General features: G+C 46.9%; 1 protein-coding gene across 1 annotated transcript; it reads right to left on the bottom strand.

Annotated features, from left to right (window-relative positions):
* Positions 1 to 25,044: 25,044 nt before the first annotated feature.
* TNFSF15 (TNF superfamily member 15) lies at positions 25,045 to 41,827 on the bottom strand. The gene is made up of 4 exons (XM_054284027.1): positions 41,639 to 41,827; positions 33,506 to 33,557; positions 31,980 to 32,027; positions 25,045 to 25,472 (listed from the first exon to the last, which is right to left on the bottom strand). Exons 1-4 carry the CDS (start codon positions 41,825 to 41,827, stop codon positions 25,045 to 25,047), a joined length of 717 nt encoding a protein of 238 aa, XP_054140002.1.
* Positions 41,828 to 71,200: the final 29,373 nt, after the last annotated feature.

The raw sequence follows: 71,200 nt of genomic DNA, 5'->3' as shown, positions 1-71,200 counted from the left end.
CAGCAGGGAGGGAACCCTCTCTTTGTTCACTCATTTGCATCACAGAGTTACAAACTCTTCTGGAAGAGTTCTGTGGGCTGCTTTGGCCTCTCCTAGCAAAGAAAACATTTGTTTGCTTCCTCCCCTGCTGAGGGAGAGCCAGGGCTTTTGTGTGTTCTCATATTTCCATGTGTGGTTTCCTTATTCCCTGATTCCATGCTCTAGGCCAAAGTTAATCACATTTTGCAACGCTCCTGAAGCTGCTCAAAACCTCAAAACTTCTCATCCTCACCGGTCTCTTTCAAGTCTTCCTGGGAGTTTTTTGCTGTTTCTTCACTGCATCAGCTTCAGGAAGTTCATCCTCACTGCTGGGAATGGGGGTTCAGGACCAGCTGCAGAAAGGCAGGAAAAAGAGATATTTTATAAAGAGATATTTTAAAAAAAGGATATTTTAAAAAGGGATATTTAAAAAGAGGTATTTTAAAAAGGGATATTTTAAAAAAAGGATATTTTAAAAAGGGATATTTAAAAAGAGGTATTTTAAAAAGGGATATTTTAAAAAGGGATGTTTTAAAAAGTGAAGAACTGGAAAGTGGCATTGGAAATTGAACCTGCAAATCACGAGATCTCACTGCTGATGGCTTGTGTAGGCTGCCCTAGAACAGAGGCTGGACAGAACTAGAGAGTAAAGCAGGGATTTATTAAAAGCCTCCATGGATCCACCTTGGGCAGCACCAGAGCCCAGCCAGGGCTGCACCCAAGATGAACCAAAATGATCCCAAAATACATTTCCAAGCTCTCCTTTGCTTCCATCTGGAGCCATCTGGGTGCTGCCAGGTTGTGGCCTTTGAAGGCTCTTCTATAAATATCATTTTTATTCCCCCTAACTCCCTCTAGCCTCTGTTCCAGCTCCTTCAGGCACCACCTGGGCTCAGCACAGGGAGATTTTCACTCTCTATTCATGAACATTTCACTCTCTATTCATGAACAGCTCATTTTCCCTGCCTCTGGTGCCACTGGGGCTCCCTGCCCCTGCCTGAAGGTGCCAAAGCCAAACTGATGGTGTGCCCAGGGTGTCTCTGTGCCAGAGCTCATCCTGCCCAGGGAGGGGACAGCAGAGCAGGGGACACTTGTCCTTGGCAGGACTCAGGTCCTGAGTGCCTCAATCTTTGATGTGATGGACAGAGGAGAAAAAGATAAATAATAGTAGTAGTAGTAGTAGTAGTAGTAGTAGTAGTAGTAGTAGTAGTAGTAATAATAATAATAATAATCCACTAATAATAAAATTTAATAAGGATAAGAATAAATATTACACAACTCATAAACATAAACATAAAAACGATGTCCCTATAATAAAAATATAATAAGAAAATAATAAAAATAAGATAATAATAATAATAATAATAATAATAATAATAATAATACACAACTCATAAACATAAACATAAAAACCATGTCCCAATGATAAAAATATAATAGGAAAATAATAAAAACATAATAAGGAATTTACAAAAAATAATAAGAAAATAAAAAAACAATAATAATAATAATGCTCCATGTCTCCCTTCTGACCCAACTTTGTAACCTCAGGGGATTTTATTCACTGAAACTCCTCTGTTCAAGCCCTGCTCTGTGGTGCCTCTGTCTCCTGGCCCTGCTGGGCTGGCACACCCCCCTTCTGCATTTCAGCACACCCCAAAATTTGGCTCCAGCTGCTGCTGCAGGACTTCCCTGGAGTGTCCTGGCAGGGTGGGACACCGAGGGCTCTGCCAGGCTCCCTGTCCCCCTGATGGAGCCATCTGAGGGATGTGCTCTTGTCTCCACTCATCAAAGCACCACAGCTGCACCTCCTGCTCCAGCTCATCGATGAGATAAGAGGAGGAGAAGAGTAAATAGCAGGAAACCCCCAAATTTCCCAGCTTTTCCCTCAGGTCCTGTCACCTCCAGCAATCTTTCCACAGAACCATCTCATTGAAGGAAAAACCCCTCAGCCAGGAGTCATGGAATGAGCATGGCGTCCTCTGTGAGCCAAAGGCAATTAGGGATGGAAAACGCAACGTGAGACAGGGAGTTATTTATGCTCCTGTCAAGGCTTCAATCCAGGCAGCAGCTCTGCCTTACAGCCTTCAAAAGAACCCCCAAAAAAGGAATAAAATAAATTTTCTGGTGGCATTGGGTGGTCCCTGCAGGTTTGGATGCTGCTGGAGATGTTTTCTGGTGAAGGTCAAAGTAAACATTAATTGTGCTGTTCAAAAAGTGGGAGGAAAATCTCCCGAATTTACAGGCAGTATCAATAATTTGCTGTGCTTAGAATCAATCCAGTTGTCACTGTTTGCAAGTCTTGGCTTGGTTTGCCTCATTTTTTTAAACCCAAATTTCACCCTGTGGAACGTTTACAGCTGTGAGTTGTGATGTTGCTTCATGCAAATCAAGCAGAAAGACAAAACAAAGAATTTTGTGGGTGACTTTCCCTTCTGCCCATTCACCTTCACAAAGCTTTTTTCTGCCTTTTTTTGGACCTTTTTGATGACTTAAAATATATTCTAGGGGAAACCACCTTGTAAAATTTGGAGGGCTTTTTTCTGAGTTTTTAATTTATTTCTTTGCTTGCTGCTACATTTCCCAATTCTCTCTCATTCTCTCATTTCATATTTCATGTGTTCAAGGCTCTCAGCTGCAAATTTTCTCCCTGACAAATTCTCTGAGTCACTTTTTTGGCTTCTTGTCTGTGGCAAAAGTATGTGCAAAGCTCACAAATATTTCCTGTACTATGCAATGCCTTTGCCTTCGAGGGTTGTAGTGCTCATTCCTTGTCCTTTCACTGTGCTACCAAAACAAAAGCACATTTTCAGGGGATCAAAATAATCCCAATTCTAAATTTTCTTCCCCTGTTGTGTGTTAGGTGCTTCTGTGCAGTGGTTTGAAAATATTTATTAAAAGAAAATCATTAATTAGGGTTCACGATCTGCTGTTGAACTGGAGGTTGGGTAAAACCTTAATTTTTACCTAATAATTCAATGAGTGATAGACTGAATTGGGCATTTTTAATGGGAATTGGGCATTTTTAATGGGAATTTGGTATTTTTAATGGGAGCTTTATGTTATAGAGGAAAACCTCATTTATATATGAGCAGAGGAGGCATTTTCAGGCATTGGAGAGGAAATACATTTCTTTAGAAATTACAAAAGTTTTTCTTTCACCTTTTTCCCCAGAAAAAAAGAATTTGGCATCTTTATGCAGCAAATTTCTGTATTTCTGGTTTTTATCTCACTTTAAAGTAAAGAAAACCCAATCAAAATGTCAGAAATTGCCCTGGGGTGCAAGTTCTGTTTTTTGGCTGTGATAGATCAGGACTTTAAAGCCACAAATCTCTCCATGTTCCCATCATCAAACTTGCTTAGGGAAAATCCTTAAACTTTGTGAGAAATCAACATTTCATTCCCTGCCTGCTTGAAGAGCTTTGTGTGTTCTGAGGTTAAAGGTTCCAAAGATTTTTACCTGAGGAGTAAATACAGAAAAAATTGGGTTAATTTTGGTTTTTTGTTTTGGGGATTTTGTTTGTTTGTTGTTCTTTTGGTTTTGGGGTTTGTTTTGGGTTTTTTTTTTTGGGGGGGGGGATTGTTTTTTTTTGTTTCTTTTTGTTTCTTTTTTTGGGGTTTTTATTGTACTTTTTGTATTTCTCAGAGTTGAGTTTGGAAGAGGAGCAGCAAACTCTGGGAGCTCCAGGTGGAGATTGCACAGAACTTTTAGAGGTGAGAAAGGATGTGGAATTCCTGATCTCAGCATGGTCAGATTCTCACTCTATTCATGAAAAGCACATTTTCCTAACCTCAACATCTGAGATGTCAGGTTTGGATTAAAACCACCCCAGAAGCAGCTCTGAGCACGACAGGGATATTCAGAGGTGACTTACTAAGAGAAAAAGCTGTTCTGGAGCTCTGGCTACAGAACTGACCAGGTCCAGCTGTTTGTGCCTCCAAGGATGGAAATTCAGGTTCCAGCCACACCTGCCTTGCTCAGGTGGGGATTCAGCCACCAAAGGATCCCAAAATCTGCTTCTCCACAGGTTTCCAGAGGCTTTAGCTGATAAGAAACCTCAGGATTTGGGCTTTGCAGCAGCTCAGGGACCTGAGGAGTGTCACAGGTGGCTGCTGCCTTTGGGGGTGTAATTGCTCTGATGTAATTCTCACCATGTGTCTGGAGCTGGGTGAGGTTGCTCATCTCGAAGAACCAACAGAAAATCCCCAACAAACCCCAAAATAATCACAGCTTGCTCAGGGACACTGGTCTGGAAGGAGAAGCCTGAACTCAGATTCAACTTTTGGTTTTGCTTTGTGTTTGTTTAGTGGAGCAGAAGCAGTTTCAGTCTCCAACTCCCAGGTCCTGCCCCAGTTCTGCTTTTCCTCCCATTTCCACGTTTCTGTGCTGGGCTCATCCTGTCTCTCCTTCTCCTCCTTTGCTTGTTTTGACCTCAAATTTCACCAACAACTCCTTAATTTTGCTCTAGGGAATGAGCAGTGTTCAAAAGGACACATTGGGGTCCTGGGGGAGAGGTTTTGGAGTGTTCAATCCTTGGAATAACTGCAGGGAATCTTTCTGTCTGTCTGTCAGAGTTTTCATGTCCTTGGCTATTTGGAGCATCCTCAACACAATTTGTTTATTTAGTGGCTGAGTTAAAAGTCAAACATCTTAGGAATGAATGCCTGGGGATGTTTTATCCCTTAAAAAAACCACACTTGTTTTATCACATAAAAATAACTGAGAGGAAGGAGCTGCTCAAGAAGGGATCTTATATAACAGGAGGAGGCTTCAAGGAGATATTTTTGTGGCTTTAAAGGAGATTTGTAAGAAAGAGGGGGACAGACTTTAGAGAGGAAAAGCTTCAGCTACAGCTTCTCCCTGTTCTGCTGCTTTGGAATGTGATTTGGAGAACTGATTACCCAGCATGTGAATTGTTTTAATTTAATGACCAATCCCAGTCCAGCTGTGTCAGGACTCTGGTCAGTCACAGGTTTTTATTATTCATTCTTTTCTAAACTTCTGATATATTCTTTCTCTTTCTTTAGTATAGTTTTAGTATAGCATTAATATAATATAATATAATATAATATAATATAATATAATATAATATATCATAAAATAATAAATCAGCCTTCTGAGAACATGGAGTCAAATTCTCATCTCTCACCTCGTCCTGGGGACCTTACAAACCCCACAGAGTGTGTTGCTTTGTATTGTGATTGTCTGAACTCTGACACAAATCTTGGCCAATATAGAGCTTCAGCCCAACATCCCAAACTCACAAAAAGCCTTAACACCATGCTGAATACCTGGAGGATTTATGGATTTTCCAGGTCATGTTTAGGTAGTTTCTGTTTTAAGGGAGGTTGGCTAAATAAAGGAAAATCAACAACAAAAAAAATCTTTCGGACACTTAATCCTGGAACTTCCTATGAAAAAATAAATCACTTGGAAATTCAGAGCACAGTGTGTATAAAACTTCCAGGAGACAGGAGATGAGTCTGTCCTGCATAAGCCCAGCCCTGAAGTCAGGCTCTCTGCAGTGATTTTCCCTCTCCAGCTCCTGATGGTGCTTGGAGAAGGCAAATTCTCCTCCTGGCCCTGGTGAATCAGCAGCAGAGCGGCTGCAGGGGTTGCTCTCCTGGGAAGGTTTATTACAGAATCATGGAATGGTTTGTCTTCAAAGGGACCTTCAAATGACCTCATTCCAAGCCCTCTCTGTGAGCAGAACCAGCCAAACATGGATTTTCCTGCCTGGTTTGGCAAGCTGCAGGAGCTGGGGTGCTCAGTCAGCTCCTCTCCTTGCGGGCAGAGATTGCCAAACCTGCCCTTGCCTCCAGAGCCTCACGGCAGCTGACCTTTTGCCACATGACAGCATTTCCTGTCCCATCAGCTTTGTCTAATTAATGGGTCCAGGGGTGTAACAGAGTCACTCCTCGAGATCATCCCCAGCTGAGTCCAGCCAGGAATAAACACTCCTTGGTCTGATCAAAAGCTTCCCTCCATGGGTTTTGTAGTGTGTTTTTATGTTTTATAATGGTTTTGTCTTTGTATCCACTTATTTTCCCCAAATGGTTTACCCCAGATTGTGTCCCTTCCCTCTATGTTGGGGTCTCTAGCTGGTCAGAGTGACCCCGAGAATTTTAAAAGTCTCTTTTCTCAGCCCGGTGCTTGAAGAAGGAGTCAGGGCTCTTCATTTCTTGGTCTCAAGGTTGTTTATTGTTCCTTATCTATAAAATTCTTTCTCCTGCCCTGCCCAGGTCCATCCAGCAGGACAGTTCCAGGCACTCTGCCTGCCCCCAGGGTGGTGTTATGTCTTTATACTAAAAACTACGTGTACAATGTTTACAATTACTTCCCAATACCTATCACCTATGTTAGACAGTGAGCTTCTACTCTAAACCAATCCAAAAGTGCCACCATCACAGCAGGAGATGGAGGCCAAGAAGAAGAAGGAGAAAGCCTGGACACACCCAGATCCCTCCATCTTGCCTCCTGAACCTCCATACCAAAAACACCAAAATCTACTTTTCCACCCTGTGATAACTTCATTATTATTCTGCCTAAACTGTTGTGGCTTGCTGATCTTCCTATAAGGTTGGTAATTTGCTCAGGGGTCATAATCAAACCCACAGGTGTTTTGGGCTCTGTGCCAGGGTCTCTGAGCCCGCTGGCAGGGGTCCTGGCCATCCTGGACAGCCAGAGGGATGTCCTGGGTTCCCACATCTCTACCTGCGTAATCCCTTTCCTTTGCTGAGATCATCCCCAAATCTCCACCCTGGCTCTCTGTCAGCCACTCAGCATCCCATCCCCTCCATCTAGAACTTTCTGTCCAGGATGTTGAGTGATTAGCCAGAGGCCAGGAGTCTGCCCCCCAGGTGTTGCCCCATACTCTGTCCTAAATGTCCATTCCCAGTATCCATACCTTAATTTTTCTTATTGGTTAGTAAATGTTATCTACTTTTCATTTCTACCTCCCTTTAACTGTAACCTTGGCACATCTCTGTCACAGACACGTTTTATGAAAAATCCTTTCCTTAGCATTTTTCCTCCTGAGAAGCTGAGAGGCTTCAGGAACAAAATGTAAAGAATGATTATTTGCTGCTGTGGAATGCAACAGGTGCATCTGTGATTGGTCTCATGTGGTTGTTTGTAATTAATGGCCAATCACAGTCAGCTGGCTCAGACTGTCTTAGTCAGTCACAGGATTTTGTTATCATTCCATTCTTTTTCCTTTGCTTGCAAGCCTTCTGATGAAATCCTTTCTTCTATTATTTTAGTATAGTTTTAATATAATATATATATCATAAAATAATAAATCAAACTTTCTGAAACATGGAGTCAACATAATCATCTCTTCCCTGGTCCTGGGACCCCTGCAAACACCACCTCACATCTCCTGGGGCTCTCAGCAGGAGCCCCCTGAGGTTGTAGGGTCTCCCCAGAGCTCCTGAAATAAACCTTGGATTAACCCCTGCGAAGAGTCGACCCCTTTCCTTGTGGACATGGACAAACAGCAGCACCACTGGGGCTTGTGTCTGCCAGGGGAGGGGAAAAGTTGGATGTCACCAGGTGTGGGGGACACCAGTGGATCTTGTGAGGTCTGGGAGGGGATTTGTGTTTCTCTGGCAGCTCCTTGGGTGAGAGTGGAACTCAGAATTCTCATGGGAATGTCACTTAGGGGACTTCATTTGGTTTTCTTGAACAGCCCCTGCTGTTCATGCACTGGCACCCATCTCTCCTACTTGTTACAAGGGGTTGGAGGTGGTTCCCACCAGGGATTTTCTCCTTGGAGGCCCTGCCATGGCACACCAACCTGGCCTGGTGTCTCCTGCTGAGGGAAATACAGGTTGGATATCAGGAAGAAGTTTTTCACAGAAAGAGTGATAAAGTTCTGGAATGGCTGCCCAGGGAGGTGGTGGAGTCCCCATACCTGGGTGTGTTTAACAAAGCCTGGATGTGGCACTGAGTGCCAGGGTTGAGTTGAGGGGTTGGGGTTGGGTTGGACTCAATGATCTTGAAGGTCTCTTCCAACCCAGTGATTCTGTGAATTTTGTGATTTCTGTGAATTCCTGGCTCTGTGCTGCTCCCAGGTCACCCCCATGGCCAACCCTGGATAACCAGGAGAGGATGTAGATTCCCAAAAGCAAATCCAAGCCACTTTGCTAGACAATAAACACTTCCTACAACTCCCTCCCATCACAAGCAGAGTCACTCCTGGGACAGATATTAATTACTAAGAAACTCTCAGTGGGATTTATTGGCTGAGTAACCACTAACCACCAACTCCATGGGTTTGCAGGAGCCTCTGGGGAAATGCTGGGGAAGCCCTCACCCAGGGAAGGCTCTGGGCTCCACAGGTCCCTCCACCTGCAGCCTCCCAAGTGCTGCTGCTCCCTGGCACTGCCAGCTGGCATCTGATGGGTCTCTGGAGTTGAGAGCATAAATTAGAGACTTTCACCCTGTGTGGATGATAACAAGCCCAAGAACAAAGACAGATAACAGTAATCAAGGGCTGGATCAATAACTTTAATCCTAGCACACAGACAGCCCCTATTAATTCAAAGTAAAACCCTCCAGACTGAGAATTTAGTGGTTAGAAACAACATGGTTTTGAAAACTCATTTGTTTTCTTTTTCCCCCATCCCTTCTCTAATGCTGGAGATGCAGCAGGGGGTGGATTTCTTCCTCCAAGAGGAACATTGGCAACCTTGGCTGTCTCAGACAGGAGAGTGGGGAGAGTAAGTCCAGCTTTCCTGAGCACAGAGCATTCTCCCAGCAGAGCCTTTTCCATGGACACCAGACAATTCCAGGATTTTTGGCCTAGGGGCTGTGCATGCTGCAGAGCCAGCTGGTCCCAGCCCCATCCTGCTGCCTGGGAGCTGGGCTGGAGATTTCCCTGTCCCAGGGAAATGTTCCATATCCTGCTGGCTGGGAGAGACCCCAAGGGACAGCCCAGGCTCTATGGTGACCCCATAAGAGACTGGGGTTGCCTTTCCTGGGCTCCATCCCCCCCTGCCCTGTGTGCTGCTCTGTGGATGCTGTTGGTGGCCAGAGGAGGTGGATGGGCAGCAGGGGCAGGGTGACAGCAGTGACAGCAGTGTCCTGACCCTCTGGAGGAGGGGGAGTTCCACAGAGGAATTCCACAGAGGGGGCTCTCACTATGCCCTGACCAACAACCCACAGCAGGGGACGGGAGACAGCTCAGGGGACGAGGGGGGACCTTGGAGGACATCTCTGGTTCCCTTTTCTTTGGCCACCACAAGTTTCCTGTGTGACTCCAGCCAGTCATTTAATGTCTCCAAGGTTCCCCATTTGCAGAAGTGGACTTTCCCACTCTCCCAGGAATGTTACAGGGATAAATACACCAGGGAGCCCTGAGCACTCTTTTGATGTAGCCTGCCTGACGCTGGTTCAATCAGGACCTCCCCAAAGCAAACAGACAGGAAAGCTCCTGATTTTCTGGGAACACATCCTGGTTTTCTATGAAAACCAGGAACACATCTGTTATTTCTAGGAAAACCTGGAACAAATCTGTTATTTCTATGAAAACAAGATACAGGAGTATCTTGTGTGGCTGCATCAAAGCACACAAGGATGTTCGGAAGTTGTTCTTGATAAATAATTCCATTTGTCATGGACGAGACCTCGGAGTAAAGGCTGCTGCTCTAGGTCCTTGAATAGCTAAAGGGAAGGCTGGAAAGGCAGAGATGATGAGGAGTAAAGTCCAAAATGTTCTCAGTGTAAGCAGGAAATATTCCTGGTGAGGTCACTTGAGCAGGGAGAGCCTTTTGCCATCTGTGGATGGGATCAGGGCGTCACTCCCAAGGAGGTGCAGAGGTCTCCTGGCAATAGCAGAGGTCTCTCTCTCTTCTTCACCTCACCCAAAACAGAGCCAGCATGGGGGCAGAAAAGCAGTGAAGGTGATGCCTCAGGTTTCAGCTTTTCTATTTTTCACATTCTGTGCTGCTTTAGTGTGTGGGTCTGAGCTTCACATCAGGGGATGTGAGCTCTGTGCACAGAGCAGGGAGACAAAACAATTCCTGCTCCAGCTGGGCACCAAGGACAAATGATCCAAATCTCAGCCCAAGAGCACAAACACCGAGGGCTGGAGAGAGAAAAACAAGCAGGGAGGGACTGCATGGGCTAAAGCTGGAATGGGACAATGAACTGCAAGGTGCAAATGGAGCAGAACTGATCACAGTGACAGACCCCGTGCCCGGTCGTGCATTTTGGGGCCATTTTGGTTCATCTTGGGTGCAGCCCTGGCTGGGCTCTGGTGCTGCCCAAGGTGCATCCATGGAGGCCTTTGAATAAATCCCTGCTTTATTCTTTAGCTCTGTCCAGCCTCTGTTCTAGGGCAGGCTCTCAAGCATAAAGGGAGCAGGAGCTGCCTGATGTGGGCTGGAAGGAGCCCCTGGTGAGGGAGAGTGACCCTGGGTGCTCAGCAGGACACAGAAAGGCCAAGGCTGTGTCTGAGCCTTTCCCTGGGGGTTTGCCATTGCTGGATTTTCCCAAAGAACAGCGTACAGGGCAGAGATATGGGGAAATCCCATCAGGGCAGGGACACACCCCGGGAGGCTGATAGGGGGTGAGAGCTGCTCTGGTCAGGAAGTTGTTAATGAAAGCTAATTGAGCCCATTAATGAGAGCTAATTGAGCCCATTGGCCTTGCCCTGCTCCTGCAGGTGCAATGGAGAGGAATGAGAAGGGGTAGAGGGTGGGGTGGGGTGTTTCAGCCCAGGAGGTGTTTTGGGGTGGCTCTGGGTGTGCTGATCCCTGAAGATACAGAGGGAAACTGAGGCAGAACATCTTAGGCTGGGAGAATTGGGAGTGCTCACCTGGAGAGGAGAAGGCTCCACTCAGAGCCCCTGCCAGGGCCTAAAGGGGCTCCAGGAGAGCTGCAGAGGGACTGGGGACAAGGGATGGAGGGAGAGGACACAGGGAATGGCTCCCACTGCCACAGGGCAGGGATGGATGGGATATTGGGAATATCCCATAGGGCAGGGGTGGGATGGGATGGGATTTAAGATCCCATCCAATCCAAACCAATGTGTGTTAATGTCCTATTTGGGGTGGTTGTGAGGGAAGCTGAGGCACTCTGACTCCTTATGTTAATCTATTTTTAATTTTTTTAACAGCTCAGACAATTCTGGCTCCTTCAAATACTCAGACAAAACTCATTCAGCCACGCAACAGTTCAGGCTCATGACTAGGATATTTCCTGTCTCATGTGCTTCTGAATGGACTGAGGGCTTCACTGCTGCAGCCAAAGACATTCCCTGGTCCTTTTCCAGTTAAATATCCCTGGGTAAGGATTTGTGGCTCTGTTCTTTGAGCCAGCTGCTGGCACTGCCGGAGTTCCTTGTAAATCCCTGCTGTGGGGTGCTGGGCTGGGAGCAGCTCCTGCCATGCTCCTCCCTAATCCTTGAAGATGGCTCCCCAAGAATTGGGTGGGCTCCTGGCTCTGCGAATGGGAAAAAGGGAAATTGAGTAAGGAACATTGATTTCTGCTGCAGACACAGCTGGGGAAGCCACCAAAGGGGAAAAGAGTGACGGGGCAGCAATGTCCTGGCTGCTCTCTCTTTTCTCACAGAGCACAGATCAATGATATCACAATGGGGGGATGGTGGGGTGAGAGGAAATATCTCAGCCAGTGTCGTTCCTATGAGTCTGGAACTGACTGAGTGCTGTCCCTTACTCATCCCCAAGTCCAAGGGTGTTCCTTTGTCCCAGGGGTGCTCAGGCAGTGCAGGGAGCCAGCTCTGAGGGTCACTGCCTGATTCCCATGGCCCCAGGATGGCTCTGGTGGCCAAAAAGACAAACAGGGTGGGTGACGGTGTTCACAGGGGTCTCAGGTTGAGGGAAGACATGAGGATCTCACTCCATGTTTCAGAAGGCTGATTTATTATTTTATGATATATATTATATTAAAACTACACTAAAAGAATAGAAGAAAGGATTTCTTCTATTATGATGGTTGCTGCTGTGATTATGTATTATTAATGATTATCTGCTGCTGTGGAATGCAACAGGTGCATCTGTGATTGGTCTCATGTGGTTGTTTCTAGTTAATGGCCAATCACAGTCAGCTGGCTTGGACAGAGAGTCCAAGCCACAAACCTTTGTTATCATTCTTTGCTGTTCTATTCTTAGCTAGCCTTCTGATGAAATCCTTTCCTCTATTCTTTTAGTATAGTTTTAGTGTAATATATATCACAAAATAATAAATCAGCCTTCTGAAACATGGAGTCAGATCCTCATCTCTTCCCTCATCCAAGAACTCCTGTGAACACAGTCACAGGCTAGCTGAGAATAGAGAAAGAAAGAATGATAACAAAGGTTTTTGTCTTGGACTCTCTGTCCAACCCAGCTGACTGTGATTGGCCATTAATTAGAAACAACCACATGAGACCAATCACAGATGCACCTGTTGCATTCCACAGCAGCAGATAATCATCGTTTGCATTTTGTTCCTGAGGCCTTTCAGCTTCTCAGAAGGAAAAATCTCAAGGAAAGGATTTTTCATAAAAGATGTCTGTGACATAGGGTGGCCCCTGTGTGTGCATGGGAGGCAGCGAAGATTCCCTGTGGCTCTGCTGAGGTTTCTTTCATGTGGCCCAGGCTGCTGAGTGATGAGCAGCTGGAACACGAGTCCTGGCACTCATCTTGGTGTTCCAGAGCTCCAGCCAAGAGGGAGAACCTGTCCCAGACTGATCCCAAGAGCTCCAGGTGAGGCTGCAGCTGCAGGGCTCTTCCCATCTTCAGGCTGGAACAGGTGAGAGCCTTCTGATGCAGTGGGCAAAGAATTTAAGGAATCTGTTACAGGAAGCTGGGGGAACAAATAATGCCAGCTTGGTTAGAAAGTGCTGAGGTTAACTGTGAGTTTAATACTGAGGGAGGGGTGTGGATGCACCACTGGAATCAGTGCTGGGGCAGCAGGACAGGAGAGAAAGGAGGCAAGCAGCCCTCAGCTCCTCCTGTGCTCCTCAAACAGCATCTGCCACCTCTGCTGTTCAAGTCCTGCCTCCATGCTCCCCTGGCCTGGTATTTTAGGATGTTCCCCATGTCTGTAAGGGTCTCCAGGCCCTTGATTCCCTGGGGGAATGCTCAGCTGGCAGCATGGCTTTTGTCAGTCCCAGCAGGGACTAAGGAGCAGGGATACATCAGGGCTGCCTTGCTAAGGGCATCCAGGGAGCCTCATGCCACAGCAACCAGCTCTGTGGGATCCTTCTCTCAGGGGTGGTGAAAACAAACCTTGGTTTGGGGCCTCTTCTGCCAAGCTGTAGGGTCTGCTCTGACCCTTGGGCCTGTCTGCAAGCAGAGGGTGTTGTTCCATCAAAAGGGGATCACCTTCAGCTGGCCACACCATTGTTTTCCAGCTGTTCAGTAACTGAGGGATCTCAAAGCTCGCTTTCATTTCAATCTCACTTATAGTTTCCATATTCTCAAAATCTTTTGCCAGACAATCATATTTATAAGGCTTTCCTGTTTCATCTTCCCCAACACTTCCCTTGTCTGTGGGTGAGCAGAGGAGCGCCCTGGGCTATGGGAAGGGAGGAAGGGGAGCAGTAGGAACAGTCTCTGCTGCCATGGCCGGGCTCAGCCCAGAGTCTTCCTCCGGGATTTTCCAGGATGAGCAGGGCAGGAGCTGGTGTGGCAGGACAGTCTGCCTCATGCCTCAGGAGATCCACCCAGTGATGCTGTCAGACCTCTCTGGGAAGGAAGCATGTGGAAATTCCCTGTTGCAAGGGTGAGAGCAGCTCTTCTTTACCCAACAGTTTTCCTCAAAATAGCAAGGCTTTGTTCAGCTACACCTTGGGGACCTGCCAGAGGCACAAATAAAGTCCAGACCTCTTTGAAAAACTGTGGCGTCAATTGCTACAGTTCCAGCCCAAAAGCCTGATCCCACTGAGGCAGGAAAATCATCCCAGAGTAAGAAAATCATCCCAAAATCATTGCCAAACAAATGGTTTGTGGTTGCACACATGGCTTTGGGTGGGTATGTAAATGTCTTCTGGAAACTGGGATTGGGATTTAGACACTGGGTAAGGAGTAACAGATTTGCTCAGCAGAACCTACCTAATGAATGAATGAATATTGAACTGTGGTTTGTGGCCATGGAAGGTCAGTAATCCCAGAATTGTTAATGTTGGAAAAGACCTCAAAGATCATTGAGTCCCAGCTGTGTGCCATCCCCACCTCGTCACCAGCACTGAGTGCCATATCCAGGAATTCCTTGGATACTTCCAGGAATGGGGACTCCAAATCTCCCTGGGCAGCCCCTGCCAATCCCTAACCATCCTTTCCATGAGGAAATTCCTGCTGTGTCCACCCTGAGCCTGCCCTGGCCCAGCCTGAGCCATTCCCTCTGCTCCTGTCCCTGTTCCCTGGAGCACAGCCCGACCTCCCGGCTGTCCCCTCCTGTCAGGAGCTGTGCAGAGCCACAAGGTCCCTCCTGAGCCTCCTTTGCTCCAGGCTGAGCCCCTTCCCAGCTCCCTCAGCCTCTCCTGGGGCTCCAGCCCCTCAGGGTCCCCCTGGCCAGGAGGGCCTAGGACTGGAGACAGAACCTGAGGTGACCCAGCAGTGCCCAGGAAGGGGACATGAAATGATTCTCCTGGTCCTGCTGGCCACTCTGCTCTTGATACAGGATTGACCAAGTGGGACACACTGATGGCTCCAAAACTTTTATGTGAGAATTGACTGCAGCCACTGGGTGAAGAAAAGATCCTTTTCCATCCTCCTTAGCCCATCTCCTCTATTAAAGAGTTATAAAAGGAAAAATTCTGAAGTGAAACCAATGAGCTGCCCCCATGTGTGAGGTAGTGAGAGCACCAGGGACTGTGGTTCCAGATCTGCACACAGATACTGTAGTTTTGCCCATGCTGTGACACCTTTCTTACTTTCTCACCACATAATCTGGCAGCAGACAGGAACAGCTTCACTTCTAGAACAAAAAGCTGTTTCATATCTCCTTGTTTTTGCTCTAGAGATTCCCCTGATTACCATACAGATGCCCCACTTCCTTTTCTTCACCCAGTGAAGTCATCTTGCTGAAGGGCCACAAGCAGTGCCCCTCTGGGAGGATTTCACTGCTGGGAGAAGGGAAGCAGCTCTGGGCTGTGTGATTCCCCACCTGGCAGAGGTACTGGATCCCTTCCCCAGCAGGCAGGAATGCCTCCCCATCCTGTCTGCAGGATGAACCCAGCCCTGGTGAGGTGGTGCTGTGTCTGTGGAGTTCCCAGCATGGAATGCTGAGCCCCTGCCCCTCCTGGCAGTGCTCCAACACTGAATTAATGAGTTTATTCTCATCAGAATTAATGAGTTTATTCTCATCAGATGGGGAGGAGTGTGACTGTGTTCACAGGGGTCTGAGGATGAGGGAAGAGATGAGGATCTGACTCCATGTTTCAGAAGACTGACTTATTATTTTATGATATATATTATATTAAAACTATACTAAAAAAATAGAAAAAAGGATTTCATCAGAAGGCTGGCTAAGAATAGAAAAAGAAAGAATTAATAACAAAGCCTTGTGTCTGGGACAGAGAGTCTGAGCCAGCTGACTGTGATTGGCCATTAATTAGAAACAGCCACATGAAACCAATCACAGATGCACCCGTTGCATTCCACAGCAGCAGATAATCATTGTTTACATTTTGTTCCTGAGGCCTCCCAGCTTCTCAGGAGGAAAAATGCAAAGGAAAGGATTTTTCACAAAACATGGCTGTAACTGAGGAGGGCAGGGAGTTTTGTGCCAGCTGTTGAAAGGGGACAGCCCTGAGGGCAGGAGCCAAGCTCAGGTTCTGCTTCTGGGAAATTGTCCTGGTTTAAGGCAAATTTGGTAGAAAACCTCCAAAAGGGGCCCCTCCAGAAAGCAAACCCACATGGTCCCTCCCCACAACCAAGTCAGGAAGGATTCCTTGGAGAGAAGTGGAAAGAACCTCTTTATTTGACCAGCACAGTACCCCCAGCACACAAAATGAACAATACCAGCTGACACCACTCTGTCACCGCTCTGACAAAGATGACAAATTCCGAAAGTCTCTCTGGAGGTGGTCGCTCTGTTCTCAGTCCCTCCTGTGCTGGGGCAGCTGCTGCCCAGAGCAGGCCCCGCTAGGCCCAGGGTGCAAACTCTCGGTGTTCCCAGGGCCCAGTCCGGAGCAGGTTTGAGTTGGTCCAAAAAAGGGAAAGGAGAAACAGTCCAGGGAAAATTCAGACTGCATAGCTAAACTAACTAATGAGCAGAAGCAAAAAGCAAGAGTGTCACAGATATCTTTTATGAAAAATCTCTTCCTTAGGGTTTTTCCTCTTGAGAAGCTGGGAGGCCTCAGGAACAAAATGCAAACAATTATTATCTGCTGCTGTGGAATGCAACAGGTTCATCTGTGATTGGTCTCATGTGGTTGTTTCTAATTAATGGCCAATCACAGTCAGCTGGCTCAGACAGAGAGTCCGAGACACTAGGCTTTGTTATCATTCTTTCTTTTTCTATTCTTAGCTAGCCTTCTGATGAAATCCTTTCTTCTATTCTTTTAGAGTAGTTTTAATATAATATATATGATAAAATAATAAATCAAGCCTTCTGAAACATGGAGTCAGATCCTCATCTCTTCCCTCATCCTCAGACCCCTGTGAACACGGTCACACAAGAGCACAGCAGGAGCAAGAGCAAAGCAAAAAGCAAAAGCAGCACCATGTACTGCCCTGTCTCTGTGTCCCACCAGCTGTGGCGGAGCAGGCTGATACCAAAACCAAACTTTCACTCTTCAGAGCCAGACTTCAAGGCACAGAACATGATATCCAGCATAGACAGAACAATGAATGGGGATACAAGCATCATAACGTCACCGTAGGACAGAAATGCTACAAACGCCTTCCCTCCCCAGCAGGGTCTGGTTCAGCTCAAGAATGAAGCCAGGGTGGGATTCCTGCCTCTGAGCCCTCTGCAATCAGCTGGGGAAGGGAGATGGTCCCAGCAGAGTCAGCCCAGCACTGGAGGCTCTGGGAGAAGCCATGCTGACACCCAAATTCCAGACTGCAGCTTGCAGTCAGCCTTGCTCTTTAGCTGGCACTCATCAGCCAAAACTGCTACTGCAGGACACAGAATTCATTTTTCCTTTTGTTGTTTTTTTGTTTCTGTTTACAGAAATAGCAATTGTTGGACACGGTCCAATGGGGCCTATTGTGAGAATTAGCAATTTGGTTAATCCCCATAAAGGCCTCTTTTGTGAATCATAAATCCTGTTCTGTTCCAGTGTTCTGAAATTGTAAAGAAATCCCAAACAAAGCAAGGTTTTACTAAATAATCTTCTTATTGTTGAGTAAAAACCAGTTAAATGGGAAAATAGTTTTTTCATTCAAAAGACTTACTTATCTTTGGGAGTTGTTTTGACTCTTTGAGGGGGTACCGTTAGAAATGGGACTTGGGCACCCTTAGAAATGTAGGTCAGATTCAGTTGTGTCTAGAAACTAAAAAAGGAACCTGCGGAATTGAAAATTACTCAGATGAGACTGGAACAAAATTCTCTAAAACCCTTAAAGGCTCAGGGGAATGTCTGAACCTTGTCCTTGCATGAATAGGGTTTAATTTCACTGCTCTGGAAATGCCAGGATTACTCATTTCTGTGTGTATTCTGAATGCAATTAATAGTTTATATAAAAAACCCAACCCTACACATTTATAACACACCATAAACTTTGACATGGGGAAATGTCTGCCCTTCCCAGCTGTGAATGGAGCACTTGGTTGGTGCTTATTAGAATAAAACAACACTCAGGAATAAATATGAATCCAATTAATTTTATTTTTTCCCTTTAAGACATAAAGAACATTTGAAAGAACTATCTGTGAACTTAATTTCCCAAAGAAATAGCATCAAGTATAACAGATCTAAACTTTATACCATGAATATTACAATTTCTCTTCCATAAAATTAAGACATCTCTATGTACAGTACCAATAAATATGCAGCAAACCTTTTTTTTGACGTTTTAATATAAAACTCTACAATCAATGGCAGAACGTAAGGAGATTTGTGCAAGACTGAGAGCAGCTGGAAAGCTATTTTAGTTCATAATTCAGCAAAGAAACCGAACACTGCTGACTTATGTTGCTTAATAAACTGGGTTATGATCTCCCAGGCAATGATTTTCGTGTTGTTCCAAGGGATTTAGCAATCACGAAACAGGGATTTGGAAGTGTCACTGCAGAGTTCACACTCTGGGAGAGAACTGCAGACAGTGCTGGCACCAGGACTCACCAAGAAATAAAAAGTGGAGCTCTCGCTTCCTTTGGGAACCTGTCTGGATGCTGAGGGGGATGGGAAACACATCCCTGCCCTTCAGCTGGGATTTTATAGGCTTGGAATTCTTGGGAGGGAAAATCATTTCCAGTTTGTCTCAGCTCGTGCTGCATCCTCCATGGGGATAAAGCCTTGCAGAGGAAACCCCAGAGCTGGATGTGCCCCCTGGGATCTTGTTCCCAGCTGGGAGAAGGGGAACAGGGCTGGAGGGATCAATCCAGCTGTGGTTGGGTCCTGGAGAGCTGGGAATGCCCAGCTCCTGTGGCAGTGTCCTGCCTGCAGCATGGACTCCCTGCAGTGCCTTTCCAGCATGAGAAAAGTCACCCTCCCCTCAGGATTGGTGCCCAGCTCTGGATTCAACATTAAACCCTCCACACAGTGAGAGCAGTGGGGTTTTCCCTTTCACCAGCTGCTTGGGTCATCTTTAGCTAGAAAAACACCACAAAAATCCCTCTCCAGCCTGGGAGAGAAGCACCCCAGTTATCCCCACCTTCCCTAGGATGTCCATGCTAGGAGAGTGATTTTTTTCTAGGGATGTGCCTCTCTCCCCCTCCACTCTCTCGAGGGAGCCTGGATTTATTGAGAGCAGACACCTTTGATATGAATAAAGGAAGCCAAAATGCAGCAGAATGCTCACACTCAGTGTGTTTAGACCACAAAGAATCTCAAGTTATTACCCTAAATGTGCAAAGCATGGAGTAAAATGGCAGTGAAATTGAATTCTGCTCTGCTCAAGTTAAAATAGAAAATTATAATAATAAAATTCTGTTTTGCTTTTGCTAAATGTGAGGTAGTTATTGGATTAAAAAGAAAAAAACACCCAGCATAACAGCAAGTGATATCTTTTTGGTGTCACAGGGGAAAGCAGCCTGATTCCCAGTGTCTAATCAACTCCTGGCTGATCTACAGAGGCTGTTAACAAAACCTCTCAGAGATCTGCAAGTGAGTGGAAAGCAGGGGAAACAAATTTCCTTCACCAGAGTAATCCAGTGAAAAGCTTCCAGGAGGCAGAGCACAGAGCCCTTCCCCAGAAGCCTCTTCTGAAGCAATTTAGATGTGATGCTCTGAGTTCAAGCCCGGAAAACAAAAATTTTGAGAACAAGAAATAATCTGGCAAATGGGAGAATGTCTCTCAGTGCTGCTGGTGGAAAGGAAGGAATTTGCATTCTTGGCAGCAGACGAATTTGCAGAGAGCAGCAGCCAGGATGAGGAATGAACACCCAGGGGATGCTGCTGCTCTGCTGGGAGGGTAAGGACAGCCAGGCTAGAGCTGGAATGGGTTTAGGACTCTGCTGCCTTCACTTGGACTCTCATTTAGCCAAAATTCCTGGTTGGGTTGTGTCTGTCAGCCAGGAGCTGAGCAGTTGGGAATGCAGAGTTCCCAAAATGCTGAGATGTTTTTGTGTGTTGTTTCTGCCTTATGAAGTGCAAGTGTCTGTAAATTCCCAGGGGAAAGTCTGGACCTGATTTCACCCTGCTGAGGGACCTCTAACTGCATGAAATAATGATTATTCACACATTTACACACAATCAAACTGGTTTCTTCTACATCAGCACTAGCTGGTCACTCTTAATTGTGATTAGTGTTTTGGGAAGGGACTGGGATCAAAAGTGGTCACATTTGTTAAGCTGCATTTTTATTATCATAAAACTTGGGAAAATATAAAGAAGTTAAGTCAGTTCTTATGGTAAAGATACATCTCAGTGCTGAGGGACAAGACAGAAGACAATCCCTTCTAGAAAATCCCTTACAATAGCAAAATGCTATTACTGGTGTGTAACACCCACATCGGGGCAAAGATCCTTGACATTTTCTGATTCTTCTAAAGAATGAATTCTCTCCTCATTTCTCATCTGAAATGATGGGCCACTCACAAGACAAATAAAACAAAGGACAGGGTGGTCAGTTGTGCCATAGAGGGGTGAAAAACCAAGATTCCTTCAAAATTCTGGAATATTGTGTTGAAATTTTCAAGCGAATTCCTAAATCTGTTGGGCTTGGTTGGGGACCCATTTTGTAGAGAGGTTTGCTCATCACATCCCCTGCCAAAAAATCATCTCAGCAGCATCTTTTGGGTCCATTCTTTGGACTCTGATCCTGCCAACACCTCTGTGCTGGACAGTCCCTGCAGTCACTCCTTGATTTGGAAGATTGCTCCAAACCATGATGGAGCTGAGGATAAACACAATTAAAACTTTTAATTTGAGGCATGCAGGTTTTACTCCTCCCATCCTCCAAACAGGAGCTAGTTTTTACCATGATCCCCTTCAGCCACGTGCTCAGGGCTGTGCTCAGCACAAATAAATGTTGGCAGGATTTGAGCTGCTTTCTTTATACCTTGATTAAAATTTACTACATTTATTTCTGTGTGTGCATGGAGAGAAAGTTAATGCTTATTTATCAATATTCAGTTTTTAAGGGGAAAGGAAGTGTTAGGAACTCTGATGAATTTGGGTTGTGCTTAGTGTTAGTTTTTTTTGGGATGAAAAGGGTTAAGGAAGAAGCCAACTCCTAAGATCTAGAATATTTTGAGCAGTTGTTAAATAATAATTTGATACTTCTTCTTTCAGTGGTTTTGTTCTGAAAAGTGCTTTTGGGTTCTTTTTCCTAAGAAATGGAAGGGTCAAAACCTAAGATCATATGTTTAACCTCATTTAGCTCAAGCTGCCTATTTCACATTTTTTTCTCCAGATTCCATTTTTTTTTTTTTCCTAATAATAGTTTTAGTTTCACAGCCCCTCCCAAAACAAAGCACATGTTCAGCTTGACCACAGACTTTAAGGTCACTACTTCCCATGACCAGATCTCACCAGCTTCTCATTTAATTGAAAATGCTGATGCCTGGGCATTTTCACATCTCCAGAAACATTTTATATTTTCTAGCTCAACAAACACAAGTTTCTGAGAATACTTGTGTCCTTTTTTAACTTAAAAAAAAAATAAAAATCTGAGGATCCACAGTTTAGGCTCAGTCTCTTGGAGAGATTTCCCTCTAAGCTTGACTTTGGTCTCACTAAAGTGGCTTTATTCTGCCTTCATGCCTTTGACTTCTGTGGAAGAATATCTAATATAAAGCTGGGCCAAAATCAGCCCCTGAACACTTATTTTATGTGCTGGTCACTGGTACAGTAACATTATTAGCACTGAAAAGGGGGAAAAAGGGAATATAGAGAATTTCCATGAGGATGCATGTGGGGATCAATATGCCTGCACCACTTTAAAACAAGTAATGCCACATATATTGTTTTATGTCCTATAAAATGTGTGCTAAATGTGCTCCAAGCTGGTGTGGGTCATGGGGTGCAAAAGCTCTAACTGGACTAAAATAAATATTTCTATGGATTATGGAGAATCACACCTGGAATGGAGCTGCAGCAGGCAACGTTTTGCTGCTGAAATTCATCTTTAGTGTGCAGTAGACACAAATTCTGTGCTAGAAAAGGCTCATAATTGCCAAAGGAACTTCTGGGGACTTCTATGGAATATTCATGAAAATAATAAAATAAAAGTTGTGTGTATATCCCATATTCTGGCTCTTTGTATGCCAAATGTTGCATTCCCCACTCCTATGCCCCAGCCCTCACAATTCCCATCGTTCAGCACATCAGGATTCAGTGATGGTGCCTTGGGATACAGCTTCCCTGAGAATCTGGTGTCCCAGCCTGTCAGGATTGCCTTGTGCCCTCAGAATGATCAGCTCAATGGTAGAAAAGGGAAGCTTTCTGAATAACTGTAATTATCCCAGAAGAGAGAGAATTTCCCTTCCAATTTCCTCCAAGGATAAACCAATTTCACACTATTTTGCCCTTTGCAGAAGCTCCTGTCTAATTGCTGGGAATCAGCTGTCTTGGAAAAATGATTTCAAATCTTCCTTTATGAGACTGACCATGTTGTTTTGTGTGCTGATCACCCAAAGCGCTCTACATGTTCGAAAAGCTGCAGATTTTGTGTTTTCATGAGTTCAGATCCTGCTTTGGGCACACAACCAAGTGATCAAAGACTCAATGTGAGGTGTTGGGGGAACACTCCACAAAATTTGAGTTATGGGAAGTATCAGGGTTTCACTGGGAGTAATTTTGTCTAGAACTGCCAAGAGTGGGGGATTTCACCAGATTTTACCCTGGTGGGAGGGATCTGAGCGGGAGGAAAAGCCCTGAAAAGGAGCTGGATCACCAGAACAAGTGTGAGGTTGTGTTAATGAGATAATTGGGGAATAACTGCTCCAAACCCAGCTTAAAAAACTAGGCTGGGCAGGTGGAGATAAAATAGCAATAAGGGCTCAAAGATGGAAGTGATCTGGATCATAAAGAGCTAAGAGGATCCCTTGACTCCGAGTGTTTCCATCTGCCTGCAGGATAATTAAATTTACTTTCTCCAATCCAAACCTATTTTGAGATGTCACTTTTCTTTGTGAGCTGGAGAAATTGAGTGTAAAAATGGCATTTGGACAAAGAATGTCCTTGCACCTAATGGACAGGGCCAGGCAGGCAGGAGGGAGCAAGAGGACAGCTGAGATGTGGATGTGGGGAGGGTGAAGGATGAGTCAAAGAAAGGATGGGGAGCCAAACTGGGATGAGGTTTTGATGCAGGGAATTTGTCAAGCTCCCTAAATAGGCAGAGTTGTGCCAGGGGCTAACACTCAGTGATGAGACTCAAGGAAAATCTGGAAGCAGGAAAAGAGGGCAGGGCAGGGTGGCAAAGTCCCGGATGTTGTGATGTGCCTAAAACAGGGAAGGACTAAAACTGTGGGGTCCAGGAACTGCAGGATAGGGAAGAATGGGCAAAACCCCTCCACTTTGAGATGATTTACCACAAAAGACCTGCCAGTTTTCATGTCAGCAGGAAGGTCCTCACACCAAGACATGAAGACATCCTGGTGTTGCCTGGACCTTTCCTCCTCCTGCTCTGCTCCTTTCCTCCCTTCCCAATCTCCTTGGCCTCTCTCCCTGCTCCAGCTGCTCCACTGACAGTTCAAGAGCTCTTCCTAGAGCAACAAAAGGTCTTCTGGTGGGAAGGGCTTTGCCACGGACAAAGCTTTGCCATGGACACATGGGCTTGTCCCCAGCACATAGCCTGTGCCCAGTTCATCTCTGCAGACACAGCCCCTCATCCTCACAACTGCAATTCCCCACCCCTGATGGGGCACCTGGGGCTCCACCAGGGCTTTGGGTGGAAACATCAGCTCAGGGACAAAGCCTTGCTGTCATTTCTGCGCAAGAAGTGGAGAAATGGAGGAGATCCAAGGAAGTGAGGCAGGGGAGAGCTGCAGAGCCTGGTGGGTGCTTGGCTGTGAGACCTCGGGGCTGCTCAGGGTGTAAATCCAAACCCATGAGGGTCCTGAGGCACTGCTGGAGATGAGTTTGCTGCAGGAGGGGAGGGGAAAATGGGAATTTCCCTGAGAGGCAGAAAGGTCTGTGGAAATGAGTAAGTGCAGGTGGAAGTTAAACAGCCCTGAGCTCCACCAGGGTCATGTTTTTGGGTCTTTTCACCTCATGTGGGGACAACTGGTGGCCAACCTTCACCCAGGGCAAGGCTGGCGAGTCCCTTGGGGCCAGGGGCCACGATCAGCTGTGGTTGGAACCCAAGCAGTGATTTCTTCAGTTGCATTTGCCTTGCATTAAATATAATGGAAAGCAAAACATTGCAGAAATTTTCTCCCAAAATTTTGGTCGCTGATTTAAAAGTGTGCAAAATTTTGCTCTGTGTCTCTCTCTACCTTGGTTTTTTTTTCTTTATTTTTTCTTTTTTCTTTTTTTTTTCTGTTATCCTAAAGTTAGGACCTGGAGGGGACATTCCACTTTCATGCTGAAACAGAAAGTGTTTTGTGTGTTCCCTAGATCTTTTTCAAAATATTTTGAGGCTGTATAGGGACTTAGGGAACTGTAATTAATTTTTTGGAAAAACCAAAAATCTCAAGTAGCTGCTGCAAAGCACATGATATAATTTTAATCTACTTTACAGGAAAGTTGGAAGGGATTAATTAAGCAGTTAATAATTAACCTGAGCTTTATGTTAGTGCAAAGTACTGAGTAAATGTATTCATAAGGAAATTATGAGAAGTAATAACTTTTTAGAAAGGAGAATCTGAAGAAGGGTCATGCAAAACTCTACTGGAAGTACTGGAGAAAGCTCAGAAACCCTTTTTTTTTTTTGAGTTGAGGAAATTGTACATTGAAGGTGGAATTAGGGGAATAGCCTAGCTCAATATTCAAGAAGAAACTTCCTACCCACAGGTATCAAATGTTCCCCCTTACAAAGTTTTGAAGAACTTTCAACTTTTGCTGTCAAAAATACATTTTCCCCCCTCCAATATGGCTTTCATTTTTCTAATTTGGCTTTTATTTGTTTGTTTGGAGTTTTTTGAGTGTTGTTTATGGTTTTTTAGTTGTTTTTTGTTTGTTTCGGTTTTTTGTTTTAGTTGTTTTGGGAATTTTTTCGGGTTTCTTGGGTTTTTTGGTTTTTTTGGGGTTTTTTTAGTTAGTTTTTGGTTGGTTTTTGTTGTGTTTTTTGGGGGGGGTTATTTCACTCCAACCTGCAGCTCCACCTTTCCCTACCCATTAAATTAAGGCTCTAGCGAGCTGCAGGGGAATGATGGCACAGAAGAAGAAGAAGAAGAAGAAAAAGAAGAAGGCAAACAACAGAGATCTCACCCCAACATGCTCCCACAAAACCAAAACCCAACAAAATCCCCCCGATGACCCTGGAGGGATCCTCCACCATCTGCTGCAGGCCGGAGCCCTACAGCAGAAAGGCCCCAAAGAAAGTTTTGTGCTCCTTGGTGTAATCCACCAGCTTGATGTCACTCACGTTGACCATCAGCTTGTCTCCCACCTCCAAGGAGACCACAGCGCCCAGGTAGATGGGCTGGAACCAACCATTGCCGTTCTCACTGAGGGTCTTGGTGCCCGTCAGCAGCTGGGTGGGCTCGGGGTAGCTGTCAGTGACCTTGGTGATGATCTCAGTGACAGAGCTGGCCTTGTGGCTGCTCTCCACGGGCCCTCGGAAGGTGACCTGGGCGTAGACGTAGTAATCTCCGGACACGGGGATCACCAGGGCGTTGCTGGAGTAGCTCAGGTTGTTCTTGGTGAAGGCCAGGCCTCGCTTGTCCTCCCACTGCAGGATGGGCATGTGGCTCCCCACGGCGCTGGCCAGGTCCTGCCTCTTCACTGCAGCGGGGAGAGAGAGGGAGAGGAGCGTGGGTCAGGGTGGCACAGGGTGGGTGGGACCTGAAATCTCTGCTCTGAGGGGAGAGGGGTTTAAACAGGGTGAGCAAAAAAGCTGGGGCAGAAACATTCTTGTTTCACAGTGAGCTGAATGGGCTGCAGGACTGTGGGAAATGGATTTGGAGAGAGTTCTTAGGGTTTGATAGAAAGAAACCCTAAAAGAAACCTTTTTATCAAACCCTTAGGGTTTTTTGTGGTTTTTTTGTTTTGGATTATTTCACTCCAACCTGCAGCTTCACCTTTCCCTACCCATTGAATTAAGATCCCTTAGTGTTTGATAAAACCTCCTCCTTCTTCTTCTTCTTCTTCTTCTTCTTCTTCTTCTTCTTCTTCTTCTTCTTCTTTGTCTTCATCTTCTTCTTCTTCGTCTTCTTCTTCTTTGTCTTCTTCTTCTTCTTCTTCTTCTTCTTTTTCTTCTTCTTCTTCCTCTTCTGTGCCATCACTCCCCTGCAGCTCACTGGAGCCTTAATTTAATGGGTAGGGAAAGGTGAAGCAAAATAACCCCCCAAAAAACAACCCTTAGGGGTTTGATAGAAGGAAAAACACCCTTAGAGTTTGATAGAAGGGAACCCTAAAAACTCTCTACAAGTCCATTTCCCACACAGGACAACTGTCCAGTGGTGTTCTCCAGGGTGCCCACAGGGTGTCCAGAACTGAAAGCCAAGGGTGCTCTAGGAATATCCTGACAGTGTAAGCTGTGCCTGGGGGTCCTGGTTGTGGGTCAGACCCCAAAGGATGAGCTGTCCATCCTCAAGGCTGGGTCTCCTGGCACTGAGAAGCAATGGAGATGGCTTTACCTTCCCATCTCACCCATTTCCAGAGTGAAAACCTTGTCCTCAGGTGACACAGCACTGGGACAGTTGTACCATGCTTGTACCTAAGGGCTGGGGACAGGAAGAGGACATTCTAAACCAGCTTTTCCTTCAGGATGGGTGGGTTGCAATTCTGTTTCTTAGAAAGACACTGCTGAGCTTGCAGAGTGCCCACACTGGTCACCACAATGTGTCACCACTTGGACTTCTCCTCCTGCTTTTTCTTAAGGGGGTTGGTACTCCTCAGCCCTTCTCTTCCTCTGTGCTCTCAAGGACATCTTTTGTAGAATTGCTTTTGGTTCACCAAAGTCACTGGATTTTAGCAAAAACCCCCAAAGACCCCACTGTGCTTCAAGAGCTCCGATTCCAAAGCAATACTTTCTATTTTAAACCATTTTTTTTCCCTCTCTTCCCCTTTTTTCTTTCTTTAATGCTTGTCTGGAACAAAATACTACATTTGGAGTCAGCCTCAACATTCCTCCAGGCTTTTTTTTGTTCCCAATCTTGTGCTGAGCAGATTGAGCTCCAATCCTGACCCCAGCATCAGTCTGATCCAAGCTGAGGATGCTTCCCAGCCTGGAGGGGAAAAATGAGGGAGTTGCTGCCCTTTTGCCTTCACCACTTTGATACCTCACACACAACAGAGAGGGCAATAAACCTCAGCCCTTGCATGCTTTTCTGCAGGGAAGCAAGAGTTGTCTCTGCTCTTTACTGCCTGCCACATGGAATTGTTGTGCTAAAGCAGCAGCAGTGGGAAGAAGAGGATAAAAACCATGAAGATTATCTCAGGTATTAAAGTGAAACTGGAAAATGAATGATGGATGCTTAGAAAAGATTGAGGGAACAGAGTTCCAGAAACTGAGACCTTTTTAATGAGCTTGTTAATGTTTAAAGCTGATTTTTATTCAGTATTTGGGGAAAGGGGGTGTGTGCATGGGAAGGAGGGCAATGGAATGCAGGTGAGGGAGGGCTTTGGAATTCCCTTAGCAATAACCAATAGGTCCATCCTGAAATGAGACTCAGAAAAAGGAATGTGCTCATGTCCTAGTGACATCTGTTTCCCTCTTTTCCAACAGTAAATAATCCATGAGGATACAGGAAGCTGTTAGGAGTGTTATATTCTCTGGGTAGCACAACAAATACCAGCTTTTTTTTTTTTTTTTTTTTTTTTTTTTAGTGCTGAAGTATCAAATCCTTCTGATCTTTTCCCAGGATGGGGAAAGTATTTCAGGGATGGGGGAGACAGCCAGGGATTGTGGCAGCAAGGAAAGCTAAATTATAGACATATTATAAAGGTTAGATACAGTGGAGTGGGGAATAAAAGAATAAAAGAAAGTGAAAGTGCTCCTGGTCTGCCTTCATCTGCATCCACCTCAATGCATCATCCCTCAATTCAGGGACTTTCTGAATCCTGGGAAAAGCTCAGCTAGCTTTAGATCACTCTAAACTTTGCAAGAGCTCAGAGCAATTAATCTCAGAGCGCAGAGGAAATCTTGTTTGAGGTGGGAAGGATGAGGAAAGACCAGAATATTTCCAGAAAATGTCCTGGGCTCTATTCCATCTCTGGAATTTTGGGGGAATTTGAAGAGAAGCGGCCTGTGAAATATTCTTTTCTTGTAGAATGATGGATTTAAAATGTCAATGACACTCAATTCCACAATTAACTTTTATATTAGTTATAAAATAGATTTTATTAGTTATAGAATATGATAAGATCTCAAATGAACTACATGACTTCCTGATTTTTAGAATTAGTCAGGTTTCACAGCTTTAACCTCCCTTTTAGGATGAATCTCCCTCTATTGATGCTCTCTATTTTCAAGTTAATTAGTTTTTTCCATGCTTTCAGTAATGGGAGAATACAATGAATGTTCAAGTGCTTTTTAATACAGCACAACTCCTTTTCTAGCAGTTGTACTTTGTACTTGTCATTTATTTATTTATTTCCTAAATTCTGAAGCTCCACTTTCTGCAAATATACCTATGATGCTAATTCTTAAAGAAATTAAAATCTGCTTTTAATAAGAGCTTCATTGCCACAGTTCCTTCTGTTTTCTCACACACCATAAATTTCTGGCATCCCTTAATTCTCCTGTCCCCAAATCCCTTTTGGCTCAGTCCCTTGCTGGAGAATCCCTGTTGCCTGTCAGATTTGGGATCTATTTTGTGCTGAATTTGTGGGGTTTCTGGAGTTCTCAGTACCAATGGGAGAGATTAATCCTGAACTCTGAGTCTGAGCAAGAGTCTGGAGCCTGTGAAGCCCTTGTGGTGCAAGGTCCTGTGTCCTCTGCTGCTCCAGTTCATGCCCTGAGGGTTAATAAAGGTGATTTGGAGGCAGAAATGAGGCTCTGGCCACATTTAGAGGTGGCTTTGGGACCACACAAGGAGGGCATGAGGCAGGTGCCAGGTTTGGGACCAAATGAGGAGCAGCATGAGCCAGGTGCCAGGTTTGGGACCAAATGAGCTGGAGGATGAGCCAGGTGCCAGGTTTGGGACCAAATGAGGAGCAGAATGAGCCAGATGCCAGGTTTGGGACAAAATGAGGAGGAGCATGAGGATGGTGCCAGGTTTGGGACCAAATGAGGAAGAGCATGAGCCACGTGCCAGGTTTGGGACCACTGCAGCACCAGCAGCATGAGGTCCTGCAGCATTGGCCATCCCCTGTGCCACAGGCTGGTGACAAGAAGGAACAGGCACTGCCCTGAACCCTGACCCCAAACCCAACCAAATCAGTGGGGAGGGGATGATGGCAAGGCAAGGAGAAGCCCCAAATGAACATTAATGCACAGGAGGGGACTCTGAGCTGGGTTTTGGCACATCTCAGTGGGTAAAGCCATCAGGGAAGGCAGATCTCGATTCCAGACTGGGTGAATAAAAATTCTCAGTGTGAGTTAAAAAGGCCAAGAGCAGCTGGAGGATTTATCATAAAGGAACAGGCACCAAAACATGGAGCTGCTCTGCTACTGCCAATTAATCAGTGCATTCCCAAAGAGCTCCATCCAATTCTCATTCCTCTCACTCCTCTGCTCTTACCTTCACAATAGATGTGCCTAAAACTAGAAAAAGACAGCATAAAGGTGTGGAAGAGATTTCCTACAGTTTAGGATTTGTACCTTCACATTGAAAACAGCACCTGAGGTGGGGGAATGTAATAAAGATCAGGGGAATAATTATTCCTTTTACACTTTCTGTGTTCAAGTAATTGTTTCTGAGAAGAGAACACCAGGGTGGAGCCCAAGAAATTATTATGCACAGAGTTGAAAATAACAGGAAATATTTTCTGCCTGCAAAGTGCTGTTAAGATGGGAAATTCATTGCCACAGGGAGAAGCACCAGGAATATGTTCAGGTTAAAAAAAGGTCAAAGAAAATCCATAGATATTCAGTTTCTTGATGACTACACAGCACAGCACAGAAAGGAGAGAGAAAATTCCCTCAAGTTTCCCATTTTCTTGCTCCTTTCTATGGCCAGCAGTGAGTGGCCCTCAGTGGAATGCCAGAGAGGATGGACACAGACCCTGGGAGGCTGCCTAGGAATGATGGCAAAGGAATTTTTTTGTAAATATGAGGGCTGGAGAAATGTGGAGAAAACTGCTGGGTGTTTCCCTGTGGCAGCTGGGCTTTTGTGCAACCCAGGGAAGTTCCCAGCAGCAGAGCAGAGCTTGGGCTGCTCCTCTGAGTCACTGGAGCCTCTGGGCCTCTCTGCCAGGGGGGATTTAAAAAACCAAAAAAACTTTACAGTAGCAAGGTTTTGCTCCTTAAAACTGGCATTGAGCAAAGTTGTGATTATGGCCAAGCCAGGTTTGGAGCTCCAGAAACCCCCATGGCAAAGGGAAAGGCACAAAGGAAGGAGCTGCTGGATCAAGGAAAGGAAACTGTGGTGGGAAAGCATCAGCCCTGAGCTGCAGAGTGATGGAGCCCTGGGGGTGGATTTGGATCTCTGCAGGAAATATGAGAGAAATATCCCAGCATTTCCTGCATTCCTCAGGTTACAAAGCACACCCTGGGGTGCTGGGGAAGCCTCTGCAGTGAGCTGTGCTTTGGAGAGGGAAAAAAGGCCTCAGGCCAGCTGGAAAGCCCTTTGGCACTCACTGCATCCACACTGGAGCCTCTGGGTCTCTCTGCCAGGGGGGATTTAAGAAACCAAAACCTTACAGTAGCAGACACGCTCCTTTTGCTCCTTAAAACTTGAGCAAAGCTGTGATTATGGCCAAGGCCAGGCCAGGTTTGGAACTCCAGAATCCCCCGTGGCAAAGGGAAAGGCACCAAGGATGTGCCTCAGGAAGGAGCTGCTGGATCAAGGAAAGGAAACTGTGCTGGGAATGCATCAGCCCTGAGCTGCAGAGTGATGGAGCCCTGGGGATGGATTTGGATCTCTGCAGGAAATCATCCCAGCATTTCCTGCATCCTCAGGTTACAAAGTGCACCCTGGGGTAGTGCTGGGGAAGCCTCTGCAGTGAGCTGTGCTTTGCAGAGGGATAAAAGGCCTCAGGCCAGCTGGAAAACCCTTTGGCACTCACTCATCCACACTGGAGCCAGGCAGGAACTTTTCTCTGGGAATACCTACATTTTCCATGTGGGTGGAGCTGGTGAGGATGGGGGATGTCTCAAGGCAAGGTTCTTGGGGTGGTGATGGCCTCAAGGCTGAGGTGGTGACATGGGGACCTTGGAGATGCTGGCAGCCCCTTGGAAAGGCATGGGAGACCTTTGGAAAGGCAAGATAACCTTTTGGAAAGGCATAGAAAACTCTTGGAAAGGCAAGATAACCCTTTGGAATGTCATGGAAACTTCTTAGAAAGACATGGAAGACCCTTGGATGGGCATGGAACCTCTTGGAAAAGCACTGAAGCTCTTGGAAAGGCATGGAAGCCTCTTGGAAAGGCATGGAAATCCTTTGGAAAGACATGGAAACCTCTTGGAAAGGCATGGAAACCTCTTGGAAAGGGACGATAACTCTTTGGAAAGGCATGGAAACCTCTTGGAAAGGCATGATAGCCCTTTGGAAATGGATGATAACTCTTTGTGAAGGCATGGAAGCTCTTTGGAAAGGCCTGGCAGCCCACCCTGTGACAGGATTGTGTGATGGCACCTTCCTACCATGACATAAAAGCTCGGAGGGTTCAGTTTGGCATTGCCTTTCCCTGCTTGCTCTGAAATGTGTCAGAGATTATCTCACTGAAAACAGGGGGGAGGATTTATAGGAATGTGGTGTGTGTGGAGTCTGAGTCAGGCCTTGCAGAAAAATAAACTAAAACTAGCTTGATTTGGCCAGATTTTGCTCCAAAACTTGTTATTCCTGCAAATTCACTGCTCCACAAGGGCTCACATGAGCTCCTTCCCTGCTTTTCTGGGGATTCAGCAGATCACTGAGACATTAGGAACCTGTTTTGGTTCAGTTACATTCCATGGTCATTCAGTGAAAGAAACAGCTCAGAAAAGTGACATTTCTGTCAGCTGTCCCTTTGTGGGCTGTTTCCTGCAGACACACTGCACTCAGCCTGGCCTGCTCAACAAGGCAAAGCTGCTTATTCTGCTCCCCATGCTTCCTGCAACCCCTGCTCCCACCAGACCCACAGGGACCAAGCTTACTGAACCACAACATTGGCTGTAAAAAGGCTTTAGTGGTGAACAAGAATTACCTGTCAGGTGAGCTCGTGGCTTCTCTGCACTGGAGAGTGTGTCTGTAACTGAGGGAAAAGGGAGAAAAATGGTGTGAGGATCTTTGCTGCTGTTCAATAATAAAATTACAGAATATCCTGAGCTGGAGGGACCCACAGGATCATCAATCCAACCCCTGTCCCTGCCCAGACACCTCAGAATCCCAGCCTGGGCACCCCTGGCAGCGCTGCCCAAAGGTTCCTGGCAGCCTTGGGGCCGTGCCCATTCCCTGGGCAGCCTGGGCAGTGCCAGCACCCTCTGGGGGAAGAACCTTCCCTAAGTCAGCAAAATATGAGTGGTGATTTGTCGCAGACATCTTTTATGAAGAATCCTTTCCATAGGATTTTTCCTCCTGAGAAGCTGGGAGGCCTCAGGAACAAAATGTAAACAATGATTATCTGCTGCTGTGGTATGCAACAGGTGCATCTGTGATTGGCCCATGTTGGTTTGTTTCTAATTAATGGCCAATCACAGTCAGCTGGCTCAGACTCTCTGTCGGAGCCACAAGCCTTTGTTATCATTCTTTCTTTATCTAGTCTTAGCCAGCCTTCTGATGGAATCCTTTCTTCTATTCTTTTAGTATAGTTTTAATGTAATATATATCATAAAATAATAAATCAGCCTTCTGAAACATGGAGTCAGATCCTCATCTCTTCCCCAGTCCAAGAACCCTGTGAACATTGTCACAGTAATTGACTCCCCTGAGGAAATGTGCAGGCTCTTTCTGAGTCAGGGATGATTTGCTGAACTCTTACTGACCCCCCTGAGGTGATAAATGCAAACAGGGGAGTTTGGCAGAGCTGCTGCAGCACCAGCAGGGCACATTGTGGCTGTGTCCTGAACTTCTGGAGGCAAACAGAGGGGAAGGGTGAGGAGCACAGGCTCCCAAATCACTGCTGGTGGTTATTCAGGGAGTCCCACTGACCCTGCAGTGTCATCGTGATATTTAATGAAAAATCCCTTCACCAGGATTTCTTCTCCTGGGAAGCTGGGGGGAAGCTTCAGCTTCTCCCTGTTTTGCTGCTTTGGAATGTGATTTGGAGAACTGTTTACCCAGTATGTGAATTGTTTTTACTTAGTGACCAATCCCAGTCCAGCTGTGTCTGGTCAGTCACAGGTTTTTATTATTCATTCTTGTTAAGCCTTCTGATGTATCCTTTCTCTTTCTTTAGTATAGTTTTAATATAGCATTAATATAATATAATATAATATAATATAATATAATATAATATAATATAATAATCAGTCTTCTGAGAAGTTGGAGTCAGATTCTCATCTCTCACCTCCTCCTGGGGACCCTCACAACACCCCAACACTGCAGAGCTCTGGGGGAAGCCTGTGCCTGCACAGCTTTCCCAGCCTGGGGTTAGAAATGTTCCCATTTCACTGTGCCCACTGTTATCTCCCTCAGTGTGCCCTGCCTGGCTTGTCTGGGCAGGGATTGGGGTGGTGAGGGCAGAGGTGTGCTGGGATTGCAACACCACAGGGGAAAGGGTGGCAAACTCACCAGCAGCCAGTGCTCGTTGCTTCAGGAAGATCGGGCCCCTCTCCTCTGTGACCTGCAGGGACAGGGACAGCAATCAGCTCAGAGGGGTTGTGGGAATTAGCCCAGAACATGGAACAGCTGCAGTAACATCTGTCAGAGGGTCAGGGGGTAGGACCATGGGGACAGATGGAGACAAGAGATCTCTGCAGCCAGGTCTGGCACTTGGGGTTTATTGCAAAGGGCCTGGGTGCAGGGCCCTGCTGGGAGCTGCCAGACACAGCTCAGAGCAGGCCCGAGAGAAAAGAGACAGTGGTAAAGAGGGTGAGAGAGAGAGAGGATGAGAGGGTAAGAGAGCGAGGTTCCCGTTACAATAAAACAAATCTTCTGTGTTGAATATTCTCATTCTCACTAACCAATCTAGTACAAGATACAAATCCTACAGCATTTACATAGAGCCTATAAGAATCATTACATTACCACACTGTGTTACATTTTAAACCCTAAAAAGTCCTCTTTGGGCCCCTTCTGCCAAGCTGTAGGGTCGCTCTGACCCTTGGGCCTGTCTGCAAGCAGAGGGTGTTGTTCCATCAAAAGGGGATCACCTTCAGCTGGCCACACCATTGTTTTCCAGTTGTTCAGTAACTGAGGTATCTCAAAGCTTGCTTTCACTTCAATTCGCTTATAGTTTCCTTATTCTCAAAATCTTTTGCCAGACAATCATATTTATAAGGCCTTCCTGTTTCATCTTCCCCAACAAACATCAGTGAATTCAGATGGAGCATTTTGGCTAAAAGATGAGCCCTGACCAGTCTTTGTTCACTGCAAGACATTTCTGCTGTTGGCTTAGAGCTGCCCTCATCTCTGACAGGTTCCAGGACCGAGGGGTTTGTCAGGTTCTGAGCTGGACAAACCCCAGCAGAGTGACCCAGCCATCCATGGTGACGGTTCAGCCCTGCTGGAGCCTCTCTTGCCCTCAATCCAGGCACAGCAAGCAGAGCAAAGGGACAGATTCTCCTCAAGGCAGCCAGGTCTGAGCCCTTACAGCAGCAAAGTTTCCCCACAACACCAGGAGAGACTGAGGTGGATCAGCTCCACCTGCCTTTTGTCCTGCACCCAGACCAAGGCTGTTCCTTAGGTCTGTCTGGGATTCTGGGTGTCCTCCTGGGGAGCAGGAGCTGAGCAGAGCCAGGGAGCAGCTGCAGGGTGAGCTCTGCTGCTGGGGTCTGCACTGGGGAAGGCTCATCCTTGCTCTCCTCTGCAATTCCCTCCTGGAGCCGGACACTCCCACTGCCCTCATGGCCCTGAGGCCCTGCCTGGCTGTCACAGAACTGGGGCAGTCCTGAGGGGCTGTGCCTGTCACACACTCGGTGCCCTGAGTCACCTGCTGTGCCCCCTGGGTCACCGGGCACGGCACAGGGAGTAGGCTGGGGGTCGGGGGATGCTGTGGGGCGCTGGGGATGCTGGAGATAATAGGGGATGGTGGGGGATGGTGGGGGTGCTGGGGATGGTGGGGATACTGGGGATAGTGGGAGGTGCTATGAGGATGCTGGGGGATGTTGTGGGATGATGGGGATGCTGTGGGATCCTGGGGGGATGCTGAGGATGTTGTGGGATGCTGGGGGGTGCTGGGGGTTCTGGGGATGCTGGGGGATCATGGGGAATGATGGGGGATGCTGCGGGATAGTGTGGGATGTTGGGGGTGCTGGGGATGGTGTGGGATGCTTGGGGATGATGGGAGATGATGGGGAATGGTGGGGATGGTGGGGATATTGGGGGGTGCTGGGGGATGGTGAGGGATTCTGGGGATGATGGCAGATGATGGGGAATGGTGGGGATGGTGGGGATATTGGGGGGTGCTGGGGGATGTTGCCAGATGCTGAGGATGCTGCCTCACATCTGGCCTCGCAGGGCTGTGAGGAGCAGCCCTTGGAGCAGCCTGGGTTGTGCTGACCCTCAGGACTGACCCTTGGAATTGACCCTTAGGGCTGTCAGGAACCCCCATCCCAGAACATCTTTCAGGAGCACACAGGGCTGGCATGGTGTGTTTTATGGGCAGACACCAAAACCACACTGAATAAACTGAATAAACCACCCCTGGCCAGTTCATAACAAAGTATTTGAGGCACTTTGCCCAATAAAACCTGGAACAATATTAATATGTAGATGCTGGAGCTGGCTCCTGCTGGCTGTGTCTCAAACACTGCAGGAGAAGGAGAAAATAGAGAATTTCTATTGGCTGGGGAAGGGGAATGTTTGTGGAAGGAGAGGCAGCCTGGCCTGCCTGGGGCTGGGGGCTGCTCCAGGAAAGCCAGAGACAGTTTAATGTTTTACTGGAAGTAAACATCCGTGTGCTGCTGCAGCAAACAGTCATTGCTAAAATAGCTGCTCCAGCCTGGTGGGGGAAAAAATGGAGAAGGAAACAGCAGGAAAAATTCTCCTTTTTGTTTTATATTCCCTTGCCCACCTGTACAGAAATGTGTGGCCCAGCCCCAGCAGCCTCCTGGCACAGACTGGTGTGAGTATCCAGTGTGGCACTGGGTGAACTTCCAGAACATTGGTGCTGTGCTGCCCAGGAGATTCCTGAGCCTTTCCTCGTGTGTGAGGAGTTTCAAGGTCCTGCTCTCTGTGGTGACTAACCCTGCTGATGTGACTCAGCCCCAGCCTTTGTCCCCTGCCCTGGTGGGAAGCACAAGGTCAGAATTTAGGATTTCCCTCACTCTCCCCTGGCTTTCAGCCAGGTGTATTCACCTAGGAGTATATTTACACATTCCTTGTGTGGCATTTCCTACCTATTTCCCAAGTGACTAATTCTCATTAATGATCCCATTCTCTAAGGATTCTGCAGGCAAGGAAAAAATCAATCCCAAACCTATATTTAAGAATGCAACTTCTGTGGAACTGTTTACATACTTGAAAGCTTAACTTCTGCTGAAGTTCCTTGTATAAACTTGGATGTTGCAATCCAAACAGAGGTGGCAGGAAAATGGGAAGGAGAGCAAGAAGAATTCTGCTTCTTCATAAAAGATAACAAAAAGTTTTTGTTTAAACCTAAATTTACTTGTTTCCTAAGAAATCCAGCTGGAAACTCCAGGTGCAGGAGCTGCATGGGACAGAGCAGATAGAGCAGGGGGACAGAGCAAGGTGTGAAATTATTCTGTTGCTTGGCAAAGGTATGGCTGTTCTTCTTTTCCCTAATTGTGCTATCTCATAAATGTGTAAATATAAATACAACTCTACTGCAGAAGATGTTTTAGCAGCAGACAATGCTGCATAATGGCCAGGTGTCAGAAATAGGCACAGCTGTTGTGCATGGATGGGGAGGGAGAGCTGAGCAGCAGGAGCCAGTGCAGAGAACATTCACACAATCAGTGCTTTTCTCTCTTTTCTCTTTCTTGCTCAGCTGTGGTTCTGTAAAGTTCACAGCTCCAATTTTCCCTTTGGTCACTGTGGAGAGCCCAAGCACTGAGTGATGCTGAAACCCTCCCCCCTGAGCTGACTCACAGATGTTTGGGCAGGCAGCTCTGATGAGCCAGGGCATTGCTGGGTGCTGAACACTTCTGCTACCACAAACCTCCAAAAAGCTCCAGTGCATTTGTGTCCAGGTATTGCTAAATCCAAACAGGAGGGCTGATATCAATGGCACGGCAAGAGCAGCTGGCTCTGCAGGCAGAGGGGCTGATGAGCTGAATGAATTCCCCCAGCTCCTCCATCTCAGCCCTGTTTCACAGGGAGGGGCTCTGCAGGCCATGTGCAGAGTACATAAACCCAAATTTTTCTAACTTCAGAGATGCTGCATGGCCTGGGCTGGGAATTTTTGGCAGGAACTGCTCTGTGCTGGTAAAACTGGTTTGTGTCAGAACACTTTGCTGCCCAATCGAAGGCTGTACCCAAGGCATGTGCTCACAAGGAACATCTGCATCCAGCAGCAGGATTTAACTGGTGCTGGCTTTGGAGGGGGAATCCCAACACCTGGGCCCATCCAGGTGTGCTTGCTGCTCCTCCCCAGGTATTTCTCCTTCCCCAAAGATCAGGAAGCTTTTGAGGTTCTCCTTCCTTTATGGGCAGGCCATGAGGGCAGATCTCTCCTGGGGTTTGTTGCCAGCTTTCCAGCAGGATCCAGGTGGAGCCTCTGGGATTTTCCAGTTCCTCCTGCTCTGCAGCAGATCCCTTCTCCACTGCCAGCTGACATGGCACAGACCTGGCACACATGTCCAACCTTGGGACAGGGTTTGGAATTCCTGTTTATGCTGCTTGTGGTGTGCCAATGATGCCATGACAAATAAACCCAAACACCAACTCCTCCAGGCCACAGGACCTGATGCTCTGCTGAGTGGGATGCTGAGGCAGCCAGAGCTGCTCTCCTGTGCCCTTCCATCAATGGTTTTGGGAACTCAGCCCGAAACTTGGCTTCCCTTTGAGGAAGGATTGCCCTTCCTCCAGCAGGGCACCACTATGGCCTTAAAATAGATTTCCTGCTAGTAACACAAGCCACGTGTCCTGGTTTGAAAAACCCTTTTTTCCTCTCCTCCCTCTGGACTGAAGCACAAAAGAAAGTGGTTACTCTTTCCCAAAGGAGCATGGAGGGAGCCTGGAAGGTGTCCAGGGAAAACCATCACCAGGCTGGAATTATTCATCTGAGATGCATTGCACCATGACACACAGAGAACACTGGTAGCCCACACATGTCACTGTAATGACATAACCTGCCCTGCTTTTTCCTGAAAGGGACATTTCCAGTGAAAGAGATGAGTTTGCATCCCTTCAGAGGCACCAGGTGACACTAGGGCCAGGCAGGGATGACCAAGGTGCCTCGCCCTGTGGGCACCATGCCCAGGGACACTCCCCTGTTACACAAACCTGGCCAGGTTTCCCTTCTCCTCCTGGCTCCAGGAAGCACTCAGGAATTTACTCCATGTGCTCCTCACCTGCTGAGTCCCTCCCTCCTCCCCAGCTGTCCCCAGAGCACTGGAAGGTGACAATTGTGTGTGGGCAGAGCTCCATGGGGCAAGCACAGGACTCCTCCCGTGGGTGCAAGGGTCAGGAGGCCAATGCTCATCTGGGGCAAACTCAGGGCTGCCCACTCTTCCCACAGTGCCCAGGGCACCCACACCCCAAACCAGTGCCCCAGAGAGCTCTGCCACACATGGCTGGTCCCAAACTCCTGATCTGAGCTGTCAGTGGGGCACATGAGGACAGAGCCATTCAGCAAACTTTGAATGCAGAATGAAAAGCAAAAAGACATTTTCCTGAGACCTTTTATGCCCAGAAATATTCCCAGGGCTTGAACCTCTGTGAACCTGCAGGCTCCTGGGGGGTATGGCTCCTTGGGACATTCAGAGGCAGCCACAGGCAGAGACACCCACCCCTGTGTGCTGTCCTGCTGGGCAACAGCCATGGGCACAGGGAGCAGAGGGGATGGTGGGCACAGAGAGCAGCAGAATGAGAGGTGAGCACAGAGAGCAGCACAGAGAGCAGCACAGAGAGCAGCACAGAGAGCAGCAGAGGGAATGGTGGGCACAGAGAGCAGAGGGAATGATGAGCACAGAGAACAGCAGAGTGAAATGGTGAGCACAGAGAGCAGCTCAGGTAATGGTAAGCACAGAGAGCAGCAGAGACAGTAGCACAGAGAGCAGCAGAGTGAGTTGTGAGCCCAGAAAGCAGCAGAGTAAGTGATGAGCGCAGAGAGCAGCAGAGGGAATGGTGGGCACACAGAGCAGCAGAATGAATGGTGAGCACACAGAGCAGCAGAGGAAATGGTGGGCACACAGAGCAGCAGAATGAATGAAAATCGGGCTGTGGCAGGGCCCAGCAGAGGTGCAGCTGCTCTCACAGCACCCCGGGCACCCTGCCAGCCCCGATGACTTTCCTCTTCCTCCATGGGACTCACAGAGGTTGTAACTCCTCTATCACCTCGTAACATCATTGTGGAAACATTACGTGTTGCTAATTAGGAGCAGGTGCATGGGAATGCATACCAGAGTTGCAATTCCAACCGTTTATGATGTGCTTTTCCTCTTAAGGAGCCAAACCCACTCATAAAAGAACTTTTCTCTGCTAACCCTGCCAATGGGGTCACGATCCAGGAACACATTGGATTGATTAAAAAAGTTAACATTTGATTATTCTTCTGCTCCAAGATTGTTTCAAGACTGAACTGTTCTTCTCTGGTGGGACACAAACAAACCCAGAGCAGCAGCACAGTACCCAAACCACCTTGTGAATTTTACCACTCCAACCTCAAGCAGCACCCAGCTTTTCAAAGTCCTCCACATTCAGCCTCTGCTGTGCTGTAATTCTACATTTCCAGAACTGAAGGCCCCCAAATCCTCTCAGATCGTGCCCAGCCCCTGAGGGAATCTGTGCCGTGGCACCTGCAGGCAGGGCAGCCTGGAACCGATGGCAGTGACACGGTCAGGGCAGCATCACTCAAGGAACTGCCAGCTTTACCAGCCTGAGGGGCTGCAGCAGATTAGAACCCAGTGAGGAAGAGCATGCTGCACCCTGAGCATCACCCGGGCAGAGCAGCCTTGGGGTCCCAGCAGGGCCAGCACAGCCCTGGGAGCCACCAGCAGCTCTGCCCTCCCTCAACATCCCCAGGCTAAACTCGAGCCAGTGGACAAAGTGCCTTTGAGGCCACTCAATACCACCCCCCCCCCTTTCTGGCTAACTGGGGAATTCCAGACCTGAAGCTAAAATTCAAAGCTTAATTCACCAATTTACAGCACTGAGCTCACAGCCTCCCATGGGAATAGGGAATTGCAGGAGGGATGGAGCAGCATGGAAGTTTGTATGGCTGGGAGCAAAGTCTGGCAAAGGAGAAGAACTGAGAAGAGCTCTGGACTGAGAGAAACTTCTAATAGGTAGTTAGAAACAGGATGTGAAGTTTAGCGCCAGACTCCCTTAATTGCCTCAAATCAGAAGTTCACATTAATAACAACTAATTATTCACCAGAGCTGTAGCTGTCAGCCCAGCGACAGATGACTGACCCACTGACATCAGCAGATCTTCCTGAAATCACACACTGTGAGGGGAAGCCACAGATTTAACCCAGAAGAAGGGAGGAGAATGAGCCATTGCATCAAAAAATCTGGCAGAAATCAGTGATATTTTTTTCAGTATTCCCTGCAGCACAGCAATAAAAGTTTCAAAGCCATCTACTCTGCTTGTGACCTCAGTGAAAGTAAGAAACCGTTAGTTAAAAAAGAACGAGCAATAATCAGATTTATCCTCGGGGTGAGGAAGAAGGAATGCAACAGCGAGTCTCACACGTGCCCTCGGACAGGAGAAAGTCACAAAGAGCATTAAAAGTGTTTCAATGACAGGAGAAATTCACAAAGAGAATTAAAAGCGCTCCAGGGAGGCTCCGTTGGGAGGTGCAGACGGCGCTCAGGTGCACCCAGGTGTTGGGAAGGATGAAAGTTTGACAAGAAAGTCCCAGGTATGCACGCTTAGCAGAAAGACTTTTAGATGTAGGATCTGAAGAAGGAATAGAGATGGAAGCAAGTTTTGATATAGAAGACAAGAATTACTGGCTAACCAAGGAGGCAAAGGGTATTAGTTAGAAAGTTAGTTAGAAAGGGTTTTTCTGACTTAGAGCAAAGGATAAACCCACCCCAAACAAGAAGATGTTTTTACCAAGCAGAAAGATAGCACAGGCAAACAAGTCAGCAAAGTTGCAAGTAGAAAAAAGGTCTCAGAATTATCCATTGTGAGAAAACTTAAAAACAACTTCTAGCTTAAAGTGTAATGTACTAACTTTTAGTGACTGGAGAACAGTAACACAAATATGGTAATTATAGCAGTTATGAGCTATGGGTATAGTAGCTATAGTAGTTATGAGCTATAGTAGCTATAGGTAAAAAAAAGTTCAAGTATAGTTTGGTTCTAGCGTACTAAGATGCTCAGCAAAGAAAAGTATATAATGCATTGTAACCAAAAGAAAAGTATAGAATGCATTTGTAACCAAAAGAATAGAATGCATTGTAACCAAAAGAAAAGTATAGAATGCATTGTAAACTAAACTAAGGGTCTCCAAGCTTATCTGCTGCTGGAGCTGATGGCTGCAGGCACAGGTTCTGTAACTCACAACCCTGGATATAATAAACTGCATTTTGAAGAGCCTCCTGGAGTCCCTCCCTTCGGCTCTGCCTTACCTGTCCGCAGGATCTGGGCGCTCTCAGGTTCCCGACCAGCAGGTAGGCGATGGGCAGCATGAGCAGCAGCACGGCCAGCAGGCAGAACAGCAGCGCACAGCGGATCCTGCGCAAGTCCTGCCGCAGCCGCATCCCCGCTCCGAGCGCGCTGCCCGCAGCCTCCGCTCCCATCTCCGCCGCGCTCTCCATGGCTCCTGCGAGGGGAGCCGGGCACCGCCAAACCTCCTGTGGCGCCTGCCCTGCATGGAGACCCCCATTAAATAAGAGCAGTGCTGAGTGTGGGAAGGCACCGGGCGCACGCACTCCCTCCCTCCCTCCCGAGGAATGCACCGCCTACAGTAGAAACCCGGCAGGAGCCGCGGGAGCGCTCGGCCCCGCTCCTGCCTCCCAGCGCTCCTGCTCCCCCCGCTCCCTGCTGGAGGAAGCCAGGAAAGTCCCGCTGGGTGGAACCAGGATCAGCCCTCCTGCTGGTGGTGCTGGTGCCGGGCCGGAGCTCCGCGAGGTTTTCCGCCTGGCAAAGGGAACGTGAAACCGATGGGAGTGAAAGTGAGAAGCAGGGGGAGAGCGAGAGGCAGAGAGAGCGCAGCCCGGCAGTTTCTTCTTTCCCAGAGAAAGGGGAAGAGGCTTTTGGGGAAGGTGAGATGACAGGAATCAAGTGACCCCAGAGAAGGGGTCCGCTTCTCTGAAGTGTTGCTTCATCCCCTTCATTTTAGCAGAATTCACAAGAGGCTTCCCGTTGCTCAATGTTCACCTTTTGCACCAAACCGTCGGGGCTTAATCCCAAAACTGGATGTTCGTCTGCCCTGGAACTCATCTTCTCCCAAATCATCTTAATTAAAAACCTTAACAAAGCGTTGTGCTCTCACAGGAATCTGTTGTTGCTACTAGGACAAGTGTGATTTTACTGTACTTGGGGGAAAGATGATGTCAGTGTTACTTGGCTGACAGCTGCTACCCCTGACACAGAGGAGCTGCAGCCTGTGGAGAGCCTCTGGACCTGATCTGTGGATATTCTTAATTCAGGTGGAGAAAGAACAGAAAGCTAAGCCTGGCAATTTTAGAAGAAAATAATTAAACAATTATTATTTCTCTTTCTGTAACCATTGTTTGTAGTTAGGGTTCTCCACAGTGTGTTATTCATAATCATTAATAAAGTGAGATGTTTCTACTTTGAGCCCGATCAGGTCCCAGCTTAGCGAGTCAGACTATAAAACTCACAACTTCTTGCTCTGCTGTAATTTCACATTTCCAGAACTGAATTCTTGCTAATAAAGAATTATTCTGTTATACCTTCTGATCCACCTAAAGACTGGAGTATTTATATCCATCCCTGACTCAACAGAATCACTGATCAGCAGCACAAATGGGAGGAACAAGCTCTGCTGGCAGCTGATGTCCAGCTGGAAAGGGGTTCCTGTATCCCAGCAAAATTCCTAAATTCCTTCCTTGCTCCCTGCCACTCTGCAGCAGCCCACCCTCCCCAGGGAAATCTCTCATTTAGGAAGTGCTTGGCATGCAGATGTTGCCATTTAGACTTGCCCAGACTGTTGAAATTGGGTTTTTTTTGTCCCCAGGAAAGTTCTCATAAAAACAGAAACTTTCTTTGATGTGTATGTGCACACACAGTGATGTGCAGGAACTTCTCCTTTTTCCCTGGGTAGAGAAACAGGCTGGAGACTTCAACACTTTTTTTAGTGAGAGAGATTTGGTTCCTCCCCACAAAAACCTTTGCAGATTTGGGCTCTTAAAAAATAAGATCAAGGAAAGAAAACGATTTTCTCATGTCCCAGGCTGTCTGCAACATCCCTTTTCCTCATAAAAATTCAGCCAGTTCTTCTCACTTCAGTGACATGGAAAAAAAAAAAATCTTCCTATTGCAATAGCTGGGTGCAGCTCTTGATGTTCTGGAGAGCTCCAAGTCCTGCTCTGAGCAGAACATGTGGTTTGGTCAGCGAGGCTGAGGCTGCCAGCAGCAAGAACAGGATCCTTGCCAGCGGCGCAGAGAGGGAAGAGACCAAGGAAAGAGAAAGTATGGAAGAGTAAGCAAGAAATAGTGAAAAGCAGGATGGTTTAGGGAGATGAGAGAGAATTCTGGAATGGTTTGGGTTGGAAGAGATCTTAAAGGTCCCCTAGTTCTACCACGGGCAGGGACACCTTCCACTGTCCCAGTGCTCCAGCCTGGCCTTGGGCATTGCCAGGGATCCAGGGGCAGCCACAGCTGCTCTGGGCACCCTGTGCTGTGACGGTGTTCACAGGGGTCTCAGATTGAGGGAAGAGATGAGGATCTGACTCCGTTTCAGAAGGCTTGATTTATTATTTTATGATATATATTACATTAAAACTATACTAAAAGAATAGAGGAAAGGATTTCATCAGGAGGCTAGCTAAGAATAGAATAGCAAGGAATGATAACAAAGGCTCTGTCTCCGACTCTGTCCAAGCCAGCTGGGCTGTGATTGGCCATTAATTAGAAGCATCTAACATGGACTGTTATGTTTGCCCCAATCACAGATGCCCCTGTTGCATTCCACAGCAGCAGATAATCATTGTTTACATTTTGTTCCTGAGGCCTTTCAGCTTCTCAGGAGGACAAATCCTAAGGAAAGGATTTTTCATAAAAGATGTCTGTGACACTGTGCCAGGGCCTGCCCACCCTCACAGGGGAGAATTCCTTCCCAATATCCAATCTAAACCTTCTCTCTCTGAGTTTGAAGCCATTCCCCCTTGTCCTGGCACTCCAGGCCCTTGGACGGTCTCTCTCCGTCTTTTGTGTCAGCCCCTTCAGGCCCTGCAAGGCCACCCTGAGGTCCCCCCAAAGCTTCTCCTCTCCAGGTGCACAATCCCAGCTGTCCCAGCCTCTCCTCCCAGCAGAGCTGCTCCATCCTCTGATCCCCCTGGAGCCTCCTCTGGATCTCTGCAGCAGCTCCAGCTCCTCCCTGTGCTGGGCAGGGCTGGGGCAGCTCTGCAGGTGGGGTCTCACCTGAGCCCAGGCACAGGGGCACAATCCCCCCTGCCCTGCTGCCCACGCTGGGCTCAGCCCAGGGCTCAGGGGGTTTCTGGGCTGGTTCCTGGCCAGCTTCTCACCCAGCAGAGCTTTGTAAAGCACCAAAGGCTCCGTGCTCTAATCCCAGCCAAACCACATCGCCCCTGTCAGACCTTAGACAAGTGACTGACTGTTTCCTTCCTTAATTCACTGTTTGTTTTCATTTAGGTTGTAAAACCTTGGGGACAAGGATTGCTCTCTGCTTTTGCAGAGCCCAGATCTCATTTCAGGGTAGGTGTGGCTCCATTTATCCTCTAATAAAACTCATATTTCTCTGAAGTGTTGTGTAGACAAGTGATTTTTTTACCTATTTTTTTTCCCCTCTGGGGTCCCAGTTGCATATTCTAGGGCAAAATACTAATATTTTGACCACGAGTGTCAAAATTAATTTTCTCTTCACTGTGAGTGCTACAAAAAGCTGAAAATATATTCAAGGCATGAGCCTTGCCAGCAGACAGACACAGATATCTGCAGGGAACACCAGGAGTTTATTTTTATTTTATTTGCCAAGGATTTCCAGGGGAGCCAGCTCTGAGTTACAACAGCTTGTAAGAACTTTTATTGGCCTCGGCCTTCTTGCAGCAGTGCCCTGCAAATCTTTGGCTGGAAGAGGATGAGCAGCTGGAGCCTCTTGAGATGAGCTGGGAACAGGCTGATGCTCTGCCTTTGGCACTGAGGCTGACCTGAGAATTTGCTCTTAAAGATCCCAAGAGAGGAAGAAGAAATTTCTTTTTTCCTAAGCAGACACGTGTGGCTGGCAAAGAGGAGCATGGTACTTGCCAGGAGGGGACTCAGCAGAAGAAAGAAAAAGAAAACAGAAAAAGAACATTCCCATATATGGATTTATTGGGTGGGGGGAGAAAAAAGAGAGGAGCACTGGGAGAGATTCACTCCCATCTTTTTTTCTCCCCAAACTGGGCTGGGGGAATTTTTACATATGGGTATTTTGGCATTTTGGAATTTTTACATATGGGTATTTTGGAATTTTTACATATGAGTATTTTGGTACCCATATTTATGGGTGCTTTTGCATATCCATACTTGGTCTGCAAAAACAAAGGGCAAAGAGTGATCACTGAGCTTTCACACACATGGGACAGGCACCATTTAATGTTCAAAGCAGGACCTCAGGACTTCCCTGCACCATAAAGGGATTGCCAGGCCCAAACAAACCTGCTTGGTTTGGTGACTCCTGCATCACCTTTCCAAAATGAAACTCTGGAGCTGCCAGGAGAAACCCAGCTCTGGGATGCTCTGGGATGCACTGGGATGTACTGGGATACACTGGGATGTGCTGGGATGCACTGGGATGTATTGGGATGCACTGGGATGCACTGGGATGTACTGGGGTGCACTGGGATGTACTGGGATGTACTGGGATGTGCTGGGATGCAATGGGATGCACTGGAATGTACAGGGATGCACTGGGATGCAATGGGATGCACTCGGATGTACTGGGATGGAATGGGATGCACTGGGGTGCAGTGGGATGGATTGGGATGCACTGGGATGTATTGGGATGCTCTGGGATGTACTGGGATACACTGGGATGTATAGGGATACACTGAAATGGACTGGGATGCTCTGGGATGTACTGGGATGCACTGGGATGTACTGGGATACACTGAAGTGGACTGGGATGCTCTGGGATCTACTGGGATGCACTGAGATGCTCTGGGATGTACTGGGATACACTGGGATGTTCCCCAGCCATCCCTGGCTGCACTCAGGGAATGGGTTTCCTGGTCTCACCCTGGTCTCACCTTTCCTGTGAAGGGATCCTGATCAGGGCAGTCAGGGATGGTCCTGCTCAGCTGTCAGCCATGTCACATCATGCCACCTTTCACATGCCTCCTGCTGCTCCCCGTTTGTCCCCAGCTCCTCTCTCAGCCCAGACTGTTGTGCAAATTCTCCTCCTCTTGTCTAGACACGTCCCAGCCTGGGATCCTTGAGTAGTTTCTACTGATGACAGAAATCTGCAGGAGTTCTCAACTGCTGCTGCAGCTCAGCGAGCTTTAGAGGGGGCAGATGTTCTGCTGGGGAGTCACTGTGGGGCTCAGAGATGTTTTGGAAGAGCTGAAAAGAGTATGAAAGGAATTAGGGATGCAAAGGAAACAGCTTGGCACTGGGGCACGTCACTGCTGTGCTGCTGAGCTCCGTCTGCTGCCTCAAGTGCTTTCTGTTCTCCCTGCGTGTTTGTGCCTGATTGTCTGAGGGCATTTTGTCTGAGGACATGCTGGATCACATCTAGAGTCAGGAGAGAGAAGTGCACAGGGATGGTCTGACAGCTGTTCCTGTCTTTAGCATGGAAAATTCTCATTATATGGGATCTTTATTCATTCCTTGTATAATGGCTGTGCTCAGTTTTTAGGCTCATCAAGACAAGAAGGACATTGGAGCATGTCCAGGGAAGGGAATGGAGCTGGGGAAGGGGCTGGAGCCCCAGGAGAGGCTGAGGGAGCTGGGAAGGGGCTCAGCCTGGAGCAAAGGAGGCTCAGGAGGGCCCTTGTGGCTCTGCACAGCTCCTGACAGGAGGGGACAGCTGGGGAGGGTCGGGCTGTGCTCCCTTGGTAAGAAATGACAGAAGAAGAGGAAACAGCCCTGAGTTGTGCTAAGTTGTGGATATTAGGAGGAATTTCTTCACTGAAAAGATTATCAAGCCCTGCCACAGACATCCCAGAGCTGTGGTGGTGTCCGCATCTCTGGAGGGATTTCAAAGCCATGTGGATGTGGCACCATGGCCCAGTGGTGGCCCTGGCAGTGCTGGGGAATGGTTGGACTCAATGACCTTGGAGATCTCCAAGCTAAACAGTTTGATAGTTGGATGAGTCCATGTCTGTGTTTGAAGTTTTGAAGCTTGCACTGAGCATGGAGAAAAAAATATTTGAGCATTCCAAGCCCATTTCACAGATTTTCTAAGGGTTTTCAAAGTGATTTTTGTTCACTGTGTGGGGAATGCTTAATGTTTTATTTACACCATCATTTCTGCTGAATCCTGACACACTGCCCCAGAAATACAAAGCACAGGGGATCCCTCAGCTGGGAGAGGAGAAATCAGGGTGTTTGTTTGCTCCCTCATCATTTCCTTCTGTCCTGGTTTAGGGCAAATTTGTGAGAAAACCTCTAAAGGGTTTTCTTTTAGAAAGGAAATAAAAGCGGCCCTTCCCTTAACTGCTTAGGGAAAAAGATTTCTTTGGAGAAAAGTGGGAAAAAACCCTGTTTATTTAACAGGTAAGCATTTACTAGTACAAAAAACAAACAATATTAAATAATAAAACCTCTTGCAACTTCAAAAGAGATGACAAACTCAGAAAATCCCCTCCATGGGCTGTGGCTCGGCTCACTCAGTCTCTTATCAGTCTCTTATCAGTCTCTTATCAGTCCCTCTGGCTCTGGAAATGCCACGGCCCCTGCCTGGTGGGCCACAGGTGTGAGCTCCTGGTGCTCTTCTGGTGTTCAGTCCAGAGCAGGTTTAAATAGATCTAAAGAAAAAGAAAAACCACAGTCCAGGGAAATTCTTCACCTCAGTGAGCTAAAACTAACTAAAAACAAAGGAGAGCTCTGCCCTGTGGTCTGTCTGTCCATCTGCAGACAGCACATTTCTGTATGTGGATATGGAGGAGCGAGTACAATGTCTGAAAACAAACTCTTCTTCCTTCCCTTTTGCTCTTAGAATTAGTTTTTGTGAAAAATTCATATTTTATGATTGGCTTTTTGCAAATATTAAAATGAATATTGTATGTGTTGTGTTAGAAAGTTATGCTGTGTTAATTTTCTTAAGTAGTGTGTTTAATATAGTTTAGGTTATAACATAATGTTAAAATAGAAACTATGCTATGTAGGATACTTTTTTTAAAGAAAGGACTCACAGTGAAATAGCAGCAACAGGACACCTAAATCTTTCAGGGAAAAAGAATTTATTGCTCCATTATCAGAAGAAATGAACTTCTTCCTGCCTTGCTCAGCCCTGAAGAGCTGTCAGGATTAAGAGGAAGAAGCTGACACTGACCTGACAGAATCCTTTGTTTGAATGGAATTTATGCATCATATATGAGGGGTATGAATATGCAACAGATTATTGCTTTTAAGGGTTAATCCTCTGTTAACGTGGGTCCTATTTTGGGCTTATTTTGCCCAGAAGGTATCCAGACTGTCCATAACACTTTGTTCTTATTGTCTCATATTGTCCTAACCCAAATTGTCCAAATTATTATTACTCTGATTATATTGCTATTTTAATAACCATTTTATTACCATCAAACTTTTAAAATTTAAAAAAAACCAAGTGATTGATGTTTTTCACAAGGCCAAGCAGACAAATGGAGATACAGAGACACCCTGGGACACCTTCCTGCTTGGCCTGTGGCTGGAGCATCCGGAGTCTCCCACCAGAGGTGTTGTGTGTCAGAGGTGCAGCAGGTCTGGAGGGGAGACAGAGGGATGGGAGGGCTCCTCTTGGCATGATCAGCTCTTGGGGCATCCATAGAAGGGTTTGCTGTTGGGTTTTCTCCTGGGCAGTTGAGAGGATGTGTCTCCAGGGGCTTTCCAGGTCACTCCTGGCCCTTGCACAACTCCTGACCCCCAGTGAGTGGAAGTAGGGCAAGTTTCCACCCTGCTGCTGTGTGGAAACATCACCCAGTCAGACTGGGTTTGCCAGCAGGCAGGAGATGGGGATCAGCTCCCCAAACACCCCTGGCCACAGGATGTTACCCCATGTTCCACCTTATGCCATCCACATGTGAAAAATGCCAATCACTTGTTTTTAAAATTTTAAAAGTTTAATAGTAATAAAATGGTTATAAAATAGTAATATAATTAGAGTAATAATAATTTAGACAGTCTGGATTAGGACAATATGAGACAACAGAAACAAAGAGTTATGGACGTCCGGGTACCTTTTTCTGTGCAAAATAAGCCCAAAAAAGGACCCATGTTAACAGAGGATTAACCCTCAAAAACAGCCTGTTGCATACTCATATACCTCATACATGATGCATAAATTCCATACAAAAATGAATTTTTTCGGGTCAGAGTCAGCTTCTTCCTCTTAATCCTGACAGCTCTTCAGGGCTGAGAGGCAGGAAGAAGTTTGTTTCTCCTGATAATGGAGCAATAAATTCTCTTTCTCCGAAAGATTTAGGTGTCCTGTGGCTGCTATTTCGCTGCGAGTCCTTTCTTTATAAAAAGAGTATCTTCCATAGCATGGTTTGTATTTTAACATTGTTATAACCTAAAACTATATTTAACACGCTACTTCAGAAAATCAATACAGCATCACTTTCTAACATAACACATATAATATTCATTTTAATATTTGCAAAAAGCCAATAATAAAATACACATTTTTCACACACATAAGACGGGAAGGAGCGGGAGGTGTGGGATGGTTCCCACCTCACATTGTGACCGTGTTCACAGAGGTCTGAGGATGAGGGAAGAGACGAGGATCTGACTCCATGTTTCAGAAGGCTTGATTTATTATTTATGATATATTAAAACTGTACTAAAAGAATAGAAGAAAGGATTTCATCAGAAGGCTAGCTAAGAATAGAAAAGGAATGAATAACAAAGGCTTGTGTCTTGGACAGACAGTCTGAGCCAGCTGACTGTGATTGGCCATTAATTAGAAACAACCACCTGAGACCAATCACAGACGCACCTGTTGCATTCCACAGCAGCAGATAACCATTGTTTACATTTTGTTCCTGAGGCCTCCCAGCTTCTCAGGAGGAAAAGTCCTAAGGTAAGGATTTTTCAGAAAATATCACGGCTACATCACACCGTGTCCCTCCTGTGACCTCCCAGCTGCTGCACAGCTCCTCCTGCCACCACTCTTCCCTCCCACGCTCTGAGGGTGCCCTGGGCAGGGCTGGGCTGAGGTGGCAGGAGCTGGCAGGAATGTCATGGCCCAAAGGGATGTGGCTGTGCAGGAGGCAGGGGCTGTGGGAAGGCAGCTGAGCCATTCTAGTGACTCCAGGAGAGCCCTGCAGGGTCACACCTGACCTGTCCCCTCGCCTGTGCTGTGGGAAGAGAGAATGACATGGTCAGACTGGAATTCTGGTGTTTAGGGTGGTGCAGTGGACACCTCTCAGCCTGGAATTCCTGTGTTTAGGCTGGTGCACTGGACACTGCTTTTGCTGGAGCTTTTCAGGAAGTTTTGTGCTATCAGGCATGGCTTGGCTGGACATTTCTCCATCCATTCCAGCTCACAGCAGGAAGCTGGCTCTGTAAAGTGCTCCCTATTGTAAATCAAAGGTGACTCTGATGAAGGGGAGAGAGAATGATCCATCTGACTCCATGGATATCAGAAGGCAAATTAATTACTTTATTATACTATGTACATTGTATCTAAAGTGAATCTGCCCTGCACTCACTCTTGCTCACAACTACACAGCACCGCACTAATCTCTGATTCTTTCATGTCTATCTTGTGACAGTCTGACACACACACACACACCTGGCCCTGACAGGCCAAGGAACAAAACATCCTCACTTTGGGTAAACAATCTCCATATTGCATTCTACTTTGGCACAACACAGGCACTGCAAGCGAGACAAGAATTGTGTTTTCCTTCTTCTCTGCTTGTCTCACAGCTCCTCTCTGTTCAGAGGCCGTGTGAATACCACAGCTCCCTCCATGGCCAGAGCTCTGTTCCCCTCCTGGCTGTTCCAAACAACCGAGGCAGAGCCTTGACTCTGCCCCAGCCTCCCTGCTCTACGTGCCTGGTGTCCATGACAGCAAACCACAGCTGACTGCTGGTGTGTGGACATCCAGGGGTTGCTGAGGATACACAGAGCAGCATCAGGGGCACGTGGTTCTACGTGACAAAGGCAGGGGAAGAAAATCTGCTTGTACAATGCAGTGACGGGTGATTCCCTAGAAAGGATTGTATGGCGTGGAAGAATGACTTGTTCACTGCCTTCCTTGCACACGTCACAACTGGGCAGAGCTGGATTTTCCCTTTCCCTTCTTTGGGAGTAATGCAGCCCAGAGCTGTCCCGAGTGAGCAATGGGATCTTGCAGCCTGCTGGCTCCAGACTCCAAATTTTCTGAGCAGAGCAGTGGTGACATAGTCTGGGCTCATGGTCGCAGCCTGCAGTGCTCTGAAACACTTCAGCTCTTGAGCTCAGTCTGCCAAAGCTTTGTTTCCTTTTTAGCACAGGCCTTCAAGATTTAGGCTGCTGCCGCCACGTGAAATGAATGCTGTAAAAACCCAGGAGGTGGGAATTGTGTTCTTTCCCTAAAGGAATGCCCCATGTTCTCCCAGACAAAGCCTGCTGCTCCCATAGGCACCAAAGCTGCCAAAACACCCCCAGGCATGGCTGGAGTGCCAAGTGGTACAGGTGTGGGCCAGCTGGGCAAAGGAGCCAGAGCTGAGCACAGCCAGGGGACCATTCTCATCTTCCTGCTCCCCAAAACCACACAGCATTGATCCAGGGTGCCATTCCTGGGCTCCTGCTCCCCAAAACCACAGGGCATCCATACAGGATGGCATCCCCATGTTCCTGCTCCCCAACACCACAGGACATCCATACAGGATGGCATCCCCATGTTCCTGCTCCCCAAACTACCGGACATCACCTCCTGCAGGAACTTTCTCAAAGGATGCCAAAATACAGAAATAATCTCCAGATGGTTCCTCCCAGCTCAATGAGAAAGGATTGTTCGCATGATGAAATGTAGATTTATGGATTTTCACAAGTTCATCATGGAAGGTTTGTGTGAGATCCAAACCTTTTCCGCTGTATTCCTGATTTAGCTGCAGCCTTTGTCCAGTGTGTTGGAAAACCCACTCACAAAGGAAAAGGTTGACACATCAGGCTTGACTCAGGAAGCAGAGAGGTAGCTCTGGGGCACAGAGGGAATGACTCTGCTAAAGCAGAGCCCTCTGATGAAGAGCACAGACTGTGAAATCCAGGCTCTTCGTCCTTGTGCTCTGGGAAACACGGAAAAGGAGCTCCTACTGCCTCAGCCCCTCTGATCACACCTGGCCCCACTCCAGCTCCAGGCCCTGGTCAAGGGCAGAGTCAGGAAGGAGAAATCAGCACAAATTTTCATCAGGACCTCGCTGTCCTTCTGTGCATGTGAACAGACAGCAAAGTTTGGTTTTCACATCTGGGAGAAATTAATGACTTCCCATGTGCCAGTGATTTCCTGGCACTGATCTGGCCGTGGCTTTCCTTTGAAATGAACAATATCATGGGTTTATTCCTCGTTCAACCATCCCTTGCCACACTTCTGCTGTCGTGTAATCTGCCCTTTTGTGCCATTCTGTAATGGCTTTATGTCTTGCTTTGTCAGAGGCTTTATGGATCATTTCCCATCGGGTAGATAAACAAAGACAGGGCAGTGGCCACCACTGGGATTAATTTTAGAGCTCTCCTTCCCAACAGCTCACAGAGAAGGACCTGACCTCTTGTGAGTCTTGTGATGTGCTGATCTGTCTGCAAAAGTTGTTTGTGGGAGTGATGATACCAAGAAAGCCCTTGTTTGAGTGGGGAGAATGCAATTAATAATTCAGTTAATTGCAATTAATTGAATGTAATTAATAACTGTACAGGAAGCAACCCAGTGCTCTCCTGCTCTCTCTGGTTCTGGGCAGGATGCCCAGCCCTGAGCAGACCAGGATTTTACAGCTGATGTTACAGCTTGGTTCACACTGAGTGAACATCAGAGGAACTCAAAGAAATTTTATTGTCAGCCTTCACTGCCAGGTGTTTATGGCCACCATCACCTGAAACAATTAAATTCACAGAATCAAAGAATTCCAGACTTGTTTTGCTTGAGGGACCTATAATATCAGCAAATTCCACCTCCTGCCATGGCCAAGGACACCTTCCACAATCTCAGATTGCTGCTAAAGCCCCATCACACACTCCCTCAGATGGGACATCCACAACTTCTGTGGGCAACCCATTCCATTGATGCCTTGTGACGGCTGGCCTAGAACAGAGACTGGACAGAGCTAAAGAATAAAGCAGGGATTTATTAAAAGGATCTCCTCAATGGATCCACTTTGGGCAGCACCAGAGCCCAGCCACGGCTGCACCCAAGATGAACCAAAATGGTCCCAAAATGCACGGCCGGGCATGGGGTCTGTCACTGTGATCAGTTCTGCTCCATTTGCACCTTGCAGTTCATTGTCCCATTCCAGCTTTAGCCCATGCAGTCCCACCCTGCTTGTTTTTCTCTCTCCAGCCCTCGGTGTTTGTGCTCTTGGGCTGAGATTTGGATCATTTGTCCTTGGTGCCCAGCTGGAGCAGGAATTGTTTTGTCTCCCTGCTCTGTGCACAGAGCTCACCATCCCCTGATATGAACCCAGACCCACCCACTAAAGCAGCACAGAATGTGGAAAATATAAATCCTAAAACCTGAGGCAACACAAGTGCATCATCAACCTCACAGTAAAGAATTTCTTCCTAAAAACAATGTATTAAATAAGTGAAATTATTGCCAGGATTGATTGAATTAATGTTAGGATTAATGTTGGAGGTGTCCAGCTGCAGGTAGCAGACAACAGGCAGTGCTGGGATATTTCTGGAAATTACTCCCTGATATTGGCAGCTTGTCATGGCTCCAGTGGGAGGAGATGGATGGAATCTCTGCTGGGTCTGGATGCTGGAGTTGCAGAGTGGGGTGGGGGCAGCTGTGCCCAGCAGAGGATGGGGTGGCCACGCTCAGCCTGCTGCCCTCTTGATCAGGATTTTAAGCGACAATCATGGAATTTCCTGAGCTGGAAAGGACCCATCAGGATCACCCAGCCCAGTCCCTAGGATAGTCAGGGTCTTGTCTGGTTCAATATCCCTGTGCCAGCTCTGCCTGGGGAGAAACACTGAGGACCTCCCCTCAGAAATCCCTCTCAAAGGGAAAAACTCCTTCATCTGCAGCCAGGCTTGTCTCTCCCTGGGGCTCCTTTGGTTGCCAGGGGCTCTTTCTTCACTAGGCTCTGCTTCAAGCTGGCAGTGTGGGCAAATGTGCCTTTTCCACAGGATGGGGAGCTGGCCTGTCTCCTGTGGCCCCAGTTCTCCCAGTTCTGGCAGGGAGGAGCAGGAACACAGCCTGGGATTAAATACTGCCTGCTGGGGGACAGGATCTGCACTTGCTGAACAGGGATGGGAAACTCAGCTGGTGCTGCATGGACTGAGGGAATCAGAGAATCACAGAATATCCTGAGCTGGGAGGGACTGAAGGGATCCCCCAGCCCAGCCCCTGTCCCTGCCCAGCCCCCCCAGCAGCCCCACCCTGGGCACCCCTGGCAGCGCTGCCCAAAGGCTCCTGGAGCTCTGGCAGCCTCGGGGCCGTGCCCATTCCCTGGGCAGCCTGGGCAGTGCCAGCACCCTCTGGGGGCAGAGCCTTGCCCTGAGCTCCAGCCTGAGCTGCCCTGGCCCAGCCCCAGCCGTGCCCTGGCTCCTGTCCCTGTCCCAGAGCAGAGATGGGAGCTGCCCCTCGGGAGGAGCTGCAGCCCCGGGGAGCTCTGCCCTCACTCTGCTCCAGCTGAACCAGCTTCTCCTCCATGCCCTCCTCTGTGTAATAATTACACATTTCCTGCTCGCAGCCTTTCAGCCCACTTCGTGTCCTCTGCAGAAACCTGATCCCTTGGGTTTCCCGGTGGGATGGGACGGAGCGTCCCCTCTGGGCCCTGGCCCAGTCCTGAGGCCGCGTGGGAGACTCCTTGCTTGTATCGCCCTTCCCCTCCCTCCAACACACCCTTTCTGTTGGCTGCAGTTCTGAAGAAGCTGCTTGCCCACACAAAACTCTTACTGAGATGAGGGATTAAGAAATAAATGCACTTAGCATAGGCTAGAGAGTCAGCCTGCTGAATGTACAGTTCTTCAGGAGCTGAGCTTCAAACCGCTGTTCTCAGAAATGGGATGTATCATGAGGATTTCAGTGATCTAGGTGGAAATTACACAGGAAAGTACTCCAAGGCTAGTCTGGAATTCTAGATCTCTGAAAATCTCTCTCTCTAGATCTTTTCTATATATCAGAGACAAAGCAGGCTGGGAAAGGCACATGGTTTGTCCACAAAATTTTCCTCAGGCTGATCTTATTGTTTCAGCCTTTCTCTCTCTCAGAGGCTCTGGATGAAACTGTGTCATTTTGGTTATTTTAATTATTTCAGGGGGATTTTACTTCTGTTGACACTGCGATTATAAACCCATCAAGGTACTTTTTTGTGGAATGTGAAGTACAGATAAATAACTGCAGTTTGTTATTCTGACCCTGACAAGAAACATGCACTAATCCCAGCCAGGGTAGAGCTCCTAGATTCCACCTTGTAGTGGGATAATGGCTTATTGTTTATTGATCCACCTCCTGTAAAAAGTATCCTCATTTGTTTATGAAAGCAAAACTTTCGTGGAAGTGGAGCCCAAATCTTTGCAGAGATGGGAAACACCAGATTGTTGGGTGGACAACAAAGCACAATATATTTCTTTGTGCTTCAAGACTTTCTGTCTCTCCTTCTTTTTCCTGGAGAACAGAGGATAACCACTGGAAATGTTGCCAGGCTTGCATGAGATTTTCAGCTCTGGGGGGACAGAGACCTCTCAGGGCCAGTCTGTTGCCAGGCATGTCCATTTGTATTTGCAGGGCTGTCAATATATATTTAGATTATGAAGGATTTGTCGCAGACATCTTTTCTGAAAAATCCTTTCCTTAGGATTTTTCCTCCTGAGAAGTTGAGAGGCCTCAGGAACAAAATGTAAACATTGATTATTTGCTGCTGCTCTGGCCCTGTGGAATGCAAATGGTAGATCTTCGATTGGCCCATGTTGGATATTTGTAATTAATGGCCAATCACAGTCAGCTGGCTTGGACAGAGAGCTGAGCCACAAACCTTTGTTATCATTTCTTCTTTTTCTATTCTTAGCTAGCCTTCTGAGGAAATACTTTCTTCTATTCTTTTAGTATAGTTTTAATGTCATACATATAATAAAATAATAAATCAAGCCTTCTGAAACATGGAGTCACATCCTCGTCTCTTCCCTCATCCAAGAACCCCTGTGAACACCATCACAAGGATTATGTTTCTCTTTAGCCAAACCAGCTTTAAATGGAGCCTCTATGACCTGGTGTGTGACTTTAGAGCAGTTGTCAGGCAGCATTACGGCTTTTTCCATCCATCCATCCATCCATCCATCCATCCAGAAAGTCCTGACCTTGAGTTTCATCCCTGGAAGTTGCAATGTGTGTGTCAGACAGTGTGTGATTATGTTCACTGGGATTTGGGAGAGATTTATTTCAGCCCAGAACACAACCTGTGCTTAAAATTAGAAAAGAGATGCTGTCATCATTGTGTGAGGCCTCATGAGTTGAGTGGGCAAATTCTACTCATGGTGAGCAAAGAAAACCACAATTCCTGGGTTGTGAAAACCACAGCCTGCTGGCATGAGAGGTGGGGGCATGGAAATGACAAAGGGGCAGAGGAAATTGTTGTCATCTTGCACACAATGTGTCGTCGTGCCTTTGAATGCAGAAGTGACATAAGTGTGAACGAAGAGGGACAGATTCCAGCCCACACTTCCCTCAAGCTTTGTGGTTTTTAACACTGAGCAGATTCAGGGATGATTAAAACACCTGTGGTAGCTGCAGAGAAGTGCAGAACCCTCTCGATTTTGCAGAAGTACAGAAGAATCTCATTAGCTCCAGGCAGCATTTATTTTGACTGTGTGGCTTCTCCCTGTGAAGTGCTGGCTCAAAATTATTTCAACACCTACGAAATTATTGTCCAGAGCAGCTGTGGCTGCTGCCCCTGGATCTCTGGAAGTGTCCAGGGCCAGGTTGGACAGGGCTTGGAGCACCTTGGGATGGTGGAAGGTGTCCCTGCTCATGGCAGGGGAATGGAACAGGATTATCTTCAATGTCCCTTCCAACCCAAAGAAATCAATGGTTCTATGAAATGCAGCTATTACAGGAACAATCCTTGACATCTGTTTTTCTTGGGCAGATCAGACCTATTTTTCTTGAGCTGATGCCCATAAGAAGTTGAAGAAAACTGAAGCTTCCCTGAAGGAACAATCAGTGCATTCCTGAGATGCACCATTTGGACAGGAGGAGAGCTGGGAAGCTCCTCCTGGTTATTTGAGGTGACATTTGAGAGGCAGGAGGTCTCCTACCAGGACAAAATGTGTTTGCATTCATGTCTTCCAAAGGAATTGCTTTGGAATTCATCATTTGATTTTGATTTTGATTTGGGGTTCATAACTGGAACTGTTTCAAGAACTGGGATTGGTTGGAAGACAATCAAGTGAATATAGAAGAATGTGCCTTTATCTTACTCTGCCTAACTACTGATTTGGGACAACAGAGAGCTGCACTTGCAGAGGTTCACCCCCAGACACTGATTAGGGAGAAAATAACTGCACCAAGCATCAGTGCAGACCACAAAAATGAGTAGCAGTAAGATGGGACCTCTACAGGGAAGTGCTGACCCCTGGGTTGTTCTGTAGAGGGGCTGCATGACCCAGCTGCTGCCATGAGCTGCTCAGGGAGGTTCCCATCCCTGGAGGAGTGTGGTCAAGGTGGGCAGGTGTGGAAGAGGCTTTACAGTGACTTCTGAGAGCCAGAGAGAAGTTTGATCAGAAGATTCATGTTCACCCCTGGAAGAATTTTCTACCAAGGTTGTTGACACAGAAACCGAGAAAGAAAGAAGGCGAAATAAGGGAAACCTGCAAGTGCCTGTTCCAATGAGCACTTTGTCTTTCCTGACCAATGAATAAAGTGTAAACTGATGAGTTTTGTAGGAATGTATAAATAGCATGCATGCTAAAATAAAAATAGTTTGAAGCCTTCTGAAAAGGGAGTGTTGCTTTGTATTGTGACTGTCTGAACTATGACAGGCAGGAGACAGGCTTGAACTAGGAACACATCTGGCTTTGTGGATGGATGTGGCATCAGGATGAGAGAGCAGCATGGGAAGAGCAGATCTGGGGAAGAAATGATGGCCAAATGTCATGGTCAGCCTGTGCAGAAGGACCTGCTAGAGGTTTGGAACTGGTTTTACACTTGGAGGGGCTGAGGAGGGAAAATGGTGTCGTAACTCAGCAGATCCCTTTGGATGTCCAGAGTTGCTGAGAACCTCATCAGGGGGCTTGGAGACCCTGGCATGCTGCCCAGAACACCTGGGGATTTGATTTTGACCCTTGGAGCAAGTTACCAGCTTTGCATGAGGACCTGAAAGTCACACAGGTTTGAATTGTGTAATAAAATATGCACAGGGTGAAAATGTAGATTTTAGGATTTTTGGTATGGGGGTTATGGGGACAAGATGGGGGAATCAGGACGTGTCTAGTCCTTCTTCTTTCTTCTTCTTGTTCTCCATTTTCTGCAGTGCTGTTGGCACTTTGGGATTGGTTCAGAGTAGAAGTGCACTGTCTAACACAGGTGATAGGTATTGGGAATTCAGTGTAAATATGTTATACGTAGTTTGTAGTATAAAAGGACAACACAGAGTGCCTGTGGCTGCCCTGCTGAGCAGATCTTGGCTGGGCAGAAAGAAAATTTTATAGATAAGTATTAATAAACAACCTCAAGACCGAGAAGTGAAGAGTCCACACTTGTTGCACATGGGCTGAAGCAGAGACATCCTGCACTTCTCAGGGCAGCAATTATCAACAGCAACCTGAGAAAATGGGACTGTGACATCCAAGGAAGGTGCTTGCAGCAGCTTGAATGCACCTGGGTGAAGCCTGCTCTGATACCACCACGTTTTGGCAAAAGCCATGGTGGAATGAGGATGGATTTGCAGCTTTGAAGCCACGTGAAGATGGTGCTGAGAGGAGCTGGAGGGTGTGGCTGTGAGGCAATCCTGCCAGGCATTGCTGCTCTGTCAGCTCCATGGGGGCACTGACATCCTGAGTGGGGGAGGAAGGAGACTTGTTGGGACAGCCCAGCCTGGGATGCAGGATCTGGGTAGGAGTCTGTGCAGGCTCCTCTTCCTGGCTGCCTTCTGAGGTCAGGAGTTTGCTGCTTCTTAATTGGGCCTTTCTCACCAGTTAATTAGTCAATTCCTGAAACTTTCCAACAGGGCTGTGCTCCTTCATCTCCTCCCGTGGGATCTCCTGGCACAGTCTCAGCTGTGGGGTGAGGAGCCAGCGCTGAACATTACGCACTGGCTTTGTGGGTGAGCCCTCACCCAGCCCATGACCACAGTGCAGGACACGGCAGGGGTGTGCCAGCATGGACATGCAAACGAGGAAACGGGGACAGCATGTCCACGAGCCTGGAAAAGTGATGTAACAGCCCTCAGCTCCCAGCCCTGGTGTTTGGGCAAAGCCAGTGAGTCAGGGAACTCTGGGGAAAAGCAGAAATGGTTCTGTACCAAGCATCGAGGCTGAGATTTCCGGTGGGTGAAATAATGGAGCATTGCTAGAGTACAGCAGTGGCTCGTGGAAGGATCTGTTGACACAGGATGTGACTCTGCCTCCATCCAAATGTGTTTTGACTGCCTGATAAGGCTGGTTGCTGATAATTAACACTCACGACTTTTGTAGAGCTGAACTCTGGGCTGTAGTAGGCAGAACAGAAGTTATAAGTTAACCTACTGATAAATCAAGCAATAAAACTTTCTTTTTTATTCTTTCTTTCTTTCTTTCTTTCTTTCTTTCTTTCTTTCTTTCTTTCTTTCTTTCTTTCTTTCTTTCTTTCTTTCTCTTTCTTTTTTCTTTCTTTCTTTTTAACTGGAATCAAAGAATTAATTGAGAAGCAAAATTCTCTAAAAGCTTTATATTTTTTTCCCACTTGCAGTCTCCCTGGTATGGCACAATAAAAGGACAGTGCTTGAAGTGAAAGGTGTTACATGGGGAAAATGATGAGAAACAGATGCTGAGCTTAATGGCTCAGTCTGTGCTTTATCACAAAATTATACCTAATCCTATACCTAATTACACCTGCAGGTTTTATCTGTGAGTGCTTGTCATTTCCCAGGTTAAACATCAGCTTGTTTCTGTAATGCCATCTAAACTAATTGTTACTTACACACAGCTGTCAGGACATAATGCTTGGCAAAATGTTCTGCCTCCAAAATGTTCTAGCAGCTGATCTGCTGGGATTTGAACCCTATAAATTAATGCACTGCCATTGACAATGGGAAGAATTGTCATATTTTTGAATATTTTAGAATAGAGGATGCAGGAATGTAATGGATAATTGGAGGTCTCTTGTGGAGAAATGTTGTTCTCTTGTACTCTCCTCCATTCAGTTATTTAAGGCAAATCACTTCTGATTTTACACAGCTCAGTAAAAGTCTGGGCTTGGTAGTCTAAGAACAGAAGGAAAGTGAGGATGTAGGCTGGGGGAGATAATAACTCTGTTAGAACAAATATCCTGGGGATATTCTGGGGAAATAACACTACAGAAGTACTCGATGTTCCTTACCTCATTCCACCTTGCCACACACACCTCTCCTGTAGCTCAAACAGCAACACTTCCAATTCAGATTATGGCAGTGCTGTGGCCCTACAGAGCCACTCCAGCCCCAAAGCTGTCCTGCTCCTCTCTCGGGTTTTTGGTTGGTAATTGCTGCCCTGAGATGTGCAGGATGTCTCTGTTTTGGCCCACATGGCTGAAGAACGAGTCTGGACTCTTCACTTTTCAGTCTTGAAGTTGTTTCTTAATTCTTATCTATAAAATTTTCTTTCTGCCCAGCCAAGATCTGCTCAGCAGGGCAGCCACAGGCACTCTTTGTGTTGTCCTTTTATACTACAAACTACGTATAACATATTTACACTTAATTCCCTATACCTATCACCTGTGTTAGACAGTGCACTTCTACTCTGAACCAATCCCAAAGTGCCAACATCACTGCAGAAAATGGAGAACAAGAAGAAGGAGTAACGCTGGACACACCCAAGTTCCTCCATCTTGTCCCCATAACCCCCATACCAAAAATTCTAAAATCTACATTTTCACCCTATGAATGTTTTATTATTAGACTATTCAAACTTCTGTGACTTTCATGTCTACATACAAAGCTGGTAACTTGCTCCAAGGGTCAAAATCAAATCCCCAGGTGTTCTGGGCTGTGTGCCAGGGTCTCCGAGCCCCTCGGCCGGGTCCTCAGCAACTCGACACCTGGAGGGATGCACTGAGTTCCAACACTCCTCCAGGCACTCAGTGACTTCCCAATGACAATCCATTCCTGTCACACCCAGCTCCATGGATGGGAAGGGGACAGGGACAGGGCAGGTTGGAGGGAAGTGCTGGAATGCTGCCATGGTAAATGAAACAAAGTGCAGAAGGGCTTGAGCCTCTTTTCCCCATCCATTTCTTCTCTGTCTTTCAGTGTCATTACTACCAAGGTGAAGAAAGAATGGGGAGCAGGACGTTCAGAAACACCCGGGGAGTCTGAGCAACACAGCTTAGGGGGGCAATTTGGAGTATTGGGGAAGGGCTCTGTGGTGTAAGAGTCACTGAACAATGAGAGAAAGGACACAACTCACACCCAGGGACACACAAATCACACCCTGTCTGCTGTCATAGGTGGATCAAACAAGAACAGCACGATTTCTAAATCTGCAGAATAATTTTGCCCTATGTTCTCATCTCTTTGTCAGGTACAAGATGGTATCAGCTATAGCTGAAGGACTTATTCCTGTTTCTTTATAATTACTATTGATTAAACTCTCCTCTGCTGTTGCTGGAAGATGAATTATTGTTGAAAGCTTTGACAGCTGTCTGTGCTGTGTAATAAAACTCTGTCATTTGCAGAAACGCCATGCAGGCTGCCATGCCATTCTCAGAAATTTTGCCTATTATCTGAAACTGTGAAGAATAGCAAGAGGGGAAAGCATCCTGAATAATCTCCTTTCCTTGAATAAGCAATGGTCTCGAGAAAATGAAGCTGTAGAAAAACCACAGGAGGATCATCATAGTGGCTTCCACAGCTTTCAGCAAAACAGTCTTGATAAATAAGGACAAATGATTCATCTGCGTGTGTTCACTTGGAGCAGACACTGGATGAAAGATGCCCCTGTGCTTCCTTCATCCTGTTCCACTGAGCCTTCAGCAGAGCAGCCTTCCCCACCTGATGGGAGGAAAAGAAGGAGCTCAAATCATGAAGCTGTTCTTCCCTCCCTATCTAATTCAGAGACTCCTCTGTTTTGTGTTTCCATCAATTTGTTGAGACACGATTTCCCTCATCTTCTCAAGTTCCTCTTCCCTCTTATTCTCTGGGTCATTACAGTAACACATTTCTACAATGATGAATATTCCAAATTCCCAGTGGGATGTCTCAGCACTGAACCCTCTGGATTTTGAGGGTGCTTCTTCAAGTTTTGGGCATTCATGGGGAAAATCTCCCTCACTGAATCATCTAGGACTGGTGTTTGGAATGAGTAATGGAAGGGCATTTGGGGTCATGTGGTATCAGTAATATTGTGTTTAATGGAAATGAAACACAATTTAATTTTAATTTCATTAAACACAATTTAATTAAACACAATTTAATCTTCCAAGAAGATTGGAAGAGAACTGTATTACCAAAAATTGTTTTTCTCTCACTGGAACTGTCTCACACTGTGACAGCCACAGGTTTGATCTTGTCACTGCTAAGCAGAGATGATACTTGAAATTTCCTTTCTCTGGGCCATGTTCAGATGTTTCACTTTGTTTACTTTCAGTATAGAATGAAAAGAAAGGAGAGGAGAGGAGAGGAGAGGAGAGGAGAGAGAAGAGAAGAGAAGAGAAGAGAAGAGAAGAGAAGAGAAGAGAAGAGAAAAGAGAAGAGAGAAGAACTAGAGAATGGAAGAGAAAAACTAGGGAATCAGCTAGGCTTCTCTTTCATCTAGATCTAGATTATTTTTTTATTTTTCTCATGCCTTTCTCCAACTGGGCTTGACCCAGGAGGCTGCAGCACCTCTGCTGTGCCTCCACTCACTGCACGTCCCGTCCCCACCCTGCACATCCTATCCCTGTGTGTGCCAAGGCAGCGGTGCCACCCTTTGGTCACGTCTGCAGCCGTGCCTGGCAGCTGCCAGCAGGCAGCAAACACAACAGGGTGAGCAGCTCTCAGTGGTGGCTGCTCTCCTGGCAGGGAATTCACCTGGAAATCACCAGCAGCCCTTGCACAATGCCTGGCCTGCACGGTGATGTGCCAGCAGTCACCTGTGGCTCGGTGCCAGGGGATGGCTGTGCAGCCAGGCTGGAGCCCACACTGCCCTGACACCCTGGGGTGGCCCTGGGTCCCCAGCCAGCCAGGGCTGGCTCTGCTCTGTGTTCTGGTGCCCTCTGTGCTGGGCTGTGGTCGCTCAGGGGATCATTGTGTCTGGGAAAGACTTTCACACGAGGCTGGAGAGTTTTGCAGTGCTTGGCATTGAGGGATTTTCACTGACATTCCATGGCAGAGACACTAATGAATAACATAAAGAGCTGTCACAGAAACCCAGACTGGTTTGGGTTGGAAGAGACATTAAATCCATCCCATCCCACCCCTGCCATGGCAGGGACAGCTCCTACTGTCCCAGGCTGCTGCTCCAAGCCCTGTCCAGCTTCCTTCCCTTCCCTTCCCTTCCCTTCCCTTCCCTTCCCTTCCCTTCCCTTCCCTTCCCTTCCCTTCCCTTCCCTTCCCTTCCCTTCCCTTCCCTTTCTTCTTTCTTTTTATTTCTTTCTTTCTTTCTGGAATCAAAGAATTAATTGAAAAGCAAAATTCTCTAAAAGCTTTATATTTTTTCCCACTTGCAGCCTCCCTGGTATGGCACAATAAAAGTACAGTGGTTGAAGTGAAAGGTGTTACATGAGGAAAATGCTGAGAAACAGATGCTCCCTGGCCTTGGGCACTGCCAGGGATGCAGGGGCAGCCACAGCTGCTCTGGGCACCCTGTGCCAGGGCCTGCCCACCTCCCAAGGAACAGTTCCTTCAGCACATTGAAGCTAATTTCCCCCTGTTTCAGGTTAGAAGTGTGTTTTTTTCTCTGGTACCTCTGTAGCAGCATGTCCAACTGCAGGAAACCCAGGAAAACCCAGTGAGGATTACTCAGGGTGTGGGGAATGCAGGCAGCAGAAGGCACAACCACATGAAGTGTTTTGCTAAAAGATGGCTGCTTTCAGACTTACTTCATGAAATGTCTTTGAGAGGACAAAAAGAATACAGAACTGATAAACAACTTAAAAATGTGCCTGAAAAATGGCTTTAAATTGTGTGTTCTGCACTGGCCAGTTGCTCTTCTTCTCTGGGCTCTGAATTTACAATAGGAAAATGCAGGCTGGGATTCTGGGCTCCTTATTTCGCATCTCACATTTCCACCATTGATGTTGGAATGGACTTACCAGGTCATTGAGCTGAAACTTTGTGAAGCATTTGATTTAATCAGAAATTGTTATCATTAATATTGCTACTCCTAATATTACTACTGGTATTGCTATTGTTGTTATTATTGTTAAGTAAATTTCTTCAATGGCAGCTATTTCTTAAATGCTAATAATAGTTTCAACTTTAATATCAGTGTTTAGATCAGTCTCTGCTCTTTAAGATTGCAGGTCTAGTATGAAAATACTTTCAAAATCTTCCCAGATTGCATAACACAAAAGTTCTGCTGTTTAAAATAATGGCTGGGAAGAAGAGAGCAGCAGAACTTAATTTGCACAGAGGGTGAGAGGCAAAACTCAATCCCAAGGTTCATCCAGCCCTTGGCACCTTACACTGAGCCATGTCAGAGTTAATAGAATCTTTCTAATAAAAATATTTTTCCTCTGGAGAGAAAAGTAGCTTGAATCAAATAAAAACTTGGAAGAATGATGCTGTCAAGAGCAAACATCAACAGTTTTCATTTCAATGATATTTGATTGTCCTGTTTCAACTTAGTTTGACCTAATTTCAAAATAGTCCCTCTTTTCTCTGTTTTGGGAAAAATGAGAAAAACCCCAACCATAACGACTCCACTGAAGCTAAATATTAGACAAATCAAGGGATTATATTCAGGGAATGATTTTCAGCTTTTCATTCTGTACTGAAAGGAAACAAAGTGAAACATCTGAACATGGCCCAGAGGAAAAAAAAATTCAAGTATCATCTCTGCTCAGCAGTGGCAAGATCAAACCTGTGGCTGTCACAGTGTGAGACAGTTCCAGTGAGAAAAATACAATTTTTTAGTAATACAAACAGTATTTTCACAGAATATGGACAAGCACGTGTCCAGAGCTGTCCACATTCTGATTGCACTGGTGGAAAAAAATTGTTGCAATATTTTCTTCCTCAGGGTCTTTATTTATCTATTTGCAATATTTTCCTCCACAGAGTCTTTATTTATCTATTTGTTCATCTAGAGAAAGGATGTGCTAAAAAACAGAAGCAGAATTTTTAGCTGTTTCACGCTGGAATGGTGTAATCAGCAGTGTGTTTGTGAGATGAACCCCATGTAGTCATGTCTACATTGCTGTGCTGTCGCTCCAAGGATCTTCATCCGTGTTTGTCACGGTTCCTATTATTAGCTCATACTCTAAATGTTGTTTGTGGTTGCCAGGAGATCACTGGAGGTTTTCTGGACCCTCTGATTCTCATCACTTCTCATCTGGCTTTTCCTCACTTTTTTTTGGAGGAGCCTGGGGAGTAACTAAATGCAGAAACACCAAACTTTGGGTCTGAGGTCAGACTTAGGCCTGACACACGTTAAACTCCACCCAGCTGGTTTTAAAACAATGGATTATTTTAACTTTTGATACTTCCCTGTGACCGTGTTCACAGGGGCCTTAGGATGAGGGAAGAGACGAGGATCTGACTCCATGTTTCAGAAGGCTTGATTTATTATTTTATGATATATGTTATATTAAAACTATACTAAAAGAATAGAAGAAAGGATTTCATCAGAAGGCTAGCTAAGAAGAGAATAGCAAAGAATGAAAACAAAGGCTTGTTATCATTCTCACTGTGATTGGCCATTAATTAGAAACATCACATGAGACCAATCCCAGATGCACCTGTTGCATTCCACAGCAGCAGAAAATCAATGTTTATATTTTGTTCCTGAGGCTTCTCAGCTTCTCAGGAGCAAAAATCCTGAGGAAATGATTTTTCATAAAAGATGTCTGTGACACTTCCCCCATTCCATGTTAAGTTCTAGTCAAACCACAGGAGCACCAAGGCTCCTCCAGCAGCCAGAGGAGCTGGGGACAAACTCCTGAGGCCAGCTCTGCCCTGAGAGCCACACAGAGCTGTCCCTGTGTCTGCTGGGACCCTCTGGTGCTGTGTGGTGCCCCTGTGCCCAGGTGAGACCCCACCTGCAGAGCTGCCCCAGCCCTGCCCAGCACAGGGAGGAGCTGGAGCTGCTGCAGAGATGCAGAGGAGGCTCCAGGGGGATCAGGGGATGGAGCAGCTCTGCTGGGAGGAGAGGCTGGGACAGCTGGGATTGTGCACCTGGAGAGGAGAAGCTTTGGGGGGACCTCAGGGTGGCCTTGCAGGGCCTGAAGGAGCCAACAAGATGGAGAGAGACAATTGACAAGGGCCTGGAGTGTCAGGACAAGAAGGAATGGTTTCACACTGACAGAGAGTGAGTTTAGATTGGAGATTAGGAAGGAATTCTCCCCTGTGAGGGTGGGCAGGCCCTGGCACAGGGTGCCCAGAGCAGCTGTGGCTGCCCCTGGATACCTGGCAGTGCCCAAGGCCAGGCTGGACAGGGCTGGGAGCAGCCTGGGACAGTGGAACTCGATAATATTTAAGATCCCTTCCAATCCAAGCCATTCTCTGACTCTGTGACTAAGAGAACAAACTGTGTTTTTCTGTTTCTGGAGAGTTGTCTCCCTTTTTCCCCAGCTAGCAGCTCCTAAGGAAGCCCAGGATTTTCAAGATCTCTTAGTCACAATCTTGTGTTGCAACAAATCCTAACAAATCTGGTCACTCAGCTTGGAGGCCATTTGAGGCTTTTTTGTGGTGCTTCATGGTAGCATCACATCTCCTCCACACAAGTTCCCACCTACTCTCTTTCCCCACAATCCTGCACATGTGAGAGGTGGGCAATCATGAATCAGAAGCTTTTGTGCATCACAAACCTTCCTGTGGTCACTCTGAACACTTTACAGGAAGGAGACTTTTTTGGCAGCCACCCATTGCACATTTCCTGGGGGGAATGTTCTGGGTGCAAAGCTGACGAGCACAGGGTGCAAGGACTCCATGTGGCCCCTGGTGAGGATGTGGCCCATGATTAACACAGACAAGAGGATTGAATTGGAAAATATTTAAGGAAAATTTCAATTTTTTGTTTAGGTTGAAAGACAAGATTCACTTTTCTCACTTTGCTGGTCAAGCAGAGCAGCCCAGTTTAATTCAAGAAACTCTTCAGCCACGATGGAAAAATGCCCAAGCATGAGAGCAAAGTTCCAGAAATAGTGCAAAGCTTGATATCCTCACACTATTATTCACATTTCCAGTGAAAAATACCTGCTTCTATCCCTGGACGTGATTTACATAAAGATGCTGATGGAAAAAAAATAAATTAAAGTCCTGTAATCCCACGCATGTGACCACAGGGGCAGAAAATCCCACGGCTTGCCTCAACACACCCTCTGCCAAGTGTTTCCTCTCTTGCTCTGGGACTGGGGATGGCCTTTTCAGCCACCCCCACGCAGAGAAACTCTGCAGCTCCTTCTGTGCTCTGCAGCTCCTTGACAAGGGAGGCACCGAGGAATGGCGTGGGCGGGACAGCTCCAGGGAAACCCCGACCTGCCAGAGGAAAAAGGCATTGAAAACAAACTACTTTTTTTTTTTTTATTCCTCCAAGTACTTGTGCTTGAGAGGAATGCAGTGAGAGAGTCACCAGAGTTGTGGTGGGGTGACGCTGCTCGTTTTGGCCCAGGGAGGGGAAAACACCAGAGTCCAGAAAGGATTTTTTTCATGCTCTGTGTGCAGTTGGCAGTGCTGCTAGGTTTGTGGCAGTGCTGGGAAAATTGGGACTGCTTGTTCCCAGTCCAGTGAAATCAGTGGAGGGAGTTCTACAGTTTTTGGTAAAGATTTGGGACAGGCCTCATGGCACTGAAATGATGGCAAAACCAAGTGTTTTCTTTTTATCTTGTTAAAATTCAGGAGAAGAGAAGCCAGAAAAGCAAGGGGCAAAGTTAGGGCTCTCCACTTGGTGAGACCGAGACTGTGTTGGAAATGTAATGTCTATTTCTGGATCAGGACACTGGGATGGGATGGGATTATAATAAATCAAGGTAACTCCAATAAAGGAGAGCAATGACAAGGAGGACTCTATTGATATCAGAAGGCTAATTAATTACTTTATTATACTATATTATTCTATACTATACTACATTGCATCTAAACGGAACCTGCTCAAGCACTCAACTCCACAGAATTTTGTGACTGTCAGCCCACAGTCCCAACACACACCTGGATTCAATTGGTCAGTGAATCAAAACACTCACACCAGAATCCAATTTAGCAAATTCCTTCAGGTAATCAATCCTCCTCAATGCATTCCACTTGTTCTAAAACACAGGCACAGTGAATGAGATAAGAATTGTTTTTTCTTTCTCTCAGGTTCAGAGAATGTGAATCCCAGAAAATCCTTGGGAAGTTGTGCCTTGCTTTTCTCTGTGAAATGTGGCTACATGGGATGGGATGGGATGGAATAGAGAATAGAATAGAATAGAATAGAATAGAATAGAATAGAATAGAATAGAATAGAATAGAATAGAATAGAATGATCTCAGCTGGAAAAGACCTACAAGGATTGTCTTGTCCAACTGCCAGACCCCTGCAGGGCTGACCCAATGTTAAAGCAGATTCTGAAGGGCATTGTCCAAAAGCCTCTTAAACACAGCCAGGCCATTCCTCTCCAGGAATTCTGTTCCAGCCTTTGACCACAGTCTCTGTGAAAAATGTGGAGTCTAAACCTGCCCTGATGCATCTTTGGACCATTCCCACATGCCCCATCCCAGGGAGCAGAGATCAGCACGTGCCTCTCCACTTCCTAGAGATGCTCAGGGTCCTGCCCAGCACAACCTGGGAGATGTTGAGGGAGCTGGGCTGTTTTTTTTTTTTTTTTTGGCAAAAGGGAGCCAAACAGTCCTGGCAGTGCCAGATAATGCACCCAGGATGCCACCACTGCCTTTTAGGAGATGGATTATGGAAGCTGGGATAACCCTTTTCACTCAGAGAGTGATAGAGCTCAGGAACAGCCCCTCAGAGAAGTGCCTGAAACCCTTCCCTGGGGAGATGTCAAAGCTTGGCCAGAGAAAGCCACGACCAAACTGATCTTGTGCCAGTGCCAGTCTTGCTTTGAGCAGAAGGCCAGGCTACAGATCCCCAAAATCTGATCCAAAGTACATATTTATATCCACATGTAACTCTTTCAGCCAAGCACTTTGATTAATTAAAGCTGATGATGCTATTAATAATAATTTAAATAGCAGCCTTGTAGTGACAGGTTTCTCATGTCTCAGATATTATGCAAAGTGAAACAATCATTGATTATGCAGCCAAATTCCTGCTATTTCCTGAACTAACTTCCTCCAGCTTTGCTTAACTGGGACAGTGACTGGCAAGACACTTCTCCAACACATAACTGGACCCATCCCAAACCAGAGTTATCACTGCACAAAACTTTACACAGCAGAGAAGTCGCTTTTTCTGAGACTTTTCTGGGGAAATGTTTGGATGCCTTTGGAGGTAACAATTGCTCCCTGCAAGGGGAGAGATGGCCACGTGGCTCTGAGAGGGGACAGGGATTAGGATGAGGCAACACTGGCCAGCAGAGTAGGCAGCCCTGCAGATTTCTATCGACGTCATGGTTTTATTTTCCTGATTGTGAGATGATGTCCACGATGACCACGAGCAGAAAAAGCAGAAGGAAGACTAAAGCAACAGCTGTGAGTCAGCAGGGCCAGGGCTTTGTGGAGCCCTGCCTGTACAGCTGCCTGGCAGGGAACATGGCAGGACAGAGCCAGGGCCCAGCTGAGGTTTCTGTGCCTTTGGGGGTATGTGTGGGGCAGAGCTGCTGGTGAGGCAAGGGGCACCTCACCCTCCTTTTGGCGTCCTCTGGGTCAGAGGACATGTTCATCTCATGGATCCTGAGCAGATGTGGAGCACACTCAGCCTTCCCTGGGGATGTGCAGGTCCAGGAGGGCAGGAGGCTTCTCCTGGCTCTGTGGTGGCCACTGGAGTTCCTGCCATGGGAGCCCTTGTGCTACAGATGGTTGGGAGCCCAGGGAGGAGAGGGAGGACCTGGAGGGATCCCAGGAAGTGTGTGGGAATGGTTTGGCATTGAGAGCACAGAGGAGCTGTAGGAGAGGGATGTTTTCTGGGGCAGGGGAAGCCCAGGCCTCCCCACAGCACTTCCAGGTCTGTGGATGCCCACAAGTCAACAGCAAAGGAAACGTGGAAAGGGCTGAGCAGTTTTTGGAAGCTCAGCAGGGCCACTGGGGACAGACAAAGCAGAAAAACCAAGTCTCCAGAGCTGAAATATCCTTTTGTTTTTCCCTCTCTCCTTTTCTGCAGTGGGAGACCATTCCAAGCTGCAGCTAAGGCCTGTGATGAGTAATTTGTTTAACTCCGTTCAGCTTTTCTTTTCTAAAAGTTTTTCTCCCC

The sequence above is a fragment of the Melozone crissalis genome, unplaced genomic scaffold, assembly GCF_028551555.1.
Source record: "Melozone crissalis strain CALT ecotype California unplaced genomic scaffold, PUWL_Pcris_2 ptg000041l_1, whole genome shotgun sequence".
Classification (NCBI taxonomy): Eukaryota; Metazoa; Chordata; class Aves; order Passeriformes; family Passerellidae; genus Melozone; species Melozone crissalis.
The sequence above is the reverse complement of the archived record's forward strand: the minus strand, read 5'-3'. Positions and strand labels throughout refer to the sequence as shown.

Coding starts and splice junctions, on each gene's coding strand:
- TNFSF15 (XM_054284027.1), bottom strand. CDS start 41,827: ATGGAGAGCGCGGCGGAGATGGGAGCGGAGGCTGCGGGCAGCGCGCTC. Junction 33,558..41,638: donor CGCCCAGATCCTGCGGACAG/GTAAGGCAGAGC, acceptor CTGTCCCTGCAG/GTCACAGAGGAGAGGGGCCC. Junction 25,473..31,979: donor GCCACGAGCTCACCTGACAG/GTAATTCTTGTT, acceptor TCCCCGCTGCAG/TGAAGAGGCAGGACCTGGCC.